The sequence below is a fragment of the Centruroides sculpturatus genome, unplaced genomic scaffold, assembly GCF_000671375.1.
Source record: "Centruroides sculpturatus isolate CEXI.00-Female unplaced genomic scaffold, Cexi_2.0 scaffold89, whole genome shotgun sequence".
Lineage (NCBI taxonomy): Eukaryota > Metazoa > Arthropoda > Arachnida > Scorpiones > Buthidae > Centruroides > Centruroides sculpturatus.
The window spans coordinates 756890-828978 of record NW_019384460.1 but is presented as its reverse complement, the minus strand read 5'-3'; the positions used below and the strand labels follow the sequence as shown (position 1 = coordinate 828978).

The 72089-nt window shown below is 30.2% G+C and overlaps 5 protein-coding genes across 6 annotated transcripts in view; all 5 read left to right on the top strand.

Annotated features, from left to right (window-relative positions):
- Positions 1-8709, top strand: part of LOC111620835 (lysosomal alpha-glucosidase-like) — a 12506-nt gene extending 3797 nt beyond the window's left edge. The window contains exons 1-17 of one of the 2 annotated variants that reach the window (XM_023362834.1): positions 1865-2173; positions 2920-3133; positions 4131-4279; positions 4809-4977; positions 5249-5345; positions 6069-6181; positions 6258-6383; positions 6457-6588; positions 6665-6778; positions 7074-7187; positions 7260-7344; positions 7486-7615; positions 7701-7872; positions 7938-8054; positions 8122-8270; positions 8335-8419; positions 8503-8706. In XM_023362834.1, coding sequence (XP_023218602.1) covers positions 1986-2173; positions 2920-3133; positions 4131-4279; positions 4809-4977; positions 5249-5345; positions 6069-6181; positions 6258-6383; positions 6457-6588; positions 6665-6778; positions 7074-7187; positions 7260-7344; positions 7486-7615; positions 7701-7872; positions 7938-8054; positions 8122-8270; positions 8335-8419; positions 8503-8580 — 2232 coding nt within the window. In that variant the 5' untranslated portion in view covers positions 1865-1985 and the 3' untranslated portion in view covers positions 8581-8706. Of the gene's footprint in view, positions 1-1864; positions 2174-2919; positions 3134-4130; positions 4280-4808; positions 4978-5248; positions 5346-6068; positions 6182-6257; positions 6384-6456; positions 6589-6664; positions 6779-7073; positions 7188-7259; positions 7345-7485; positions 7616-7700; positions 7873-7937; positions 8055-8121; positions 8271-8334; positions 8420-8502 lie in introns of those variants that run through there. The other variant, XM_023362833.1, reaches the window with a different exon arrangement.
- A 2199-nt stretch (positions 8710-10908) lies between these two features.
- Positions 10909-13500, top strand: LOC111620837 (rhodopsin-like). The gene is made up of 2 exons (XM_023362836.1): positions 10909-11110; positions 12217-13500. The coding sequence occupies exon 2, from the start codon at positions 12232-12234 to the stop codon at positions 13396-13398; it is 1167 nt and encodes a 388-aa protein (XP_023218604.1). The 5' UTR covers positions 10909-11110; positions 12217-12231; the 3' UTR covers positions 13399-13500.
- Positions 13501-39031: 25531 nt separating this feature from the next.
- LOC111620813 lies at positions 39032-63331 on the top strand. Its single transcript, XM_023362807.1, has 21 exons — positions 39032-39233; positions 50657-50887; positions 50958-51080; positions 51149-51246; positions 51631-51826; positions 51964-52130; positions 52331-52620; positions 52697-52887; positions 53143-53383; positions 53475-53588; positions 53852-53999; positions 60148-60301; positions 60384-60506; positions 60575-60669; positions 60721-60946; positions 61331-61500; positions 62007-62296; positions 62366-62556; positions 62627-62867; positions 63000-63113; positions 63182-63331. The coding sequence occupies exons 1-21, from the start codon at positions 39106-39108 to the stop codon at positions 63329-63331; spliced, it is 3681 nt and encodes a 1226-aa protein (XP_023218575.1). The 5' UTR covers positions 39032-39105.
- LOC111620840 (glutathione hydrolase 1 proenzyme-like) lies at positions 60089-60692 on the top strand. Its single transcript, XM_023362838.1, has 3 exons — positions 60089-60301; positions 60384-60506; positions 60572-60692. The coding sequence occupies exons 1-3, from the start codon at positions 60150-60152 to the stop codon at positions 60675-60677; spliced, it is 381 nt and encodes a 126-aa protein (XP_023218606.1). The 5' UTR covers positions 60089-60149; the 3' UTR covers positions 60678-60692.
- A 1560-nt stretch (positions 63332-64891) lies between the features above and the next one.
- On the top strand, positions 64892-70949 carry LOC111620832 (glutathione hydrolase 1 proenzyme-like). Its single transcript, XM_023362829.1, has 11 exons — positions 64892-64994; positions 65566-65769; positions 65843-65965; positions 66029-66126; positions 66411-66606; positions 66694-66857; positions 69071-69360; positions 69437-69630; positions 69700-69940; positions 70234-70347; positions 70687-70949. The coding sequence occupies exons 1-11, from the start codon at positions 64978-64980 to the stop codon at positions 70834-70836; spliced, it is 1791 nt and encodes a 596-aa protein (XP_023218597.1). The 5' UTR covers positions 64892-64977; the 3' UTR covers positions 70837-70949.
- The last annotated feature ends 1140 nt before the right edge of the window (positions 70950-72089 follow it).

The following is a 72089-nucleotide window of genomic DNA, read 5'->3' as shown; positions in this document are numbered from 1 at the left end:
TTTTACAAATACGTGTGCCGGGCTGCGAACGGCTCACGTATTTGTAAAATCTAAGTGACTCGTACAACGTGGAATTCATATAAAACGGAATTATCAACAGTGTTATAGGGGGGTCGAATAAAATTTGAATTATAAAATCTGCTTCCCAAAAGTCTATTTATGGTCAAAATTCATCTCGTCTACCACAAATTAAACAGTTTAAATACAATAAACTGTATAATAAGCCAAGTGACAAGAGGATATCCCACCCTTTTAATATAATATCCGTTATAAAATTTGATTTATCTCTCCATTTTATTCCATTGTTTATTTATCAATATACCATTTTTCTTTGTCGTTAACTCAGGTGTATTATTCTTTAACTGTATTCTTCTAAAGAAAAAAAAAGGAACCATTTGTTATTAATTCATCTTCCACTTTTCACAATTGAATATCGACTTTTACAACACATTTTTTTTATTTATTTATTTATGCGAGTTCGTTTGTCTGTTCGTTAGATAATGACATAAATGTTGGTAGAAGATTTGCGTTATTTCCTTTTCAGGTGTTCTAATACGTTTTGTAGCTTTTGTATTGGACAAAAGGAAAGATTTCTTTCATAAATGATAGATATTTTTCTATTTTAAAGTATTTATTTATTAGATCGAATCCAATTTTGGATCCACATAAGTCTAAAAGTATATATACAAAGTCGACCCCCCTATAACACTGTTGATTATTCCGTTTTATACGAATTCCATGTCGTACGAGTCACTTAGATTTTACAAATACGTGTGCCGGGTTGTGAACGGCTTATGTATTTGTAAAATCGAAATGACTCGTACAACATGGAATTCATATAAAACGGAATAATCAATAGTGTTATGAAGGGTCGACTGTATATATATATATATATGAAATCCAGCAAGTTGTATAACTTTTCCGGCCACAGATTTAAAGTTGTTGGTGGCGTCATCTGTTGAGAGATTTTATTAAATAACTTTTTATATTATTAATTATTATAAAATTCTAATTAAAAAGAAAAAAATAGGGGTTGTTTTTAAAGGTATTTTCTGCTTAATCCTCTCCTCTTCCGCATCCTTAAAAGATGGATAAATAAATCTACTGCCAAATAAATTACTTATATATAACAATACTTTAATTGTAATAGAATTTAATTAAATAAATTGCTTTCTTAACTTAATTACAATCAATTACAGTATTAAAACTACGAACAATTACTTTAAGTAGAAATTTTCATTTAGAAAGCACGTACAGTACTTTTAAGGGAGGAAAAGTAACAAAATTATGATACTAAAAATAGGGGTGTTTAATTAAATAATATTTTTAAACGTGTAGAAACGTTTAAACTGAATTACACAACATTTCCTAGATGTAATTTTTGATAAAATAAATCAACAATTCAACAATCCCATCGATAAATAACGACGAATCGACATTCGTTACTGCTTATAAATTCGGATATGTCCCATTAAATGCGAATTCCAGACGAAAATTCACAGCAGAAATGGGGTCAAAAGGTCAATTTCTAATTACCAGACACACAAATATACGTTTCCACCCCTTATTTAACACTTAATTAACGATAAATCCTCTCGAAAATCCTCCTCTCTTGCATTCGTTCGAAGAGAGGAATCATTTTAACTCAAATTTCCCTCGGAAATTCCTACCAAACAGAGGTTAAAAGGTCATTTCTCAATACCTAAACACATATTAAGCGTTATATAAGAGTGAAAAGTTATAAGCATTAAAAAAATGAACGGTATCGAGTTACGATTCGATAGTTTCATTTGAATAAATGACGTTATGGCCTAGGTATAGAATAACTGACGTCATAACATCGTTCATCCTCTATCTAAAGTCGATTGCAAAACAGTTTACACTATTGAAAAATATCGTAGAAACAGGAACGACGCTGTGTGATTACGTGTAATGGTAGTACTGTGGACCCGTCGGCCTTGAAGGGAGACATAAAGTGCAACAAGATGGAAAGGGAACGAGTTAAAAAATTAATCTGTACACGTTGGTTTATATTTTTAACATTCGTAGTGATCGCTCTTACTGGTTTAATAACCGCAGTCGTCGTTTACGAGGTTTACAAACACAGGAATCAGTTTAAGGTCAATTGTTTGCCCGACGTTCCCCTTAATTACAACACGTGCACCGAAAGGAAGTAAGTACGATTTTTAGTGTTTAATATCGTCTCAATGTGTTTTCTATTACTTATACAATACAGTTAAGTGTTTCTTTTTGTGTGTTTTAAATGTGTTTCCTATTCGGAACTCCTCCCTGTTAAATCTGTTTTGTAGATTAGATTATTGTCCTTTCCTGTGTAGTGCGAAAGGTTAAAAAAACACACTTAATACGGGTGATAACTACGTATTGAATTTATTAATCATTTTCGTGATAAATTAATTGATTAAAGTGTAAATTTATCGCAAAATAATTGTTTTACTTTGTAAGAAGACAGTATTTACCCTCGTTTTTCAAAGATGGAAGCATTTATTTCTATTGAAAATTCACACAGGGTGATCAATACACACTGCACACTTATATCAAATACAATACAGAATAGACCTAAGTAAACAATGATTTTTAATAAATTTTGATGAGTGTAAATGATAACGAGAAATTATTTATTGTAACATCATTCTTTAACTCATTAACGAAGGACAAAACACATAAACAGACCAACAGTGGGGGTGTTAATAAATCACCCTTATATAATAGAAAAAAAATGACCATAAAAGTTCTTAGAAACTATCATCCCCTAGTCCATTCACACACACTACTGTATTATACATACACTTGAGTAATAGGTGATAACGTTTGTATTGTTTTCATCTATCCATTATCTGATCCTATAGTGTTTCTATATTATCAAATAATACTAGAATTTATTATAATTTTTTTAAACAGGTGTCTATGGTTCAGCAGCGAAGTTCAGGGTGAACCTCAATGCTTCTTCCCAATTGGTTACGGGTATAAATTAAGAGGAAGAGCCAAATCGACTAAGAAAGGAAAAGAAGTTTTCTTGGATAAGAAAGAAGATTCGTTTTCTGTGTTCAAAAATGAAGTGAAGTTCTTAAAATTAACTCTCGATTACGAAACTAGAAGCAGAGTTCATTTCAAAGTTAGTTATTCTTTACGAATTTTATAATAGAATAATGCTATAAATGAACAAAATATAAATGTATCCGAAGGAATGAGTGTATAAATGCTACCCCAAATCAGATCAAACACCTATTCGAGAACATAGAACACGTGTAACTTGTTAACAGGTAAACAAGTGTTCGAGATAATGCTATTTTTATACCTTTTCGAATTGTAGTAACTGTGGTATTTCTAGAGAATAACGTCAGAAAGTTCAATTCTACATTCCCTCGAGTGATATGACAAGATATGAGCCATTACGGCTTATCTAAATCCACGTGTAACGAGTCAATGGACGTTTTAAATGCCTGAAACTTTAACGATTTAGTTTCTATCATTACAACTCAACGTCTTAGATAATTTCGACAATAATTTAATAACAGCAAGCTCTACCGCTACTCGAAATCTACGGTATAACGGGAATAAAAACACGTAAAATCGAGTTATTGTATATACCAGTAGACCCCCCTATAACACTGTTGATAATTCCGTTTTATATGAATTCCATGTTGTACGAGTCACGTAGATTTTACAAATACGTAAGCCGTTTACAGCCCAGCACACGTATTTGCAACAATTAAGTGACTCGTACAACATGAAATTCATATAAAACGGAATTATCAACAGTGTTATAGGGGGGTCTACTGGTAATACATTGTACAAATACAAATGACACGCTTTATCTTTATAAAAAAACAAAGCATCGCAACTCCGTTACGTAGTTCGAAGACTGTTTTGACGTTTAAAAAAGTGTAGTTCTAGTCATTATTACACTTTATCGTGTTGATAATGATGTCAATCTTCTTGTTATTTACGTTACAGTATCGTGTTCCTGCTTAATCATTCAAAATTATCGTATCTTATATCAGTTTTAGTGTAAAAATAAAAGATCCTTTCGTGATAGAATACAAAGTTTATATCATAATAATTAAATTTTTAGGTAATAAAATAAAGGAATTCTTCTGTTTTATATTTAGATTTTCGATCCGGACAGTGTTAGATACGAAGTTCCTGTAGAATTAACACCATCAACGGGGACACCGAGTATAAGAGATTACGAAGTGGATTTTGTTAATGATCCACAATTTGGGATTCAAATTAAAAGAAAATCGACGGGGACGTTAATGTAAGTGACATTTTGTTAACGATACCAGCGTATTTCAAACTTTTCAATGTATTTTGTTCTAATTGGAACCAATTCCAGTTAAGTGTTCGGCATTAGTAATCAAAAATAAACGATCATCTTCGACAATAATAACACTACAAAATAACTGGGAAATTGGCTTTGCATAGGGGATATTGTGGCTATTTGTTTTCCATAGCTGCTTCTTCCTCTCTTATTAATGAAGTCATTACTGAAATTTCTAAAACACTTAAACTCACTTTAAATACACTCGTAGATGTACCTGTTACTCTTTCTCCTGACACCACTCGTATTCGCCTTGATCCCCCAATACAGAACTTACTACTCTTTCTCTACAGATTATTCAAGGTCCATTGTAAATGCCCAAATAACCTATTAGGCCTATATCTTGATTTTTATGTGTTTAAAACTTTAAACTAGTAAAAAAACACTTTGTATGTATTTTAAGTTTAAACTTAGCTAAGAAAAACCATTTTAAATGCATTAATATTGTGGTAAAACAATGTTACAGTTTCGACACCGATACTCCGGGAACTGTTTTTACCGATCAGTTTCTACAGATGACAATTAAATTACCTAGTTCTAACTTATACGGACTGGGAGAACATAAAACTACGACTTATAAACACGACACTAACTGGAAGAAGTGGACTTTCTTCGCTAGAGATGAACCACCCGTGGTTAGTATACTTTATACACTATACGGAGACATCCAAAATGAACGTCACCATTGTAACTTACACACTTAGAGTAGAGATAGAGTAACTATCAGAGTTTCTTCTTGCGTGTTGAGGAATTGTAATGGACTAGTGTTAAATTTGGACAGTTTTCCCGGTGTTGTTTCTTTACGAATAACGTAATCACAATAGTTTAAAAATGGTGACATTCTTTTCGGAAGATCCCGTGTTAAGTTAACTGTGAAATAAAGATGTAATTGTCTTATCTTTACAGGCTTATAATAATTTGTACGGTGTTCATCCTTTCTATATGATAGTAGAACGTGACGGAAATGCTCACGGTGTCTTTTTTCTAAACAGTAACGCAATGGGTAAGTATACATTAATGTAGAGAAATCTTCTTATATTTTTAAGGTCTTTTATGTGTTAATAAATGATCTTTTTTTTTAACTGTAATCGCCCACCTCTTAATTTTAGAATTTCTGGAAAAGGGACATTTCCAAAACAATATAAATAAAAAGCAATAGTAAATAGAAAACTTACCATTGTGAATCGTGATAAAGAGCAAAAGATATAACCGTAAACGTTCTCTATCCCAAACCATTTTTCTTTATCAAGCTTGTCGTACGATTGACATTTATTATTGTCATTTACCGTGATCTAAAACAGAAAACCGAAGAAATATTATAAGGAAAGATAGAAATATTAATTATTAATCTGTTGATATACTACGTAAGAGTTACAAATGAACGAAAACACCCTCCTGAATGTTGATGATACGCACGATACATCACGGAGTAACCAATTTGTGTACATCTAATTAACGGTCGTTAAGACAATTAACGTATACAACCGACTCGAATATTATCACGAAAGTTAAATAAGTATATAGGGTGGTCCAAAATTCAGTTAACTCGAGCTCTTCTACTTGTAAATACGAATTACCAGGCGAGTTTACAACAACAATAGTAGTACAGTTCCTTACGAAACAATACAAGTTTAGTTATTACAATGGTTAACTGACTTTTGGACCACCCTGTAAGTTAAATTTATAAACTTATTATTATTACTTTTTTAAACTATTCATTGTATAGAAGTAACTATTCAACCACATCCTGCCATTACTTTCCGTAGTAGCGGAGGGATTTTTGATTTTTACGTATTTATGGGTCCTACTCCCGAAGACGTGGTCAAGCAATACTTGCAGGTACTGAATGATTATTATATTAGTATATTATTATTAATTAAGAACATATAAGTTTAATACGTATACGCGAATGTAGTTAATAGGTTTTCCTATGTTTCCTCCATATTGGAGCCTGGGATTTCAGATGTCAAAATGGGGTTACGGTAACGTTACATACGTTAAGGACATTATACAGCAGACAATCGATGCAAACATACCTATGGTGAGTAATAAATATATAAATTTTAATACCTGCCAATTAATTTTATATAATTCCCTTTTGTATTTCGACGAAGGATGTTCAATTTTTCGATATCGATTATATGGAAGGTAATAGAGATTTCACATACGATGCACAGAAATTCGGAGATTTACCATCTCTGGTCGATTGGTTACACTCGAAAAATATGAAAATAGGAATCATATTGGTATATATATTTAGTATTTTTTACATATAAAGTATTATATTTTCAATAACTACAATAAAAAATGTACTTAATTTAGGATCCAGCAATCGGCAGTGATGACAGTTTGCTCGGTAAATATCCTCCCTTAGATGATGGTCTCGAAAGAGATATATTTGTCAAAAATCGTACCGGAGCCAATTTACAAGCTAAGGTACTGTATATACACTATACACTGTTATATAACAGAGGAAAGTACAGTAGACCCCCCCTATAACACTGTAGATAATTCCGTGTTATATGAATTCCATGTCGTACGAGTCACTTAGATTTTACAAATACGTGAGCCGTTCACGGTCCGGCACACTTATTTGTAAAATCTAAGTGACTCGTACAACATGGAATTCATATAAAACAGAATTATCAACAGTGTTACATGCCAGTCTCAAAATTTATTGTTGTATATATTTATGTATATTAATTCTTAATTTACAATAATATTTATGTAGGTGTGGCCAGGATTAACTTATTATCCAGATTTTTCCAAACCACAAACCGAAGAATATTGGTTCAAACATTGCAACGATTTCCATAAAATAGTTCCTTACGATTGCTTATGGATCGTAAGTTAATAATTTTTACAAAATTTAAGTATTATTTGTATGTATTTTAATTTTCTAATTATTTAACAAAAGGATATGAACGAACCATCCAGTTTCGCTGATGGTTCCGTGTACGGATGCGAAAAGAATAATTTGAATTACCCTCCCTTCACTGCAAGTAAGATTCGTTACACTTTCGTAACGTTTTAACAATACCAAGATAGCCCAAAACCGTTTAAAATATCGTACAGTTCGGTAAACTAACTTTTGGGCCACCTTTTATTTAAACAAATCATCACAAAAAATTATAATTATTTAGATGTTTTGGGGTCTAAGAAAGACGGAAGAATCTTCGAAAAGACGATATGCATGGATGCAGAACAACACGTAGGAAAGCATTACGACGTTCATAGTTTATACGGTTATTATCATTCTAAAGTAACTTACGGGTAAGAAAAAATATATTAATATACACAAATATTCATAATATAACACATAATAACTTATACATACGCGTGCTTGCTTTTAATAAAGTACCCTGACGAAAATACACGAAGGAAAACGCCCAATGGTGCTGACTCGATCTACCTTTTCGGGAAGTGGCAAATACACGGCTCATTGGTTGGGCGATAATTTAAGTTCTTGGACACATCTAAGAGATTCTATACCCGGAATACTCGAATTCAATCTCTTCGGCTATCCTTTAGTAAGTGTTTCTATTTATAATTCTTTAAAAGAATATGTTCGTATTACGAAAGATATAAAACTTAGATAGGTGCAGACATTTGCGGTTTCGAAGATAACACTACGGCTTCATTGTGTGCTCGGTGGTTTCAGTTAGGAGCCTTCTATCCGTTTTCTCGAAATCATAACGGATTTTATTGTATTGTGAGTATATTTTACGTAATTAGATAATTTGTACGAGAACAATTGACGGAAATTTTATCATTTTTAGCCACAACATCCGACTGCTTTAGGTAACTTAGTTGTTAAAGCAGCCAAACAGGCACTAACGACTCGTTATACATTGTTACCTTATCTTTATACGTTATTTTATTACGCACACGTGGAAGGTTCTACGGTGGCACGTCCACTGTTACACGAGTGAGTTTAATCTCTATATCTATAAAAGGAATTTATACTGAAATTATAGAAAGATAATTTACAGATTTCCGAAAGACAAGAATACTTGGGATATTAATTTTCAGTTTCTCTGGGGTGCTGCTCTTTTAATTTCTCCAGCAGTTTATGAAGTGAGTTTTGTTGGTAAAATTTGAAAAAAAATTTTTTGATATTATTAGTAAAAATTCATCGATTTTGTTTTGTTTTTTTCAAGAAAGAAGACAAAGTTTTCGCTTATTTTCCTGCTGGTGTTTGGTACGATTTTTATACGGTAAGATTGATGCAAAATTAGGTAAATCGGATGAAGTGTTTCTGTGTTAATTTAAAGACAGAAAATATACAAAATGTTTAGCTTGAAAGTGCCAGTATTTTCATCAAAACAAATTTGCACCAGGCAGATTAATTAATATGCATCAATGTCCTTAATTCAACTAGTTATTCTTTTAACCACCATAACAGTGTATTTCTATTAATAGGACTTATTATACTGGTGTATAAGATTATAGCAACTCAGTCACACAGATTAAAATTGTTTTATTTACAATTACCTGTACAGATAATTGTAAATAAAACAATTTTAATCTGTGTGACTGAGTTGCTGTAATCTTATACACCAGTATAATAAGTCCTATTAATAGAAATACACTGTTATGGTGATTAAAAGAATAACTAGTTGCACCAGGTATAATTTCCCAGTATTTTCATCAAAACAAATTTGCACCAGGCAGAATTTCCCAGTATTTTCATCAAAAACAAATTTGCACCAGGCATAATTTCCCAGTATTTTCATCAAAACAAATTTACACCAGGCAGAATTTCCTAGTATTTTCACTTGTTATGCAAAACATTTCCACGTTTGCCTGATTATAAATTAATTTTTCAAAAAATACTACCATTTTTATANGTCTGCAAAGTCCTGTTTGTCCATCTAATGTATATCTTGTTTACCCTCTTTCAAAGTGTACGTTTTATACGTTATCCGACGTAGAAATCTTATAAACATTCCATTGATCCTGTAGAAAAAGAACAGAGAAATTTTATGGACCAGATTCGTGTGCGATACTCTTTACCATGGTTCCATGGTTGATACTTTGATGGCCCCCAGAGCTGACGTTTATTACATTTTGCCTCATTTATAACCTTTTATGAAAGTATAACTTGTGTATTCCGGCTTTTAGAAGATTTTTTAAAAATCTCTGTACAGTTTCTGCTTGCTTGAAATTATCAGATTACCGAGTAAAATGTAGTAGATCTTTTGCATAAAATGGGTATTGAGCGTAAATAAAGCATAAGATACAGAAATTATGCTAGAAATACGAATATTCTTCAACCCCATAGAAAAAAATACTGTAGGAATATCCGTATTCCATCACCCTTAAAAAACACTCCCTTCTTAACTTAAATTCGAGTATATTTTCGTGTTTTTCGGTCAATAAATGTAATACAGTAAATCTTAGTTACTAAGACTATTGTTTTCATCACCCTTACCCCTTAAAAGCTGGAGTAATTCCGGGCCCAAACAGCTAGTAGCGTATAAAAAATACAACATAAAATATATATAAATTACTCGAAAAATAAAGCAGAACATTAATAAAACATAATGTTATGTCTTCTACTTGCATAAAATTACATAAACACTTGAATTTTTATTTTTATATTATATGATTTTATACGTAAGGTGATTTTATTTAAGGTGATTTTTTTATGAAAGGAAGTTTACGTATAATCTAAAAACACGAGACACTCGCGCTTTTTTAGACGGTGTAGAGTAAGTGGGAAGTGTAACAAATTAACCTAGTTTGACATTCCCCTGGAGGTGCGACCTGATTTCTATACCTTTTTTTTCCGGATACGATCTTTGTTTTGGTGTTTTTGGAAAGTTAAATGTATAAATTTAGTCGTGACAATTACCAATGATCGACGTCCTGTGATTGAAAGCCAATTGTTCTGTATATTTATACCTGAAAATCATATGTTTTATTTAATAAAAATGGATAAAACTAGCGGAAAATAATTAAATAAATTAAATCTAAAAAGTCATATTTTTTAGAAGACAAAATAACAAAACAAACTGTGTTTCTGTTAACGGTTTACAATTGTTTATTTATAACACCACCACCACCACCACCACGTGATAATCGCCGCATCCTTTTCTTCTCGAGATCGTAACACATTCGTACACACACAAACACGCAAAGGAGTATAACAATTAATTCGAAACACGCCGGTATTTATATATTTAAAATTTCGATTTGAAAATTTAAACACGCACTATTGGCTAATTTTCTGCAGTTAGTCGAAAGGGTGTGTCTATTTATTGTACCTAGTGTCCTTCGAGTCACCACAACACGGGAGAGAAGTAAGCGTCAGACACGACAGACTTAATTTAATTAACATTAAAAGTGGGTAAGAGGACGAAACTAATTTAAAAATTCTCTTTTGTCTTCTCAGTCAGACACCGGGCCGTGTTGAAACTTTTAATGTTTTTTTATTATTATTTTCTTTCCTAATTAATTAATTAATTAATTAAATTACTATTAAAGCGTAGTAACACGGGAGAAAGATTTCAGTCGAGGTGTGTGTGTGTGTGTGTGTGGATACGTGTGTAAACGTGAGGCTGGCGTATGAGCTCGTGCGGTCTTTATAGTGGCGACCCACCCTCGTAGGTGATGAGACAGACCCTGCTTTTCGGGCTCGGGAGTCTCTGCTACTGGCAGCTACATCTTCACTACACACACGATAACGCAAACGTCTGGAAACGGGGAGAGACAGACAGACATGCAACTCTATCCTGAAGTCAAACTCCTCTTCCTACTCCAAAGGTAAGTGGAATTCATTTCGCATCACCTTCCAGTATTGTTAAACGTTTCTTAAAACGTCAGCTTGTGTATAATGCGCACCCCGTAGATACGTAAATGATAAATTTAACGGCATTTTTTTTGGATAGGGAGACGAGGGAGAGGGAGAGAGAGAGGGGGGAGAGGGAGAAACACACGAAAAACTTTTCTCGTGTTTAGATTTAACTACGCTTGCTAACGTTACAAGTTGGAGATTTGTTATATTCCACTTGATCAATATGAAGATACGTTATGTCAGGTGCCGGTTGCGGTAGATTATATCAGATATTTTTCGATTTAACGCCGGTTGCAATTTGTTAAATGGAGGTTAACGAACCTGTAAATAAAGGAATGTGTTTAAGATTCGAATCGACCCCTTTTTTATGTTACGTTTTAGCGTTTTTTTTTATTTTGGATGACATACTTTATGCGTGTTCTCCTTCAGATGTCATTAGTGAATCTTCAGCTGGCATTCTTTTTAAGTATCAGTAGAAATACATCATTTATTTTTTGGGATATCATTAGAGAATATACCTTGTTTACGTTTTCGGATAATGCAGAAGCGTATCATTTCTCATTTGACATTGTTATAGTATACAATTTAATTTATTACGTGTCATTAGATACCTTTTGATATCGTTATAGAGTAAGCAATTTATTCTTTCAGATATCATTCGAATTTAAATTTTGAGGATATACTAAGACGCATATCCATTAGAAGTATTATATATCATTCAGATTTTTGTATATCACTAAAGGAAAAGATTAGATATAATTACCGCAGATTTATAGTTATTATTGGGATATACACGATTTCGTACCAACTTAAATCTTCGGATATCATTAGTGCATGCTATTTAATTAAGTCTCTTATATAAGAATATATCCGTCGATATCTGTATATTCCAATTTAAATCTTGAGACATCATTAGAATTATAGGACTTTAGATATCAGTAGAAATATATCATTTACGTTTCCGGTTAGTAATGGAAGTTTGCCATTTACGTGTTCAGATACGGTTAAAATTATGTCATTTACATTTACAGATATCGCCGACATCTCATGACATACTTTAAATATATATTTTCAGATATCATTAAAGAGTATGCCATTTACATTTTACGTGATCAGTTCGACCATCGCTTCTGGCATAGGAATCATTTTCAATGGTTACATACTCTTTGTATTGTTATGGCACAGAAGTCTACAAACGGCTAACAACGTGCTGTTACTACATTTAGCCTTTGTGGATTCGTTTTATTGTGTTGTGATCTTGGTATCGAACTCGGTCGTCGGTTCGTTTGTAGATTCTACAATTTGCAACGTGTTTGGATTCGTCTGGACTCTACTACCCACCGTTGTGGTATGGACCGTATGTGGACTCAGCTGTGACAGATATGCGGCCATATCGTCACCCCTACACTATTCTAGACTCGTCAACAGCAGGAAGGCAGTATATTTCGCGGCAGTATCGTGGTTTTTGGGTTCAATTCTGGCCGTTCCACCCTTTATAGGAATCTGCCATTACGATTACAGGGATTCCAGACTGTACTGCTCCGCATCCTGCACCAGTGGTAACGTGTTCGAGACCAGTTACGTTATCGTCTACACCGTCATATCTGTGATTTTACCATTACTAATCATCCTGATCTCCAACTTGCACATACTCATGATTGCCAGATACCATAGGCACAGGATCGTCTCGGCCATATACGAAGTAACACTACGAGCTCAGGCAACGGTAACGCATCAACGTAACCCGTGCTACTTATCGAAATTCAAGGGAAGGAATGCTTTTTTGACTATTTTACAACTAGTCGGATCCCTAACCATTTTCGCGCTACCATACTTCATCATTATGGTATGGGAGGTGCTGTCTTGTAGTTTTGCTGAGCCCAATTTAGTGGCAACGGTTACTGTACTTCTAACCTGCATGCCACCCGTTAACGCATACGTGTATGGTGTCAAGAGCAGAGTCTTGAGGCAGACACTAAAAATACTACTACAAAGACACCTGTACAAGAAAGAAGCCACGCGAGAAGTCAGGAGGAGATTAATAGTGGCACCACTTAATCTATCCAGAAGGTATTCTGTACCATCCAATACACAGGTGACTACACCGAACACGAGTACGGCAAATACATGTGAGAAGAGATTAGACAGAAGATTAAGTCTACCGGATAGCAAAAATGACGTAAAAGTATCGACTGTAAGTAAAATCAAGCTTCCTACCTGTGACGAAGAAGTCAGAAACGACACGGAATGCCTTTAAGAATATCCAAAAAAAAAAAAAAAGAAAATTCAAACATAATCATGCTTATGGGTGCTACATGCGTTACGTGAAGATTCTACACACTTAAATCTAACAAAAAATTCACCCCAAATAATTTCAAGTTCAAACATTCCTTCGTAAGCATTAAATTTCAAAAGAGTTTCTTTGAAAAATGCCTCAAATAAATGCTAAATTACGTATAATGTGCTTTCAAATGGTCTTTTTTTGATCCTATTGTATATATATACATATATATAAATTATGTATTTATAAAGTATGAATATATATATATATATATATAATTTGTTAGGTAGTATGCCGAATATATTGTGCCATATAATAATATATATATATATGTAACGTTTTATCAAAAATTTACAAATTTTTTAGTGTATCTGTCTGTCTGTCTGTCGACTCGAATGGGGGTATTTATCACGAATATAAAACGTTATACAGGATTTTATTTGTGAGGAAAACAGAGTACCGTTTTGTTTGATTTATATACAAACTCTACGGGGTTTATTTCGATATTTTAAATGATAACGAATCGTGTAAGTAGCAATAGTAAGGTATAAAATAAATATTTAGCTTACTTTTTAATAAAACTGTTGAATAATTGATGGTGAGGGAGTGATTTTTTAAAAGATATTTAAATTAATTTTTGGAATGTCGTTATCGAAAAATTAAAATTATACCAAGAAAACGAATCGGTGTAAATGAGATGATAAATATATATATATATTTTATATGTTTTAAATACAAATTAAACAGCAAGAACAAGATTTTTATTTACGTTTTTTGATAAAAATGATGTTTTTCTTTTTGTTAAACACTGCGAATGAATATATATATATATGTATATATATATTTATGTAAATATGGTGTTTATTGTTGTTAACTTTAAATAAAAAAAATGAAGACAAAAAACACAATTGTCTTTTTTTAATTGTGTTGTTTTAGAATCTCTTTACGCTAGAGAATAGCAACGAGTTACGTAATTGATGATGTCACACTACCATCACACACGAGAAAAAAGCGCGTAATAAATTGGCGATTAAGCTAATCCCTAGGAGCATTTTTAGAAGGGAGGAAGGAGAGTGACGTTGTAAAAGAAAAAAATTCTATTTTTATCTACAAAAATGGGGCTAACTCATCAGTTCGATTCAAACGCGAATTTTTTTGGGGGAGAATCTCTCGTGTCTTCTCGTGTTCTTTACAGACGTAGACGTTCAAGATCAACATGGAAGGACATTGATCCGTTTTCTTAGCAAACGTACAAAAAAACTCTGAAAAACACGTAAAGCGTATTCATGGATGTAATCACTTAAACATCATCATCGTCATCCCTAAATGCTTAATACATTTTCCAAAAATACAAGAAGATAAAGATGATTAATGAGCTATTTTCACGACAGCTCTTATTGTTCTCTATTATATTTTAAATTCTTCTTTTCCCCCCAAAAAAACAGGAACGTTTAACAGCTAAAAATGCATTTATTCCTCCAATAAAACAAGTTATTTTTGTATAGGAAAAGTAAATAAAACTCTATTTTTTTAAAGAAATTTATTAACTCCACGTAAGTTCGAACCGAAATTTGGTGACAGCAAAATGTACACGATTATTTTGGAATGCAAATTGTAGAACGATAAATACCCACTGCCTGTCTGTCTGTCCTTACTTAATCTCGAGAATCGAGTTAATTAAATGAAAGATTAGACGAGATATGAAAACCATACTTATGGGAGGCACACATTAACTATATAACAACTTCCTGTTTGCATCGGAAGTCACGTCATTTCAATTCAAATATTCCCCGTTAACCCGCACGACTCTATTGTTAAAGGCAAAGCATGATGTACAGGGGCAAGCCACTACTAATTTAAGATGGAGAGCATATATATTAAGTTAAATAAATTAAAAATACGATTAAAAATTGCGGCCCGGAATTGCTACGACATCACAATAAATGTTTGTTGTATTATTTTTTATTCGTTTAAATTTCAAATTTGATTCTTTAGATTTGATTTTATAGATAATAAAAAGAAATTATTTAAATTTTGCAAATATTATCACGAAAATACTTATTTTACATACATAAACCGGCACTGAAATCTACAAAATTACCCTAAAAAATCTACGAAAATACCCCAAAAAATCTACAAAAATACCATAAAAATCTACAAAAATACCCTAAAAATCTACAAAAAATACCCCAAAAAATCTACAAAAATACCATAAAAATCTACAAAAATACCCTAAAAATCTACAAAAAACTACCATAAAAATGTAAAAAATACCCTAAAAACCTACAAAATACTCTAAAAAAATCTACAAAATACCCTAAAAATCTACAAAAATACCCTAAAAATCTACAAAATACTCTAAAAAATCTACAAAAATACCCCAAAAAATCTAAAAAATAGCCTAAAAATCGAAAAAAATTGCATTTTTTAAGATAATTTTTTTGGATATTTTAATATTTGCAACACGTTAGTCGCAAGCGGTATGAAATATAATAATAATAGAGAGAGAAAAATGTAAATATTTAATTTAATCACATGATATTCACACAGTTGTGTATACCATTACCTACCTAAGTGTTGACATATCACATAGGAAAGCAAATTGGAATCTTCTGTATTATTATTTTTCCCTTCTAAAAAACCTCTAGATATTTGCCTCTTACTTCTTAAAAGAACGAAAAAAAAAAAAATTCTTTTTCCTCTTTTTTTATTCTGAAATGTTGGAAAAATACATATAAATTTAAATATTCATTTTATATATAATTTTCCACTTATCTACTAGTAAAATTCTCAGATATTTTAAAGAGAAAGTCTAAATCAAAGATACTTTTTAATAAATAAATTAATTAATTAATTTCTTACATTAAAGCAATAAAAAATTTGCTTTTTTTGGACTTTATTGACTTAGTTTCTGCTTCAAAAATCCTCCAAAATTAAATGGAATAAAAAGAAGAATAAGATAATAAATAATATTTTTTCTATTAAAGTGTTTTTAACTTCCTTTCTTATTAAAAAAAAGGACTTTAAAGAGAACAGTTCAATGTTATCAATTCCGAAATTAAATTTTTAGATTGGAAATTCTAGAAAAAAAAACACGGTTTTTCCTTTACTTTATATAAAATCTTACAGAAATATGAAACTTACTTTCTATATAAATCCATTATAAACGTAATTTATCATAAGAACGTTTTAGAATATATATATATATATACATATATATATAAAAAGCAGGGAATTTTTTTAAAAAAGTACTCTAAAAAAACAATAAAAGTAAAGTAAATTTTAATATGTAAATGTGTTTTATTTGTGAATACTTTTCTTGTATTTATCAAAGAATATTGACAATAACATTTGTATTTTCTTGGATGGTCTGTGTGTGTGTGTGTGTGTGCATTTAGAAAAATTATATTATACGTATTATTTCATTTTGTAAATGTGAAGTGTATATTTTTATTTCTTGTCTTTTTTTTTCCCTCCCAATTATTAAGCACTCCTGTCTATAAAAAGGTATAAAGAAAATCGTAAATTATTTATCAGAAATATATTTTTTGTTGTTGTTTCTATTGTTTTAGAGTAGTGTTTTGTATTAATTGAGATAATTTTTGCTTTTTTATATTGTGTTTTGCTGTTTTTTTGGAATTTTACCTCCTGCTTTTTTCATTTGTTTCGGTGTTCTTATGTTATTTTGTTGTTTAAAATAGTTTTTTGATGATTTTTTTTTGACAATTTTATTAGCCTTAAATAGTTTTGATGTTTCCAGAATGTCTTTTTATCGTTTTAAATAACTTTTTTGACTAATTTTTGCTTCTTTTTGGACGTTAATTTTAGCTATTTTATTTTATTTTCTGCTATTTTTGGATTTGTATTGCGGTGATTTATACTGTTTTAAATAGTTTTTTTTTATGATTTTAAGATATAATTTTGCAATTTTATTTGCTTTAAATAATTTTCTGACGTTTACAGAATGGATTTTTTGCTGGCTTTTTACTAACTTAAAAAATATTTTGAATTTTAATTAATTAATTTGAGTTTTTACGTTGTTTTCTTTATTTTTTAAAAAATGTTATTTTACCTTTTATTCTCTTCTATTAAACAATAAAAGCAGGTTTACAGTTTAAAATTTGTGTTCTGTAAATAATTATTTTTATCATTTTAATAAATTTTGGACATTAAAGTTAATGTTTTTTTTATTTTTTTACTGAACAATTTTATTATATATATTTTTTTGATTTTTAATGTAAGAGCTGTTATTTTTATTTCTACTTTATAATGGAATCTTCTATTTGTTTTAAGTAAGAGAAAAACTAAAGTTTTCTTCTCATCAAATAATATAAAAGAAGAATCACGTTTCAAGAAAGAAAATATAAAACAACAAATTTGTGATTAAAACCAAAAATAAAATAAAACTAAAATTGTTTTTTTTTATTTTATAAAAAACAATTAAAAAATTAATTACTTATTTATTATTTTTTAAATATTTAGTAAATAAATCAATATGTAATTATATTTTATGAATGAACGTAATTAATTTACATCAAAATATTTATTTAAATTCCGAAAATAATAAATTTATTGGTTGTTTTTAATACTATTTTAACGTATTTAGCGAGTGTAACGAGTGGCATGTATTAAATAATTTATTATATTTTATAAGTAAATATAATTAATTTATAATAAACAGCGTGATAAACTTAAAGTGTACGTTTTACTTTTCTTTCTAAAAAGTAATTTATTAACTTTTTATTATTTTTTTAACATATTCCACCCTTTATTCTCGTGTATAACGCGCAGGACATATATCGAAATACAAGCATATCGTGTAAAATTTCCAATAAATCAAACGATTAAATTTTATAAAAAAAACCTTAAATATGTATTTTTAGATAAAATTTAATTTATTTTGGAAAAAACTTAATTCACGCATACAAAAACATTTAAAAAAAATCAGGTATAAAGTTTAATATTTTAAGAAATATCCTGTATAAGTTTAAAGGAAACACCCTATTTTATATGATAATTAATAATGTACTTATATATATAATTTTTTGGAAATTCTGTATATTATTTATAGAAATGTCATAGATTAAAATTTTTATCTCTTATAATAAATTACAGCGCTTGATATTTTAAAATTTATACGATTAATATTATTATGAGGCCTTTCTTTTTGTGTTTTTTTTGGGGCAACTAATGATTTCGCGGAAACGAAATGACCTTGTAATAGTCTCTATAGTAACCATTTGGTTACTTAGAGGCAATTGCAAGGCCATTCATTACATCTATGCATTGCAGCAGATAATTAATTTTTGGTTCCTGCTAAGGAGTCGTGCCAATCAATTTGTAAAAAGAAAAGAAATCCATATTTATTTGTTGTTTTATAGGAAATTTATCGAAAAACTGCATAATCGACACTCAATCATCGTACTAAATATCGAATTATTGAATTTTTGGAGAAATTGTCTAATTTCTAACAAAATTTGGATGGAGTTTTATAATGATTAAATTCATGTAATAATGTTTAATTGTAAATGTTATTTTTTCCGAAATTAAATTTTTAGATTGGAAATTCTAGAAAAAAAAACACGGTTTTTCCTTTACTTTATATAAAATCTTACAGAAATATGAAACTTACTTTCTATATAAATCCATTATAAACGTAATTTATCATAAGAACGTTTTAGAATATATATATATATATACATATATATATAAAAAGCAGGGAATTTTTTTAAAAAAGTACTCTAAAAAAACAATAAAAGTAAAGTAAATTTTAATATGTAAATGTGTTTTATTTGTGAATACTTTTCTTGTATTTATCAAAGAATATTGACAATAACATTTGTATTTTCTTGGATGGTCTGTGTGTGTGTGTGTGTGTGCATTTAGAAAAATTATATTATACGTATTATTTCATTTTGTAAATGTGAAGTGTATATTTTTATTTCTTGTCTTTTTTTTTCCCTCCCAATTATTAAGCACTCCTGTCTATAAAAAGGTATAAAGAAAATCGTAAATTATTTATCAGAAATATATTTTTTGTTGTTGTTTCTATTGTTTTAGAGTAGTGTTTTGTATTAATTGAGATAATTTTTGCTTTTTTATATTGTGTTTTGCTGTTTTTTTGGAATTTTACCTCCTGCTTTTTTCATTTGTTTCGGTGTTCTTATGTTATTTTGTTGTTTAAAATAGTTTTTTGATGATTTTTTTTTGACAATTTTATTAGCCTTAAATAGTTTTGATGTTTCCAGAATGTCTTTTTATCGTTTTAAATAACTTTTTTGACTAATTTTTGCTTCTTTTTGGACGTTAATTTTAGCTATTTTATTTTATTTTCTGCTATTTTTGGATTTGTATTGCGGTGATTTATACTGTTTTAAATAGTTTTTTTTTATGATTTTAAGATATAATTTTGCAATTTTATTTGCTTTAAATAATTTTCTGACGTTTACAGAATGGATTTTTTGCTGGCTTTTTACTAACTTAAAAAATATTTTGAATTTTAATTAATTAATTTGAGTTTTTACGTTGTTTTCTTTATTTTTTAAAAAATGTTATTTTACCTTTTATTCTCTTCTATTAAACAATAAAAGCAGGTTTACAGTTTAAAATTTGTGTTCTGTAAATAATTATTTTTATCATTTTAATAAATTTTGGACATTAAAGTTAATGTTTTTTTTATTTTTTTACTGAACAATTTTATTATATATATTTTTTTGATTTTTAATGTAAGAGCTGTTATTTTTATTTCTACTTTATAATGGAATCTTCTATTTGTTTTAAGTAAGAGAAAAACTAAAGTTTTCTTCTCATCAAATAATATAAAAGAAGAATCACGTTTCAAGAAAGAAAATATAAAACAACAAATTTGTGATTAAAACCAAAAATAAAATAAAACTAAAATTGTTTTTTTTTATTTTATAAAAAACAATTAAAAAATTAATTACTTATTTATTATTTTTTAAATATTTAGTAAATAAATCAATATGTAATTATATTTTATGAATGAACGTAATTAATTTACATCAAAATATTTATTTAAATTCCGAAAATAATAAATTTATTGGTTGTTTTTAATACTATTTTAACGTATTTAGCGAGTGTAACGAGTGGCATGTATTAAATAATTTATTATATTTTATAAGTAAATATAATTAATTTATAATAAACAGCGTGATAAACTTAAAGTGTACGTTTTACTTTTCTTTCTAAAAAGTAATTTATTAACTTTTTATTATTTTTTTAACATATTCCACCCTTTATTCTCGTGTATAACGCGCAGGACATATATCGAAATACAAGCATATCGTGTAAAATTTCCAATAAATCAAACGATTAAATTTTATAAAAAAAACCTTAAATATGTATTTTTAGATAAAATTTAATTTATTTTGGAAAAAACTTAATTCACGCATACAAAAACATTTAAAAAAAATCAGGTATAAAGTTTAATATTTTAAGAAATATCCTGTATAAGTTTAAAGGAAACACCCTATTTTATATGATAATTAATAATGTACTTATATATATAATTTTTTGGAAATTCTGTATATTATTTATAGAAATGTCATAGATTAAAATTTTTATCTCTTATAATAAATTACAGCGCTTGATATTTTAAAATTTATACGATTAATATTATTATGAGGCCTTTCTTTTTGTGTTTTTTTTGGGGCAACTAATGATTTCGCGGAAACGAAATGACCTTGTAATAGTCTCTATAGTAACCATTTGGTTACTTAGAGGCAATTGCAAGGCCATTCATTACATCTATGCATTGCAGCAGATAATTAATTTTTGGTTCCTGCTAAGGAGTCGTGCCAATCAATTTGTAAAAAGAAAAGAAATCCATATTTATTTGTTGTTTTATAGGAAATTTATCGAAAAACTGCATAATCGACACTCAATCATCGTACTAAATATCGAATTATTGAATTTTTGGAGAAATTGTCTANTAAAAGAACGAAAAAAAAAAAAATTCTTTTTCCTCTTTTTTTATTCTGAAATGTTGGAAAAATACATATAAATTTAAATATTCATTTTATATATAATTTTCCACTTATCTACTAGTAAAATTCTCAGATATTTTAAAGAGAAAGTCTAAATCAAAGATACTTTTTAATAAATAAATTAATTAATTAATTTCTTACATTAAAGCAATAAAAAATTTGCTTTTTTTGGACTTTATTGACTTAGTTTCTGCTTCAAAAATCCTCCAAAATTAAATGGAATAAAAAGAAGAATAAGATAATAAATAATATTTTTTCTATTAAAGTGTTTTTAACTTCCTTTCTTATTAAAAAAAAGGACTTTAAAGAGAACAGTTCAATGTTATCAATTCCGAAATTAAATTTTTAGATTGGAAATTCTAGAAAAAAAAACACGGTTTTTCCTTTACTTTATATAAAATCTTACAGAAATATGAAACTTACTTTCTATATAAATCCATTATAAACGTAATTTATCATAAGAACGTTTTAGAATATATATATATATATACATATATATATAAAAAGCAGGGAATTTTTTTAAAAAAGTACTCTAAAAAAACAATAAAAGTAAAGTAAATTTTAATATGTAAATGTGTTTTATTTGTGAATACTTTTCTTGTATTTATCAAAGAATATTGACAATAACATTTGTATTTTCTTGGATGGTCTGTGTGTGTGTGTGTGTGTGCATTTAGAAAAATTATATTATACGTATTATTTCATTTTGTAAATGTGAAGTGTATATTTTTATTTCTTGTCTTTTTTTTTCCCTCCCAATTATTAAGCACTCCTGTCTATAAAAAGGTATAAAGAAAATCGTAAATTATTTATCAGAAATATATTTTTTGTTGTTGTTTCTATTGTTTTAGAGTAGTGTTTTGTATTAATTGAGATAATTTTTGCTTTTTTATATTGTGTTTTGCTGTTTTTTTGGAATTTTACCTCCTGCTTTTTTCATTTGTTTCGGTGTTCTTATGTTATTTTGTTGTTTAAAATAGTTTTTTGATGATTTTTTTTTGACAATTTTATTAGCCTTAAATAGTTTTGATGTTTCCAGAATGTCTTTTTATCGTTTTAAATAACTTTTTTGACTAATTTTTGCTTCTTTTTGGACGTTAATTTTAGCTATTTTATTTTATTTTCTGCTATTTTTGGATTTGTATTGCGGTGATTTATACTGTTTTAAATAGTTTTTTTTTATGATTTTAAGATATAATTTTGCAATTTTATTTGCTTTAAATAATTTTCTGACGTTTACAGAATGGATTTTTTGCTGGCTTTTTACTAACTTAAAAAATATTTTGAATTTTAATTAATTAATTTGAGTTTTTACGTTGTTTTCTTTATTTTTTAAAAAATGTTATTTTACCTTTTATTCTCTTCTATTAAACAATAAAAGCAGGTTTACAGTTTAAAATTTGTGTTCTGTAAATAATTATTTTTATCATTTTAATAAATTTTGGACATTAAAGTTAATGTTTTTTTTATTTTTTTACTGAACAATTTTATTATATATATTTTTTTGATTTTTAATGTAAGAGCTGTTATTTTTATTTCTACTTTATAATGGAATCTTCTATTTGTTTTAAGTAAGAGAAAAACTAAAGTTTTCTTCTCATCAAATAATATAAAAGAAGAATCACGTTTCAAGAAAGAAAATATAAAACAACAAATTTGTGATTAAAACCAAAAATAAAATAAAACTAAAATTGTTTTTTTTTATTTTATAAAAAACAATTAAAAAATTAATTACTTATTTATTATTTTTTAAATATTTAGTAAATAAATCAATATGTAATTATATTTTATGAATGAACGTAATTAATTTACATCAAAATATTTATTTAAATTCCGAAAATAATAAATTTATTGGTTGTTTTTAATACTATTTTAACGTATTTAGCGAGTGTAACGAGTGGCATGTATTAAATAATTTATTATATTTTATAAGTAAATATAATTAATTTATAATAAACAGCGTGATAAACTTAAAGTGTACGTTTTACTTTTCTTTCTAAAAAGTAATTTATTAACTTTTTATTATTTTTTTAACATATTCCACCCTTTATTCTCGTGTATAACGCGCAGGACATATATCGAAATACAAGCATATCGTGTAAAATTTCCAATAAATCAAACGATTAAATTTTATAAAAAAAACCTTAAATATGTATTTTTAGATAAAATTTAATTTATTTTGGAAAAAACTTAATTCACGCATACAAAAACATTTAAAAAAAATCAGGTATAAAGTTTAATATTTTAAGAAATATCCTGTATAAGTTTAAAGGAAACACCCTATTTTATATGATAATTAATAATGTACTTATATATATAATTTTTTGGAAATTCTGTATATTATTTATAGAAATGTCATAGATTAAAATTTTTATCTCTTATAATAAATTACAGCGCTTGATATTTTAAAATTTATACGATTAATATTATTATGAGGCCTTTCTTTTTGTGTTTTTTTTGGGGCAACTAATGATTTCGCGGAAACGAAATGACCTTGTAATAGTCTCTATAGTAACCATTTGGTTACTTAGAGGCAATTGCAAGGCCATTCATTACATCTATGCATTGCAGCAGATAATTAATTTTTGGTTCCTGCTAAGGAGTCGTGCCAATCAATTTGTAAAAAGAAAAGAAATCCATATTTATTTGTTGTTTTATAGGAAATTTATCGAAAAACTGCATAATCGACACTCAATCATCGTACTAAATATCGAATTATTGAATTTTTGGAGAAATTGTCTAATTTCTAACAAAATTTGGATGGAGTTTTATAATGATTAAATTCATGTAATAATGTTTAATTGTAATTTTTTTTTTTATAAAAAAAGTGTTATCTATCGACTGACGAACGTAATCTTATGCAAATCTTCGTTAAATTTTATTCACGAAATGTCATTAATTCTCGGTAAAAATTAACATTTTTATATATATTTAAAGTTTATTATTATTATTTTTTTTTTTTTGAAGTGTTTTTAGATTAAATTCTAAATTTTTAGAATGCTTCTTTACGTTATGAATAAGTTTCCAGTATTTATAAGAAATAAATAAAATTTCAAAAGTACTATCAAAAATCGCCATTATATTTCAAAAATTCTTCCAAAAAACTCCAACAAATTCAAAATTTCCAAAAAATCCTGCAAAAAATGGAAATTCTAAAAATCCCCCAAAAATGGAAAAATTTGCAAAAATCCTCCAATAAAAATGTAAAAATTTCCAAAAATCCCCCCCAAAAAAAATGCAATCCAAAAATCCTCCACAAATGTAAAATTTTCAAAAAATCCTCCAACAAATGTAAAAATTTCCAAAAATCCTCCAACAGATGTAAAATTTTCCAAAAAATCCTCCAACAGATGTAAAATTTCCCAAAAAATCCTCCAACAGATGTAAAATTTCCCAAAAAATCCTCCAACAAATGTAAAAATTTCCAAAAATCCTCCAACAGATGTAAAATTTTCCAAAAAATCCTCCAACAGATGTAAAATTTCCCAAAAAATCCTCCAACAGATGTAAAATTTCCCAAAAAATCCTCCAACAAATGTAAAAATTTCCAAAAAACCTCCAACAGATGTAAAATTTTCCAAAAAAATCCTCTAACAAATGTAAAATTTTCCAAAAAATCCTCTAACAAATGTAAACATTTCTGAAAAATCTCCAACAAATATACAAACTTCCAAAATGTTAAATAATCCAGAATTTTTGGAAATTTTTGAGATTAGTTTCTAAAAACCTTTCTAAAATCGCCAGAGTTTCGTATGTTCTGTTTGTAAACGCCTTTAAAAAAATCATCAAAAAATTCATTATTTATATACTAATTACCTACAAAAATATAAATTTAAATGTAAATACATAATTATAAAAAAATAAAATAATTATATAGACATTACTAAACAGCTAAACGAGAAAATTACTATATAAATTATCCGTATCAATATTAATTAATTTAAATTTAATTAAAATATAAAAATTACAACTATAAAAAAATGACAATTTTTGCCAATGTTTTTCGAATGGATTTTATTCGTTTATCAATAAAAATTCAATAACATCATTATTGATAAAATAATCAAATTTCTGAAAACTCATCTCATATTTTTGGTTTTTAGAATTATAATATATAAAAATACATTCGACTTGATGTTTTTCGGTAAAAAACGACTTTAGAATATTGAAATATTTTAGAAGAAATTGCATTTTATTTTCGAGTAATTCTAATTTAAATAAATTACATGAATTGTTTTTTTGGGGGGGAGGGGGTTGTTGATGCCTTCTAAAAAATTTCTCGTGTGATTCAACACGTGATGAGAATATTTCTTAGGCATTTTTTGAATGAATCTTTTATTATTCTGTCTTATGCATCTGCAAGTTTTTTTTAGATCACTACACAGACGACGTACAAAATATTGGAATCCTTTTGGTTTTCATAGTTTTGGCAAAGATAAAACTATTCTAAAAATAACACCTTTGAAAATACCGTATTTTTAACTTTTTTACACGGGGGCAATAGTTTAAATATATTGTAGAGTATTGACACAAGAGTGGATAAAATGCATTTCATCTAACTTCAAGATACAAGAAATTCAAAGTCGAGGGCCTGGATCCTAAAAATCTACACAAATTTCACTGTAAAAATTTAATTATTTATTTTAAAATATACAGACAAATTTGTATTAGGGGCAGTGTTGACGTCAGACATTTCTTGGGTGAAATATTTTCTTAGAAAAAATTGATTTGGTTATGGAGGCACCAGGCAATTGCCTTTTTGCCCATATGATAACGCGTTACTATTGGGCACGTCTGGCTAGAAGATGTGTCTTTGGTCAGGATAGTATTTGTTTAGGAAGGATCTGAATGCATTCGTTGCCATACACTTATTTGGTGATGGATAGCCGTAACAAAGCAATAAAAGCAGGTAAACTTCATTTAGACTGACTTCCTGCCAAACCAGAGGCCACTATGTACACTTGAAATTTCGTTTAAAGGATCCACACCTAGTTCTTCTTTGGCAAAATGATATTTGTTACCAGCACATTTACTTTCGTCATCCATAACCACATAGAGATTATTTGAACCTTCGAAACTCCATCCAGCACCTTCCATAGAAGAATTTTTTGTATAGCAAGTTGCTTCGTCGTGTATTTTGTAGCACACTTTCTCTTCTTAAGTGTTATTATTTGACATAACTTAAAAATTCGGTAAACACGTCCGTGTGAAATTTTGAACTTTCCAATTTTCTAAGAGTTTTTAAATCCTTCCTCCAATTGGTTCCTCTTCTTTTCAGTCATTTTCTTTCTCATTCGAATACTTCTAGTTCCTCTTGCTCTACCTTAAAATGTTGCTGTACACTTGTACATGGTGAAATTTACAATACAGAGAAATGTTTAACTGTGTGAAATTTCTTATTTTTGCAATTTTCAGTATAAAATCTTCATAAATTCATTTAGTCCTTTCGTTTTTAAAATGGGTGTTACATACGTAAACTTTTTCCATAAATGGAATCAAGAGTACACCAGAAGAGAATGTATCGTGTTAAATTTTTGTGTTGGAAAATTCGTACCCAATTAGATCTTTGTTGGGATTCGTCGCATATTGACGAGGATTGTATTATAAGAGTGACGTCAATGAAATCCTCACCTTAATTTAAAAAAAAAGATTATAAAGATAAAGTAGATATAAATCATAGAAATAAACAATTAAACGAAAGATAGAAAGTGAAGAAAGCATTATTTACGAAACGAAATTAAGCACCAATAAGTGTGGGTGTAAAGAATTTCGAGAGAGGAGAAAGGAAATAAATCATGCAAATTAAATACTCATTATCACGTGATGTCTTATCGAAGATAACATTAGTAAAAAAAAAGACGAAAATCGATAAATTATGTAAGCCAATAATTACTGACAGGAAGTAGAATATTCGATTTCAAGGTGAGGCTATACGTATGTACCCCCTGTGTATGTGTGCGGTGTTTTTTGAAGATAGACAGATTCCTAGACGTCTCCTAAAAAGCAAATTTTGAATTAAAAATAAAATTTTAATAAAGCAGCACAAGTGTAAAAATTTCATTTAAAAAAACTCATCGAAAAAAGTGACAAAATTTCAATTATGTAAGGTAATCTTCTCCTTCCTCCCTTCTTGAACCACTCCTTGGCAATCAGCCAAGGAGGGGTGCCTCCTGGGAGGACTTTCTACGGGAAAGTAGCCCTGTTAGACACATGGCCAGCAGTGTTGTGCAGTTTTATTCATCAGGCACGAAGAATTATTTTAAATAATAATAATAATAATAAATAAAGTATAAAATTTATAAAACAAAAACCAACGACTCAAAGGATTTATTTACGTGTTGAGAGATAAAAAGAAATAAACGAGTGAATTTTTTGATATTTAGGAATAAATTAAAATTGATTACAAGATTTCCTTTCTGTTAAAATAATCTTTCGCTGAATTTTGAGTATTTTTATTGATACATAAAATTTTAAAAAAATGCATTATTATATCATTTTTGCGATTTTTATACGTTTAAATGAGAATATACCTTTAATTAATCGATTTTAGTACCCTTAAATGAGGATTTTATGACATTAAGATCGTTAAATTTGTCTCAGCTTATGGAGTTATCCGTCTTAATTGAGATTAACTTAGCTTAATTTGATTATTATCGGAAAGTAAAATAAAATTAATTCCAGTTTTAAGTGTATTTAAAAATTTTTTTTCGTTTTAAATTATAGTTAATCTAGAAAAAAAATCCCTCAAATTTATACAGGGAAATTGATTTTCCCTAAAATAAAGGGAATTTTCTTGATTTATCATTTACTTTTAGGGAAAATTACCTAAAATTCAGTAAATTACACTTTTGAGTACTTTTTTAAAATAATTCGTTTTAAACAAAATTATATGAAATTTAGAAAAAAATCCCTCAAATTTATACAGGGAAATTATTTTTCCCTACAATAAAGGGAGTTTTAAAGGAATTTTCCTGATTGGTCGTTTTCTTTTAGGGAAAATGATCAAAAATTTAATAAGGGCATTCTTATAAACGGAATTTTCTATAAATTTTAGTGAAAATTCGCTTTTAAAGTAATTTTAGAAAAATTCTTTAAAGAGAATTTTCCCTAAATATTTACTTTTAAAACAAATCTTGGGGATAAATATTTAAAATATTCTGTCATTGAATTAATTTCAAGGATACATTTCGGTTTAAACTTTTGATTTTTAGTGGTTAGGTTTATGTAAATTTTTGAAAACAAATCATTTTTTTTTAAAATTGAATTTTAAATAAACACAACTTTAATTAACATTGACCTTTACCGGATAATTTAATAGAGAGATTTATAAATAAATAAATGAATTAAGACACTTAAATATAGAATAGACCAAAATTTCTTATAAGTAATTTAAAAATTGATTGTAATTAATTACATATAAATGTAAATTAAAGAAAAAGAAAACAAATAAAATTTTAGTTACGTTAAAGTCATTTTAACATTATTATAAAAATTTTAAGAAAAAAAATTCATTTTTATTCCTCGAGATGGCGCAACAATATTAAATTTAATTGTTAAAAAAATTCGAAAACTGGTCAATTTTAATTACAATTTAATTGTAACTACTTTAAAAATTGATTTACTAAATACACTCGTGGACAAAATGCCAAATTTCGACAAAAAGATATACACGTGTACTGATACACTTGATAGGTATACTGGGGAGGGCCACTGTTGAGAGCTCCAATCGTGTCTTTGGTATTGACCCATCTATTGTCTCACTGCTATTGGTGGAGCCATTAATTGGCCATCTTTAGTAGTACTTCGACCGTCATCGATGGCACAGAGGAACATTCGGAAAGTCCTGCACCCTCATGGGTCTTGCAAATAATCATTTTCCAACCATGGTCTCCACTTTTCACTTATCTCGATAAGTGACGAATCTGAAGACCGAGAAGTGTGGCATTTGTGGGATCACACGAGATAACAGTTTCGACCGACTGAGAGTGTGAGGGATTTTCTCACACTCTCAATTGCCTGAAGAGGCAATTATAATAATATATATGGGAAAATCTGTGTGGTTTCCCTACCTCATCGCGCTACGTGTATCCAGATAAAAAGTTCTACAAGACCGTAAAGATTTCTTTAAAATTATCTCTTCACTGTGGTATTGTAACCACTTATTCCCATCGTCATTACTTTGAAACTAGTAAAGTTTCATTCGATTCCAATACACCCTTCTTGACGAGGAACTTTCAGTATTTAAAAACTGATCTTAAAGATTTTAAAGAATATATAAAAATTCAACAATAAGGGTTTTAACATATCAAAGTCACTGAAAAATTATACAATATTGCTGTATTTTTAAGACTTCTTGGAAATAATTTCTCGGTAATGCATTTTTATCAAAAATATTATTAATTTTTAAAAGAACTTAACCTTAAAGATGTATACAATTAGTTTAGTTTTAAATTCAGAAATAAAATAATATCATTAAATTTGTACTTTTGGGATCAATTAGGAATATGACACGTTATTAAAACACAAGAAAACTTAGAAAAACATAAACAAACATTTGTTTTTTTTTTATTAATTATTAAATTTATCACATTCGTATCAGGAACTTTGACATTTTTGTGAGGAAATTTAATTATTATTATTATTTTTATAATTTAAATTATCCAATTAGAATTTTACGAGATTAAATTATTTAAAAATTTCCTCGAAAGATTGGTTTAATAATCTAAAACAAAAAAAGTTCATTTAATACTTTAATTTAATTGAATTAAAATTTAACTTTTTAAATTTTCTTTTCTATGCAATTAATATTGACTTTTTTCCCCCTTAATTTTAATTGATAAATACTTTCTAATTTCAACTAAATTCAATTATTAAAGTAAATTTTGATTTTAATATTATTTGATTTCACTTAATTTATTTTTAAACGCTTTAAAGTACATTTAAATTTTATAAAAAAGATTATATTTACTTTATTCTAATTAAATTAATTATTTTGAATTATAAGGATAAATAGAAAATTTAATTAATATAATTATTAGAAAGAAAGAAGGCGATTAAAAATTATTTAATCTTATTATTAGACTATTCAATGAAAAGAGTAGAAAATGTCATTAAAATAATGAAAGTAAATTCGTTTTATATACAGAAAATACAATTATAAATAAAGAAAAACACTTTTAAAACTTGAAAATTGACTTTTTAAGCAAAAAAACTGCTTGTTTTTTCTATCTTTTCGCGAATCTTTAAAGTATTATAACCAAGTTTAAATTAATAAATAGTGAAATATAACAAGTTGCTGGATTTCTTTTATGTTTAAAAAGCACTAAGACGTTAGCACAAAGTTAAAATTGTGTATGGCTCCATCTGTTACGAGATGTTATTTAAAAAATAACTTTTATATTATTAATTATTGTAAAAAAGCAAAAGACCTAATTTTCAGGGTAAAAATGAGTTTTTTTCTTAATTTGTAAATGCCAATAACGAGTAAAATTTTCGTTAAGTCCGACACCACTCTAGATACGACAATACGACACATGACTTCCTTCTATCTTCTCACCCCTTGACCTTTAACCACCGAAAATTTAATAGCATCGTTGCTCCCTATACACAAGCTTAGTGCCAATTAATCTTTACTCTATCCTGAGGTATTGAATGCAAACAAAAACCATAAAGGATCGAATTTGGAACGATTACAATACTTACAATTAAAATTAAGTTAAGCATTTATATAACCCCGACGAAGATTTTTTAAGAAAATCTGAACTTTCTCCTTAAATAACAAAGAAATATCCAAGTATAACTTAGCTAAGTTAATTGTTAATAAGAGAAAGTTCAAACGAGGTTAAGGGTTAAATAATTTAAGCACGTGCTTCCTTCTCGAACCAGGGATGTGACGACACACGAGCATTAATCAATTGGTTGTTCCCGAGTAAATTTTAAATGATTAATTTACAGTTAAGCGCGAATTGATGAAACAAATCATTACGAAACTGCATTTAGTCGTTAAATAAATAGAATGACACGAATTTAAATCCATGCACAATCCATTTTCCATTCGTTATAAACGTGACTATACAAAAAACATTAAATGCAGGAAGTGGAAATTTTTCTGAATATTCTCACATCCTCTCGTAAAGATTACAATGCCTAAGTAGGGAAAAATAGTCTTTTAATACGATTTTTGTGTGAATCATCATCTAACCTAAAGGGGTGGATCATCACTGGAAAATTGTTTTTGTGGTTATCTTATTCGTTCTATAAATATATAAAATAATAGAAATGTTGGTTGTCATGCAATACCCAAGTGTTAGATGTCATGCAAACGTACAGTTCGGTTTAATACAGATAAACAGAACTACAGACTCCTACTTCCTCTAAAACTTCTACTCAGGGAGATAATCCTTCAGCAAAATAGGGATGATTCCCTATCCTCGAAGGATTAAGGGGTTTATCAAAAATTGGGTCAAACTTTTTTGAATTTTTTACAGTTTTTAAACACGAGATCTTATGAATTGCGATGTTAACGATGCTTTATTAGAGAATAACGAATCTGCAATGAACTTTTCATGGATTGAATTGTAGGAATAAGACAACTCAACACTCTAACAGACTTTCTATAGAAAACTGAACCATATTTAAGTGTTTAAGACACGTAGAAAATACGAATAACTCCCGGTTCGTCCCTCACAAGTTTATTCCATTTGGTCACAGTGGTTTTTTAATGGATTGTAATGGATTACAGATTAATTAAAATCCATAGATAAATTACGACGATTCACATAATTTCACCCTTGCAACATACCGTAAAAGATTATAAGAATAAAACCATACTTTATGGCGTAGATTTCTCACGAGCGGAACATTTAAGATTATTTTAACGAATTACTTTACTAATTTGTTCGAGAACGTTTATCCTTTTGCATATACGAACAGGATTTTATACCTTTTATCTTAATTAAATGCACTTACATGAATTGTATAGGCCTATATAAATTATAATTATAGAAAGACTACAAGTAAAATAATCTTCAAACCTCTACACGTAAATTTATAAAATATAATTAATTATCTTAAAAAAAAGGAAACAGTTAATAAGAATTGTAATTAAAATTTGAATTTCATAAAATCCCCGGACTCATATAAAATCGACTCCATTTTGAATTAAATTTACATTTTTAGATACAATAACAGTGATTAGAAGATAAGAGTGAATTAATATAAATTTAAATTAAACGTTATTGTTATTAATACTATGAATTAATTTCGAAAAGTGGAAATAAGGAACAATAGAAAGCAGTCATCTGTAATGTATCTTGACACTTCAGGAGAGTGTTGAGGGGGGTCGAAACTGAGGAATTGATTATTTCGTTATTCGAAACGAGACGATAATTATCGAGTAGAACGTCTCTACGTCTCTAGACAATTCTTGAAGCACTGCTAATTAGGAAGCGATACCTCTTCCTCTGGGAATACCAGCGTGTTGCAATAAGGGTTACATCACCGACAACATTCAATTTGATTTCCAAAATAAGATCTTAATCACGTGTGGAACAAAGTGAATTTTCCGCTAAAGGAATTCCACTGCTGGAAATTTGTTTCCCCGTGAAATTAAGTAATTTAATCTTTTCTTCGCCGAAACCACCGAAGAACGAAAAGCCAAATTCCTCTTTATATATATATATATATATATATATATATATATATAAATACAGTATATATCGCTGTTTTTACAGAAAGAATTAGCTAATAGGATCCCTATTTATGTTGTTTTTTATGTTGTTTTTTTAACCACCGAAAGACCACCGAAGATTTCTTGATGTTAAGAGGTCTGCTTTATTTCTGAAACACCTTTTATATTAAAAATTAAATTTGTGTTTTCGATACATTACGCAAGAAATATAATGGAATAAATAATTTACAATGTGTTTTCGAGAATTTCGTAAGAATAAGTCCGCTGGTTTCCACGTGAAAGGGCGTAAGAAAGAAAGAAAAGAAAGAATCGTTTAAAATACCTGCTAGATAATGTGGGTTGTGTAACATCTGGGATGTGCCTGTTTGAATCATGTGCTTGCATTTATCTTTGACGACAACTGGTTAGATATTTCCTTCCTTCACCACAAATCTCGCAGACGATCGATCATCTTGAATGCTCTTTGCTGTTAGATATCAATTTACCATTCTTAACAACGTCACACTAGAAAATTGATATCTTTAATTTTAATTTATTGTTAAGCGTTAATACTTAAATAATGGCAACTTTTTATTATATTAAATTTGCTTTGATATCATGGAGAATTTAACAGTAATAGAAGTTTGCAGTATAAGGGTAGAAAAAAAGGGAGAAAATCGATAGTTTTGTTCTCCATATAAATATACACTTAATCTCACGCTGGTACGTCAATGTCCTATTCATAGTGTACTTCATTGTGATGAATACCAATGAACGGTTCGTACAATATCCTACATTAAACAATGTATTATTGATGATACTGACTAGAATATGAACTTTCTCAAGTTCATAATTTTCCAGTCTCGCTCTTAACAAGTGTATAATCTGTTAACGTATGAGCAAAGCAAACTATAGTTTAGGGTCTGGAGTCACGAGGGGCTTCGTTCTATTCTCACCGTTTATGTCTATTGCTCATTGTTATTTGGTGGAAGAGAGAGAGCCACATGTGTGTTGTAGCTTAAGACCACAACAAATGTAAATCCGGCTGTGTTTGTGAGTATATTCGAGTGGAAATTATTCAAGGGGTGTACAGCATTATCATCTTCATTTTATTGGATTTTTTAACTTAAATTTTTAATTAATGGAGTCTGTATTATTAAACAATATTGAACTAGATGTATAGATTTTAAACGGTGTCTACGGATCTTGATATTTTAATAATGAGTTATGGTTATTTTTAAGAATAATCATTTAGCCATTTAGATAAATCATTTCATTAATTGTAATTAAAAATAATCTCGTAAATTACATCTTTACGGCATTAAACGAATTTTAATCGAATAAATTTCTAAAATAACAATCAGTAGAGAGGAAAAGTGAGAAAGAGTAGGAGAGAGAGGGGGAAGAGATAAAAAATAGGAAAAGATAGAAAGAGAGAAAGAGAGGTAAGGTGCAAGAGAAAAGGAGAGGAAAGGAGAGAAAGATAGGGAGGAAGAAGGAAAAGAAAGAGAGGTAGGGACAAGAGAGAAGGGGAGGAAAGGAGAGAAAGAAAGGGAGGAAGAAGTGAGAGAAAGAGAGGAAGGGGAGGAAGAGAGAAAAAGAGGTAAAGAGAGAGAAAGCCGGAGAGATAATAAAAGAGAGAAAGAGAGGAAGGAAACAAGAAAGAAGAAGAGGAAAAAGAGAGAAAGAGATGGAAAGAGAGAAGGAGAAAAAGAAAGGAGAAGGAAGAGAAAGAGAAAGAGAGGTGGGGGGAAAGAACGAGAGAGAGAGAGAGAGAGAGAGGAAAAAAGAACGAGAGAGAGAGAGAAAAAAAGGAAGAGAAAGACAGGAGAAAGAGGGCATGAAAAGAGGAAGAGAGGAACAACAACAAAAACGTAGTTTAAATGCATTTATTATAAATAATTTTTAAAATTTACACAAAAGCTGAACTGCTCAATAGTTTACCAAAAGCATTGCAAAAATCACATCAGTATGAAGTTCGGTAAACAATTCCGAGTAGAAATCATGAAGCAAGATTGTTATTTGAAAAAAAGAAAATAGATATATATAAAAGACAATTACGAAATACAGTATTGGTGATTGGTAACGAATGGACAATCACGTATCCAATAAATATTGCAGGGATATAATGCAATCAAAGCTAATAGTGTCAAATTCCAGGGGGAAAGAAAGCAGATTCTTGTGTGTTTAGTCAATAATGGTATAATATAACAGATTGTTATTAATTATATACAATGTCATATTGCTATTCTTAGAATGCTGATAACTATCGGTTACGATCACATGGCATAAAAAAAATACTGATTTAAAAGTGATTTTAAATACTAAAAGTTCGAATTAAAAACGAAAAAAATTAAATTTTTTGGACTTTTTTCCACTTTAATTATAATTTTATAATAATTTAAAATTAAAAATTGTATTAAAAGTTTAAGAATTTGCTTAAAAATTTACATAAAATATTAAAATTTTTCACCAAAATTTGCTTTTAGAATCCCAAAAGAATTATAATTTAAAAGAATGGAATAATTCACAGAAGGTAGAGACTATTTTTTAAGAAAACTGTAGCATATAAATTACATACGTACATAAATTCTGTATAAAATACCACTGTTTTAGTACGAAACAGTGTCATATATTCGTGTTATTGTAACAAGAATATGCAAATTTATCATCAAATATAGGTTACGAGGTAACATTCGAGTGAATATATCGTAGGCGTGTTAGCTGTGTCGGTATGATGTACACATTCTACGTCAATTTGACGTCATTTTTCTACTTTTTTATTATAAAAATGCAGAATTTACGACATATCGACGTAGAATCTACACTGCTTTAACAATACCAATTCATCCTACTTGTTGGAACGACGTAACACATTCTCTGGTGTGTACCGAGTACAGAACACGTGCTAATCTGATTATAATTTATTCATAGACCTAAATAGTTGGAATTTTTGTATAGAAAATAAAATATTAACTTAAAAATTAATTATAGAAATTTATAAAAAGATGGATTTTCCCAGCATTCTTTATTTGTTTCCATGCATAATAATTGCTACCATTACTTTACGTCTTCAGATTGAATAGGGAGATATTAAGGGGTCATATCTCACGAACCACTGAACCAATTTTTATGAAAATTTCTATAAACATTTTCACATAATACTCAAACCTTCCTGCCAAATTTCAGAAAATTTTGACAAAAGACAAAGGAGTTATTAAACTTCAAAGTATGTGAAGAAAATCGTGCCCCCACACTATCATCCATACATAGAGGGAAAAAACCACGATAGCCGTACTTCTTTCCCTTTACTATATATATAACAGCTGGGGGAAAGTAAAACTTAATGTACTTTTACTTTTCCCAATGAGTTTTTAATCCTATTTAAATTAGCAATTTTTAAATGTTTTTGTTTGTCTGTCTCGAGTTTTCAACACTAAATCTTTCATTTTCCTATTAAAAAAAATGTAAATTTATTAGTAAATTCGGCGCAAAAATGATCAAAAGAGATATAAAATTTTTTAAATTTCATAACTTAAATAACCAAATTGAACTATTTTTTAATTTATATATTTTTAATCTTACCTCTCGTGTTTTCTTTTTATCATAAATACCCTCGATTTATTATCTAGAGTATACAGTTCATCTTTTGGATTTTCATAACTTAACAAGATTAAAGAATAAAGTCGTTATTTTTCATCGTATAAANTTGAACTATTTTTTAATTTATATATTTTTAATCTTACCTCTCGTGTTTTCTTTTTATCATAAATACCCTCGATTTATTATCTAGAGTATACAGTTCATCTTTTGGATTTTCATAACTTAACAAGATTAAAGAATAAAGTCGTTATTTTTCATCGTATAAATCGGCTTGCATCTTAATTTAAAAACTTTTGTATACAGTTAAACACAGGGGAAGAAAAATTCCACGTCCTTAATCATTAAATTACATCAAATTCTGTGTATATTTATTTGATTCTGCTTCAGAAAAAGTAATAATGAAAGGGGAACCAATGCCCTTTACAGTGTTGATTTCAGGCATTTTTGTTCCAGAGAAATTTTTGGAGGAAATATTTTCTTATAAAGGACCCCTTGCTAGAGGGGCCCCCAGTTAACTTCCCTTTCTGCTCATACATTTACTCTACTTAAAGGAATAAAATAGGGTATCATAGAAGGGATTTCTCTTATCTATTGATAAGAATTTAGAACTCTCTTATTTAAAGTATAATAATACTATATTTACTAAATATAAATCCTTAAATTAGGGGAGTTTTTTTAAGTTGAAAGTGGTGTTTTTATCTTATCGGTAGATAAGACAAAAGCCTAAATTTCACAGTAAATATTGCAATATCTTGATATAATTTATCAGCAATTCAGCACTTTTTTAAATATCATTCATAAGTAATTTTGTTTTGTATTTTTTTTAAAACAAAAATTACATTTTTAATTTAAAATTTTAATATTTTACTTGGGGTTATTATAGAAAATAACACAGGAAAAGTATGGTGACGGGTCAAATTTTAACACTCACGGACCCCCTTAGGAATTCTTGGACCCCTCTTACAAAAATTGTCGTCGTCTATTTTGCATTATACAATAAAAAAACCTGTTCAAACCGGTAAAATATTCGGTACGTGCCATTCCGTCTTACACAGGTTATACTGTACTTACTGTACTCGGGCCTGGATGAACCGAGAATTTGGAAACTTGGCAGGGATGTTTCTATATATGAGGCATTTATGAGGTTAAATTTTAGTAGTTAAAGGTCGAAGGGTTGAGGAAATAGAATGAATATAGGCCTATAATGGAAATCTTACTCAATTCCATTCAAATATTTACAGTTTCCCGAGTCATGGTTATGGTGTAACTTACACTTCACCCTGTATCTATTAGGCGATTTCTATTATAAATTATTATATATTTGTAGTTAATAATTGCGTAACAAGTATGTGTTTAGAAGTAAAGTACAGAAGAAACGAGACAGTTCTTAACAAATAACTGACGAAACAATTAGGAAAATACAACTAATGTGTGTTATAATTGAGCAAGATTTAGTTATGCGGCCTTAATAAAATAAATTATCCTTTAAATGTTTATAAAATTTTTAAAAAATAATAGAAAATTTTGTACATATTTTGCGGCATACCCATTCTCTGATTCGTAATTTTATTGTATAATGATTCATATTTTATGTAACATAAAACATTATAACAGTTAATAACTTTGACAATAAAGGACTCATGTTAAATACTTGTCATTTTAATATCTTATCTACTGTACTTTATTCGACTGTAATAATCACCCCACGCGTAGTACAGACGTGTGTATTTTTTTAAAAATCATAATTAATTTTAAGAAAAGCTAAAATATACATTATGGGTACTGTAAAATACAATAACCATCCCTATATGAACGTTATAACGAGGGAATTATTAATAATCACACATTGACCCCCTCGTTATAACGTACAGTACATAACAGGGAAACAAAACAAACGAGGTGGTTACTTTATACAACATTATTGTTATAAATGGAATTAATAAACAAACACACAGGGAGAGAGGGTGGCTCAAAATTCAGTTAACGTTTGCAAAAGCTAAATTTGTACCCGAATCGTTTAAAAATTTGAACAGTTCTGAATCAATTTTGTAAAATAAAACACACACAAAACAGTTAACTGACTTTTGAGCCACCCTTTATTATAATATTTACGTACAGTACATAAATATATTTTGTGTAATGTAGCAATTAATGTTAAAATAAATAAATAAATAAACCAAACGAAGTAAGTTACAGTAAAGTGTTTAAGAATAATTAAATAATTAAATTAAATACACGGCTACACAGGGGTTACGTATTAGTATTTAAAGTAATGATGACAAAGTAGAATTTATTTTTTAACAATCGAGCGAATGAACTTTAGACTTTTATGTAAACAACCAATGAGAGCGAACAGGTATGTGACATTGCTTGTCTGCGAAGTGAAGATTGTATTATATTAAAGACATGGTTGAAAAACAACGAAGCCGTGTAACAAGTTACGATGTTACCAAAAACGAAATTAAAACCAACAAATCAAATAAAAACGAAGACGAACAAATCGAAGAGAATTTTATAGAATTTTTTAAATGGAGGTAAAAAAATATTTTATTATATTATATTTTAACGTATTTAAATTTATATATATACTACTGTACGCAAAAAAACCACCTGTCGGTAGTGTTTTACGTGTGTCTACTTAATTTATGATTAATACGAGGGGTGGCCCACAAATCAGTTAACTCACCAACTTTATAACTAATTGAATTTATTTAGAAGTGATTTTTATACAGAGACTTAATATAAGGTGTGTAAATATATATATATATAAGGCCAATGACACTTGTTTTATATTACCTGTCCTGCCACAAGGCATGATATTTTAGAGTGTCATTTATTAAAGTATTATATATTAAACACGTACTTATGGGGGTGATTTGTGTGTTGCATTCTCCGGAGGATTTACGTTAAATTTCCTGAAATCCCCGTTCGTGAATACTTGTACTAAACGAGAAGTTATAAAGATTTTTACCTTGAAAAATNAAGAGGTTGGTGAAATGGCAATCCTTGATGGTACATTGAATGGTGATGGTTACTTGTAGTTATTAGAGTCTTTGGTCGTTATAACGTCTGAAGATCATTCTGCCAGGATGACGATGCATCATACCATAGGGCTAGACAAATTAAGCAATGGTTTAAGAATATTACAAAATATTCCATACTTTTCAGGGGTGGTAGTCAACACCTTATAGCGTATATATAACATTTAAACCAAAATCATCAACACCCAATTGTTGATGCTCTACTTTAATAAATTATTCGGATCATTATTTAGGTCAAAGTCAAGATATTAATTAAAATCTTTTTTACTTTATAATTTTTAAAATACTATTATTCCAGTTTTATATAGGAAATTATAAAAATGCTAATAACGAGAAAAATTAAGTCCGATTACATTCGAGTTGCGACACGTGACCGTCTCTATCTCCCTACCCCCTCGACCTTTAACCTTCAAAATTTAACAGTATTAACACCCCTAATGCGTGAACCTCCCGATATAATTTTAGAAATTTTCGACAGAAAACACGGGAGTTATTAAGCTTCAAAGGGAGTGAAGACAATTGTGTCTCCCCCACACACAATAACAGTCATACATATAGAAAATCCTCCGAATTTTCTGCATTTCTCAACGTTCTGAGTCCAAAAATGTAATAATCTGGGGGGGGGGTTGATCCATTGCAATACTTTCCCATTGTTATAGGCTACATAAATGAGCCGGGAATTAAAATATATTATAAATATATGAAAATAATAACTTTATTTTCTTAAATATGTAACATTTTTACATCGAAAACTCATTAAAAAGTGGTGAGTCAAACATTATGAGGACAATAATAATTATTTTTTAATATCAACCTTTTATGGTTGCAGCTGCTAGTATTAAAATAATATTTTTAATGCTCCTAATGACGTAAATAAATATTAATATCGAATAAATAATTTTTAATTGCATTTAACTAACTGTAAATTGGGCTTAATAAAATTTTTTGCATTTATATCAATCTTTTTTGAAGTTTAAAAATTAGTTGAGAACCTGGAGATAAAAGTTGAATTAATTTGTTAGTTTAAATAAATTATTTTAAAAAATTAAACAAATAATAATTAGGTTGGGTGTTTATAATTGACTATGGAATACTATTATAGAGTATTGTGACAAAAGTTTACTGTATACACTAGAATTAATAATTAAGTGTTAAGGATTTACAGTAGACAGCAACATCAACAGTTAAGTAATAAGGGTTTAGAGTAGACAATAGCATCACCTTAACACTTAATTGTTGGTGCTATTGTCTACTCTAGATCCCTTAACACTTAATTGTTGATGCTACTGTCTACTCTAAATCCCTTAACACTTAATTGTTGATGCTACTGTCTACTCTAAAACCCTTAACACTTAATTGTCGATGCTATTGTCTACTCTAAAACCCTTAACACTTAATTGTCGATGCTATTGTCTACTCTAAATCCCTTAACACTTAATTGTCGATGCTATTGTCTACTCTAAAACCCTTAACACTTAATTGTTGATGCTATTGTCTACTCTAAATCCCTTAAGAGATTTAGAGTAGACAATAGCATCAACAGTAAAGTTGATTATACAGTCAATTATAAACCATAATGTATACAACCCCTGAACAAAAGTATGGAATATTTTGATGATTAAAACATTTGAATCTGTGAAAAATCAGCAAGGGGTTGGAAGATCAAGATCTACAACAAAGAGAAATGACTGTAACTTAATTTAAATTGTTAAGGAAAGCAGATTTTTGTCATCAAGCAGCATTAATTCAAAATGGGGAGGGACAAGGTGTTACAGTACGAAGGAGGCTAGCAGACAAAGGTTACCATTTAAGAAGGGCCCAAAGTAAGCCGTGCACGAGAAAATAATCAAAAGAAATCGTTAGAAATGGGCCAAAACTCATAAAGACTGGAGCGTTAATGACTGGCAACGAGTTATGTTCACAGACGAATTAGAAATATTGGTTGTGGTCATGATGGCGGCACATCAGTATACAGAAGATCAACTGGAGAATTCATCAGCAAAATTTCCTAAAAGTGTAATGATGTGGGAATGTATAATTATCCTGTAAAGAGGTTGGTGAAATGGCAATCCTTGATGGTACATTGAATGGTGATGGTTACTTGTAGTTATTAGAGTCTTTGGTCGTTATAACGTCTGAAGATCATTCTGCCAGGATGACGATGCATCATACCATAGGGCTAGACAAATTAAGCAATGGTTTAAGAATATTACAAAATATTCCATACTTTTCAGGGGTGGTAGTCAACACCTTATAGCGTATATATAACATTTAAACCAAAATCATCAACACCCAATTGTTGATGCTCTACTTTAATAAATTATTCGGATCATTATTTAGGTCAAAGTCAAGATATTAATTAAAATCTTTTTTACTTTATAATTTTTAAAATACTATTATTCCAGTTTATAAAAAACTGGTATAGGATACAGTAGACAATCCCTCTTCTATAAATAACATCCTTTATATTCTAGAACAGTGATTAATGCGTGAAAAATGGGGGTGACCGGATAAGGATATGATGTCATTTATAATTCGATTTATCTTGAAGGTGTTTACAAGATTGGAAAGTGATTGTAAAATCAATAATTGGCATGTTACTTAATTACAGTTATGAATAATTTATTAAGAATAGCATTACGTTACAAAGGATTCGAAGAGTTTCTAATGTTTCATGGGTTTTTCCAATAGTCATTACTTAATAAAGGATTCGAAAATAATAATTACTTTAAAGATTTCAAGGATTATTCCTTAATGAAGGACGTGAATAGAATAATTATTTAATAAATCATTAGCTAACGTAGGGTTTGTATAGAGATTTTTAAAAATTAAGTTGAAGAATGCCTCCGTTCAAATCCTTTGTTAAACAATGTAACATATAAATGGTGCCAGAACAGAAGAACCAGATTTCACTCTTCTTAATAAGAGCATCAACGATTATACTTTAAAAACAGGTTTTACACAAGATAATTTAAAAAGAAGTATTTGAAAACAAGGAAAGGCACACCCAGACAGAACGGTATATTGACTTTTTTTACGTAACACCCACTGGTAATGGTTACACTACACGTAAACATAAACGACCAGTCGTTATTATTTGTGGTTTATCGGTTTACCACTAAAATATACATAAAAAGTATACCAGTCCCTGTAATTTTTTTTTCTCTCCGGGCTCTGTTATCTATGACAGTATGGCGATATTAACCCTCCCCAAATTTCGTACACCCCACTTTGAAGTTTAATAACTCCTGTGTTTTTTGTCGAAAATTTCTGAAATTTTCCTGGGAGGTTTGTGTATTAAGTGAATTGTTACTAATAAATTTTGGTGGTTAAAGGTCGAAGGGGTGAGGAGATAAACGGAGAAATACGTTAGTTTATAACACGCAAACAAAAGAAAACAGGCGTATTATTTAGCATAATAAAAGTAATTAATTTAAATTATACTTGTATTTCCTTGGAATATTATAATTATGAAACGTGTAAAGATTTAATAATACATTTTTTTTTCTTTTTTGTAAGAATTCCTATTGAGAAATTAAAGTGGTAGGCGTATAGGCGTGGTACAGCAACAGCAGCAGCAGCTACAGCAATATAAAATCGACCTGTTATTGATGCTGTGTATACATTAATACGGAACTGTAGTGTAGTTAACCTTATTTATTAAGATGCAGATTTATCAGGATGAAAAGTAAGCAAAGTTTTCTAGTATAATCTCTCGTATATTAGAATTTAAGAGAGGAATTGTCATAGGGATTGTCAGAAGGATTTTTATATAATTAATAGTTATAAGTTTTAGAAGTTTCTGCATTATTTTTTACGCAATTTTAGAAGGAAAGTATTACATTATTTATAAAATAATATGTAATTTAAATACTTTTATTATTTATTTATTTTTTGGTTGAAAAATGAGTGTTGTTAGTGTTTGTTAACGTTTTAATTGAATGCTTAACATGCACTTTTATATATAGGGGAGACCGGGGCAACTTCGGCATGCGGGGCAAGTTTGTCAAGCGCTTTTTTTTAAAAACAAATTAAAAGGAGACTTTGGTTATAGGTTAGGCAGTTGAGTTTTATTGGTGGCTTGTTGAGTGTAGTGTTTTTATTGTTCTCCAACAAGCGTAGTTGAATTATCAAGCAAATTTTCATTTTCGTTCAATTCCATATAATATTTTTTTTCCATTTATATTGAATTGGCAGGTTTTGTTATAATTCCATGATAACGAAAGTTACTTTTCCTGTTAGAAGGATGTAACTTCAACTTATTCACGTGGCCAGATCGTGGCTTGGCATTCTGTTCTCAGGGTTGTACTTAATGTTTCGAAATCATGACTAGCGGGGTAAGATCGGCAACATAAAGCCACATTAGAAGCAAAGGATAAAAATCAAACAGATGATAAATGAAAACATGTTTGCATTTGTTATTCATGTATATATGTCTTTGAACTTGCATTTCGTTGTAATAATATTAAATGGGTGTTGGATTTGTATTTCTTTGTTTTAATAGTGAATTCCAACTTATACATTGTTAATAACATAATTTTATATACGTGCCTATCTTGCCCCATTACTGTTGCCCCTATACCAGGGGCAACTTTAATAAAAATAATTAAAATAATTACAACTTTACAAAAAGAGAGAAGTTGCCGATCTTGCCCCTATACCCGGGGCAACTTCGTCAATTTCTCTCTTCTTGTAAAGTTGTAATTATTTTAATTATTTTTATTTCCAAACTGATTTTAACCAGTTCTATAGTAAGGTAACATTCCAATAGACAATATGCAAAGCTTTTTTTTTCAGTTTACAGCAGTATTTATTACACAAAATTTAAGTAAAGCTTAACATGCCGATCTTTCCCCGGTCTCCCCTATATAAATTTACTTTTAATGTAAATAATATATAAATACCACCTTCAACATCCCTAAAGTTCACCCCCTCTTGTATTTTGTAGTTTCGTTATTGTAAACACCTGGGTTAATTTTTCATCCTCGTTCTCCTCAAAAGCCCAAGCAATAGGGAACATTTAGCTATTTCTATATAAAAATTTAAGTGTATTACAATATACTGTGTTTGTCTACTAATATATTTACACCGATAGCATACGTTGTAAATAATACAGTAGAGAAATATTTAGATAATACATCTTTTATGATAATGATAAATATAAATTTATACATGGAAACTTCTTTATCACACAACTACGTATTGTTTGTATACATTTTTACAGAATATAAGCCACTTTAATAAATATTAAACAACTAAAGACAAGGAAAATAAACGATCCTATAAGAACACGTGAAGTATTCCTTCAAAAGTCTTCAAGAAGATTATGGATGACTCGTATAACGTTGCCCAATTAAACACGTCTCGTGGGAAGTAGTTAAGTCCCGTGTGTTGTAACAAAGACAAACGATGAGAATATATATAATTACCGATCGATACGAGGCATAAAATAATTCGATTTTTTAAAAATTACTTTCCCCCCCGTTTCCGACAGGGTTTTGGTGTCAGTTTACAAGAGTAATTGCTCAGCAGTGTGTGTGTGTGTGTGTGTGTCTGTCCAGAGATTGGAAATTAGCTACGTAAATAGCCTTTTGGGAAAATTAAAATTATTACTAGCTCCGAAGTGATTATGAAATATTACCGTGGTATAATTAGTTACAAATTATCAACTGCTTACTCTCTGATGCAAAGACGTTAAATGGTGAAAGGGTAATTAAAAATGATTTATTGTTTTATTTATTGTTTGTTAATAATTCAATGGCATTCGATGGGGATGAAGTAGAGTTGTTTAGCTAATTTTAAGCCTCGTACTTTTATAATATTCAGTTTAGCATCTGAAAGAGGGTCGAGGGAATAGAAGGAGTGAATGATTCGTATTGATATATAATTAATCGGGGCCTCCTACCCCTAAGCTTTCCATATATTATCTCAGTTTTTATATAGCTAACTCCGTTCTTGAGATTAAGGAAGGGCAGACACACTATTCTATTGTATTGTTTTTGCAATCCTTACAATTGTTAAGGAGATAGAGCCTGAGAAAATAGGAAAATGATGTGAAGATGTGAATAGACGGTAAGAAGAAACAATTTACATTAAAACTCGAAACCACTTGTTCCTGTGTTTACAACAATTACACCTCAAAGATGATTGTAAAATTAATTAAATTATTCCACAAAATACATATTTCTAAGGTAATTTATTTAATATAAAGAAAGATTATTGCTTATTTTTTAGAAAGAAATTGGTTTCTTTCATTCGTCTGATCGTTTATTCTAGAATATCTTACCACAAACATTGTAGGGAATTAACTCTTATTTGTAGAGCACTTGTGTGTATTTCTTGTCCACATCGATTCGATTCGAAATATGTTTGAAGAGAATAATTGCCACAACTTATTTTTCTACGTCCATTAAATTCTTTTTGCAAAGTGTTTTATAGCAAATGGCTCTTGTAACAAATGATATTTACACTCAACTTATTGGGTTGGTAAGTTTAAAAGCAATTACATTTGGTATAGAATTGTAAAAAACAACACACAAAATATACTATCGAGATTAAAGTAAACATTGTAAAAATAATTCGGTGGGCAGATCGTTTTAAATTACCTTTAAAATATAAATTTTCTATTGTAAATGCATCATGTTGTAAGACCCTACCATTGTATTTACTGTGTTGAGTGTCAGTCAATAGAAGAAAACAGAAAATTTCTTTATATAATAATTATAAATTGAGAGAGTTATTTATGAAGATACAGAGGTCAAGAAAACACTTAAAAGTCTTTGAAGAGGGTGGTAAACACTTAGACACACACAAAATTGAAATCGATTCATTAATTAGGGTATAAAGATCCTTAATTAAGAGATACAAAGAGGTAATAGATGATTCTCTGTTCTTAATTGATATAATACTCTGTACTTGAAATGAAAATTAAATCGGGAATCTTCAATATATATATATATTTTTTTTCTGTTTTAACGTTTAAGCTTGGTGTATTTGTATACGGCCCACCGCGATAAGTACTTTCTATGGAAAACTAGCCCCTAATTAGGTGTTTATAAAGTGAAGAAAATCCGGAAAACTCCACATAAAATCGTGCGTGTGAACCCACGATTTTTCGGGATATTTTATGTATTTTTCCTTATTTTTTTAATGCAATCTTAATTTAATTCTTTATCGTTACTTATTACTCTATCCTTTCTCGTACTACTTCCGTGAACTTTTTATTTATTAGTGACAATTTGAAGCCGAGTTTATTGGTTTAATTGGAACATTGCACACTTTCACACCGACCAGACATCACTTTTTCGTTACGTTTCGATCACGAGAAAGTATAAAAAAAATGATGCCAAATTCGTGTTCAAGACTGAAACATCTGACGAGAAATTATCTTCGTCCTCTTTTCTGTGACCTTTCTATAAATAATTTTCAAAACACAGTAATGAAGAGCTTAGTTCTAATCCTTAAAAATACCTTGGGATTGATATATATTTTATCATCAGATTAGGGATTAGTTTGTAATTTCATGTAGTTTAAGACAAATTCATCTTAGTTAGTGAAGTAACACCGTGTAGTCTAGTATAAGGGTGGGTTATTGATAATTAAATAGGGTCAGACAGTATCGTTGATAACAGGAAGAGATGAGAATCCCATTCACAGAAGACATAAGTAGGACTCTCGCCACTTCCTGTTCCAATTTTCAGATATTCCTTTCTCTCGTATATGGAAGAAAAGGGGGGAACACTAGATAAGTTCATATAATAAATATAAAAATAGCTCAATCTTTAATAAGCCCTGTAAATTATACAAAAAAAAACTATTATTATTATTACATACAAGAGTTTATACTAGTCCTCTAGCAAAATACATACAGAACTTCTTATATCCCCAGTAATACCAAAAATTCTATTTCTAACCCTCTCTTATCAATTATAATTTAATCTTGAGAAGTATCTTGCTCAATTGTGAGAAAGAATATACAGAAAATACAGTTTAAATCTGAAAAATTTCGAGAGGAATGAAGTATAACCATTCTTAACTCTCCATCCTCCCAAATGGAGAGACGATAAGAGAGGATGAAATTACTATAAGTTTTAATTTAATTATCAAAATTTATTATTAAAAATACACCAGTTAATAATACTAAAAAGTATTAGTAAACAATAATTATTACTCGTGTAAAAAAACGAATTAAATATTTAAGTTTATCGTATTCTTACAATCAATTCTAATGATGATTTGTTTTCTAATTTATCCATTTCCTCGTTATCTTTCATTCACACTTCCTAATATCGTAGCATCACTTGAAGTGCTTACGACAATTCTGTTTCTGTTGACTTTTATCGTCAAATTTCTATAGAAAAAAGGGCATAAAAGTTGTATAAATAACTGATTACACTTAAAAAACACGGGGTGTGGGGGAGGAATGTTTAAAATTTATCTCAACAATTTTTACGAGTTACGTTCCCCTCTTTACGTGTTAAAGATAAAATTCTTTAAGCTTCAAAGATAAATTTTTAATCGTTTAGGTGGGGTATTTCCCCAACCTTTCGCAATTTGTAAGGCGTGGGAATACCTTAAAGAGGGGTCGCGACCTACCGGTTGTTAAACGAGTGTCACATCTTAGAATGCACGTCTGAAAATAATACACTTCCAACGTTATTTTCTAACATAATATAACTACATCTAAATGGTTATAACTAAATATGGCATTATAAATCTTCCACCCACATTCAATAATACCGCATCAACTCTTTAAGCACTCAATGCACACTTGACTAAATTTAGTTAATAGTGATTTGATCTGTTTAAGTAATTGTTACGAATGACTCACGTTTTCGGTCTTGGCAAGGGGACAACAACAGAAAAAAAAGTATTAAAAAAAAATAATAATAATAAATAGGAAAAAAGGTGGGGTGAGCGTAACGTAGAGTTTACCTTAACGTGGGCGATTCCCCACCCCCTGTGTGAATCACCTTTGTTTCCATAGGCCATTATCCCGTTCCTCTGTGACGTCACAGCTACCGGTGACGTCGAGGTAGGAAGGGAAGGATGGAGGCGCTGAGATCGAGAGGTTAGCTTTTTAAAAGAGCGGAATCAATCCTCGTGTAAGGTTGAAGTATGTTAAGGTTATGGCTTGTTTAAGGTGGAAGAAAAAGCTTTTAATAGCAGTTAAGGAGCCCATAGGGTAAGCATTTTGCAAAATTATCATCCCGTCTATCAATCGAGCATTTATTTTTAGTTAAATTAGCGTGTTAAAGTAAAGTATACGAGTAATAATAAATTCATTCCTGATTAGGTGTGTGTGTTTGTATACTCGCAAAACTTTCCCCCCTAACAATTTAAAGAAAACAAAATGATACAAAAAAACGGGTTAACTGACTTTTGGTCCAGCCTATATTTTAATACAAAATCACGTTTGCAAGAAAAATATCTCAGTCCTAAACTTAGTTTATGGTTAACACACTTTTGAACCACCCTTTTATGTGTGAAATACTGGTTTAACTATAAAAGAGGATGGTGTATAATTTAAGACACAAACTAGGATATATTTCTATTATTATTTTTTTTTCTTTCTTTAAATAATAATAATAAATAGGACGAGAAAATATTAAAATAGCAATTTAAAATACGTGAAATTTCGCTCGTACAGAATGGCTTTAAAGTAAGAAGCTTAAATTCTATTCAAAATTAAAGATGAGTGGTTGTTGGCAATGGTACAGCAAGTGTGTGTGTGTGTGTCCGTGTGTCTGTGCGTGCTATTTATTTTTACTTCCGAGCTATAACAGTTACCATATTTTTCTTGTTTTTAACAGGTGATAAGAGTTATAAAAAATGTAAAAAAAAGTAATAATAATAATCTAGGTAACAGCTATCTACCGTTAGTTCCTGTGTTAATATTGTTTTTTTCTTTTTTAAGTGATACTTTATCTTTATTGATAAGAAAAAAAATGAGATATATTGAAACATAATTATCTTTACTGTGTCGTAATTTAAATAGGGAAAATTGTCTCCCCAAAATTCCCCCAAATCGATTCTAAATTTACCCTTTATGATCTAAAAAAAAACCCTTGTTTTTCAATAAAGCATATAAAAATGTCTACGAACAGTTGACCTGTATTTATTTATAACGGCTCAGATAAGGTAAATTATACACGATTCTTTCGATTGGCTCAAAAATCACTTAACCACAGTAAATACTAAAAACGCTGTAATACAAAACAATACTCGGTAAACTGAGTTTTGGACCATCCCTTGATATAATTTTATCAAAGATAATTTAATCATATTAAAAAAAAACCGTCATTTCGATAACACTTTGATCGTCTTTCCGTTAACTGGATACCTGTTGGTGACCTATAAATGACCGGTTAAAGGTCAAGTTATATGGTATTTCCTGCAAACTTTGAACGTCTGGTTTAAAAAAAAAAAAAAAACATATATATATTTAATTAAATTACATTTTCTACTTATTTTGATTAATGATATTACACGAAAATTTCGTTTTTTGGCAGTAAGAATTATATTAATTAATCATAGAGCCGTGTGTCAGGCACCAAGTTCTCTATCGTATTAGTGTACTTTTATGTAATTCAGCTGTTGAAATGATTAATTACTTTTTAACGCAGTCTTTAATTAATAATAATAATCAATTACATGTTAATTAGGGGCCCCCATTAATGACGAGGGCCCTAGGATATGGGCTATCTTCTATTATCCCCCACAATGCTTAAATTTACTCAAGTGAACGTTAATCCTGTACAGAGGGACAGACTAAACTTACAGATAATAATATATAATTTACGTTTAAATTGTTTATACCAAACAATGAAAAGAAGGAAGAAAGGTGAAGGCTAAATGACTCGAGTGTCATATATATTTTTATACTTTATTTTAATTACTTACGCTTATATTTTCAGACTTAATTTCTCTAAACGTGGTAAAATCTGTTTCGGAGTGTTGGCATTTATCGTATTATTACTATTGTCCGGATTTATAAGTTATTTTGTGCTGACGTGGAATACGAAAACGTCAAAAGAGAGTGATGATGACACCTTCGATCAACTGTATAAACCTTCTAATTCTGAGTTAGGTATTTACGAGCGTGCAGCTATAAGTACAGACACGAAACCATGCGCAACAATAGGGAAGTAAGTCAATATACAATTAAAATAATCGTATTAATTAATTATTTAAATAATTATTTACGTATTTTTTTAGAGATATTCTAAAGAAAAATGGTAATGCAGTCGAAACAGCCATCGCTACTTTAGTGTGTATGGGTGCTGTAAATAGTCACAGTATGGGATTAGGCGGTGGATTTATCATGACTATTTATGATAAGTAAGTGAATAAAACTTCTTATACTGTTTATTATTTCATTTAATGTGTTATTTTATGTAAATTTGTAGGAAGGAAGACGAAGTAAAAGTGTTAGATGCTAGAGAAGTAGCACCAGAAGCTGCATCGGAAAACATGTTTAATGGAGATCCCATAAGTTCTCAGATAGGTAATGATGTTAAACTTTATAATTAAATTATTATTATATGCTTAAATGTATTTATATTAGAAATAATTCGATTTCTTCGAGCCGTATCGATGATCGAGCCGGGATTTTTTAATGATGATGTGTCAAAGTTTTTAAATAAACCACTCCAAATTCGAGATTCGAATCATTGTGCTTTAAATAAACCAAAATGTTTCGCTTATATTTATTGAATTTATGTAAAAAAATCCTTTTTAACATCTGACTCATTTCGTGACTCACCAAAATTTTATTTTCGAAACGTTGGCTTTGGTCCTCGAGTCGATTTTTTGGGGGTCAAATTGTATTGTTTACAACGTAGATATAACCTAAAAAGAATATATTTTTTTAATATATATTTAACTACAGGTGGATTAGCAGTTGCTGTTCCAGGAGAACTATCAGGTTACGAAGCAGCATACGATATATATAAAGGAAATTTGACGTGGAAAGAATTATTTACACCAACCATTGAATTGTGTAGAAAAGGGTTTGAAGTCACTCGTCATTTGGCAATGGCTTTAGAAGAGACTCGTGATATTGTATTAAATGAAACGACTTTGAGGTTGGTAGTGCGTAAAATAATACATCACAAAACCATAAAACCGTGAAAGTACTTATAAAAAAAACACCTCCATGAGTACAGCTGATACACGATGATAGATCTATTCAGTATATTGAAAATGTTATTTGATTTTACAGGAATGTTTATTTTAATAACGAAACAGGAGACCTGTATAAAGAAGGGGAAATAATGAAAAGATTAGATCTAGCAGACACTTTGGAAAAAATAGCAAATTTCAAATCTGATGTTCTGTATGGACGTGGAGAGACACAAAGAAAATTTTTGGAAGATATCGCAAAACACGGTAAAATTATCAAATATTTTACGTACAGGCTAGCTCGAAAGTCAGTTAACCGGTTTAAAGACTAAACTGTAAAAGAATAACACGACATTTACATTCACGAGTGTGTTTTGGAGCACACGAAACACGAACTGACTTTTCGGATCACCCTGTATATAAATTTTAAGAAATGTTTGTCGAAGGACACAAATTTTTATTTTCAGGAGGAATTATAACCGAAAAAGATATGCAAACGTATTCGCCAGTTTGGAGGAGACCAACTAAAATTTCACTAAATAATGGTTTTACAGTCTATAGCGCACCACCCCCAGGAAGTGGATCTTTATTATCTTACATGCTCAATGTTTTAGATGGTTACAATTTAACGAAAGAAGCCAACTGGAGAAACTTGGATCAAATTTCTTTAACGTTCCATCGAGCATTAGAAACATTTAAATTTGCATACGCTCAAAGAATGAATCTAGAAGAGAATGGTGACCATTCCGTCAAACAGGTATCCTTCTTAATGTCCATTTTATCCTTATTGAATTGCCAATGTTTTGTTTTTAAATTAATGCTTCTTATTTTAGACTGTTAAAAATTTACAAAGCAGAAGTTACGCCGATGAAACTCGTGCAAAAATCTACGATACTAAAACTATTCACGATCCGGAATATTACGGATTCAAACAATACGTTAAAGAAGATGGAGGAACTGGACATTTGTCAGTTATATCACCGAATGGAGATGCTGTATCGGTAACCAGCTCCATTAATTTATAGTGAGTTTCAAATTTTAAATATAGACATAACTTGTTTAGCATTATATTAAGTATACTAAGCATATTGTTGCCTTTATAACTGAGCATACTATTTGTCTATGGTGTCATAATGTCATCTTTTTCTATTGAGTCTCTCGTGTTCCTTCCCTTAACACGCTCAATCCGAAAAAGATTAAGCTCACTTTTTCACAATACATATTAAGAATAAATTAAGAAATGGAATTTAAAATACAAATGACTTTTCTTAATCTTTAGTTTTGGTTCGAAATTTATATCTCCTTCAACTGGCATTGTATTGAACAATCAAATGGATGATTTTTCTCTTCCGAATATCACAAATTATTTTGGACTTCCACCCAGTGAGAGGAATCGAATTAATCCAGGAAAAAGACCGATGTCGTCTATGAGTCCAACTATTATCCTAGACGACAAAGGAGAGACGTGGTTGGTTATAGGAGGAAATGGCGGATCTCGAATCACTAGTGGCATAGCTTTAGTAAGTAGAAATGCCAATAGATATATTTTAAAATAAAGAAAAAAAAAACCTTACTTAACAATATCTAAAAGTATTTCTTTTTGTATTTTAGATAGCAATGCAATTGTTATGGTTAGACCAGGACGTTAAGAAAGCAATAGATATGCCTCGAGTACATCATCAGTTATTCCCAGATCATATCATTCACGAAAAAGTATTTCCTAAAGTAAGTACCGGCTCCCCTATAACACTGTTGATAATTCCGTTTTATATGAATTCCATGTTGTACGAGTCACTTAGATTTTACAAGTACGTGTGCCGTGTTGTGAACGGCTCACGTATTTGTAAAATCTAAGTGACTCGTACAACATGGAATTCATATAAAACGGAATTGTCAACAGTGTTATAGAGGGGTCGACTGTATTACAAATCTCGCCAGATTTTCAATTATTATTTACAAATTATGTTATATATTAATAAATCTTATAGGAAATTCTGAGAAAATTACAAGAATTGGGTCACGAAACCGAAGAGAACGTTGGAAGAATGTCAGTCATGATGGCAATTCATCGAAGCAAAGATGGTAAATTACACGCTAACGCTGACTATAGAAAAAATGGTAAAACTGACGGTTTTTAATGGCATAAATCATCGAAATTATATTATCAAATAAGTCTTTCATAGACACAAACGTTATTACAAATCTAAAAAAAATGAAATACAGCAATAATTAAAGCCCAACGGATTAATTATTTTTACGTAATTAATGTAAATGTTATTATGTATTTCGACGATACTATTTTTGTAAACAGAAACACGTCCGTTGTAAATTATATTTTTGTAGATATTTATTTATTTATTACACATTTAAAAGAAAAAAAAAAGGTGTAGTTTATATTAAGGGAATTTTTCTATCTTTTTACATTCCTTAGAATCTATGCAAATTAGTTGACATTCCAAGAAATTATATGGGAATGAACGTATGATTATACGTGTTTTTAATACATCCTAATGATGTTTTATGCAAATCAAACTCGACAACGAAAGGCTTATTATTGTTTACAAATAAGTGGAATTTTATAACTGGCAGCTGGATCTTCCAGTTTATATATATATATGTTATGTGTTATACGAAACAGTTAAATTTGTTGAATGTTCAATAAAAAATAAACGGTTTAGTAATAATATTTGTATATAAGAACATTTTATTGTATTATAAAGAGTTGGAATAAATTTAAAAAAAGTATATCTAGAATTATATACCTTTTACACACTCGCACGAACATTTCCTACACACCTGCAATTAAACTCCGTGTAATTTACGACATATATTATGTAATTTCATGAGAAAGATCCATTAAAAATATAAAGGAACGTTGATAAATGTTAAAAATAATCTAGCCACTAGTGCAATCGAGTATCGATACAGACACGTGGATATACAAACACGTGGGATGCGAGCATTCACGTACTTATCCTGTCGTGTATTCACGTGTACAGGGAGGACACGTGTTTACCGCATTATGGTATAAAATTCTTTGGGGGTGACTCAGAAAATCTAATTTAATGCGAATTTTAACTTTATTCTTAAATACGAATCATTAAAATACCAAGAAAAGAAAAGATTCTTTTATAAATTATAAAGAGTTTTTTGAATCAACTGTATATATATAGATACGTTATGCCATCTAGTGAAATAAAAATATAACTCTCTTGTATTTATATACGTGTATTTTAAATAATATAATATTAAATAATAATTATAGAATTAATCTTAAATTTATAATTTTAATAAAGTTTTGATTGTATTTTATGAGGTATTCAAAATCCAATTAAATTACTTTTTATGTAAAGAGAGTTATAAGTTCTCGAAGTAAACAAGAAATCATAAGTAGATTTAACCGAGCAGAATACTCAGAAATTGGATTCTAGCAAACTACAGAGGATATATTATGTGTTTTCAACGTTGCTACAAAGATTTTATACGAATAAAAATACAACCGAGACAACTTTCTAAGTAATCTGTTTATAAGATACGAAGAAGTATTTCGTTACGTTATCGAGTTTATAGTTCTGTATTGTAGACGTTTCAGTTCTTGTTACTATTTAACAGATTACAGCAAGGATTAAGACTATGGAAAAGCGGGTAAGGTACTGTACAGCACACATCAGAAGCCTTTGATCTCAGGGGAATGTATCTGTGGCTATGCTCTACAGCCTACTCTATATAATTAAATTTGTTAAGTGGCCCATAATTCGTATAGGTGATTCCATGGTAAGAAATAACTTTCCAATTGCAAAGATGAATGAAACGTGTTGGAAAATATTTTTCAATACTGTACTTCAAGTTTCGTATACATATGCAATGTTCTTTCTACAAACAATCTAAGTTCCGTATATTTTAAGCTTCAAAAGAGATCTATTGAGGAACAAACTTATTAAAAAATATATTACTTTTCAATATGCAAGAAATATAATACAGTGAATAATTTGTAATATAGAGCCTATACTGTCGAAGCCTTTGTAATGTGAAACTGGAGTTTCTAGGGAACTTCCAGAAGGTCAAAATAGTTTCAACAACAACGTCAAAGGTCAAAGGTCTACTTGCCCTGTTATAGTAGTGTAGACACTACTATAACAGGGCAAGTAGACCTTTCCTGTAATAAGGTGTGATAAATATAATTTGAGAATAANATTTGATTGGTTGGCAGATTACCATTTGATATTCGGCTGTAAATGGCACAGTTTCTTAGAGTTAACATTTCTTAGTTCCTTAGAATCATTTAAATTTATTTTAAGCGTACATATTTAGTTATCGTGACGGTGTTACGAGTTAGTGTCCAATCTTGTGTTATTGTGTCTACCTGGAAAAAGTAGTACCGTACAGTACATGTTCTAGAAAAAATCTTTAAATTGTGTACAGTGAAGGAATTATTTGGTAAATATAAATTAAGTTTGATTTAATTAATTTAAATAAGATAATTTGTAGTTCGAAATTCTATTTCTTTAAAATTAAATTTTAAAAGACTTTGGTAAAATTCTAACTGTCAGTGACACTGAGGATCTGCAGGACTGTCCTACTAACTAAACGTGGAAAGGATTATAGCCGTTAATATGGCCCTTCAGAAGATTATTCGCCACAACTTTGGGATGATTTCGGATAGCGTCACATCCGAATCGTCATGTCACCATTACAATGCCATTATTTTCGGTTTAAATAGAAGGAAAAATGTCTTCAACCTTTCAAACTAATCTTTTCTTCACTATCTTCATTATTCTCAAGATCTTTGCTTAAACTACAAATTATCGGTCAATCTTTACCTATACGCACCGTCATGGCGGCGGTCGCGACTGTTTGTGCTCCCGACGGACTTGAATTGATATCTACTCGCGTGTTCAAGAACTAACGTGAATCAATAATAATAATAACGTTAAACAATCGGCGGCCTGCAGGCCGTCCTTCCCCTCCGGGAGGAGTCCGTCGGGAGCACAAACAGTCGGGACCGCCGCCATGACGGTGCACATAAGTAAAAGTTAACCAAATTATGTTGTTTAGATTTAAATTTTTGTCTTCGTTAACTATTACTTAACTTATATTGTTTCAAAATGGCGTATAAAAGGAAAAAATTCACCTTTACTGATGCTTCTAATAAGTAAAACACATACTTACTCTTTCAATCTTAAGATTTTGCAATTCATTTTCAAAATTCATTAATTTTTTAATATAAATAAAAATTCATGTTTAATGAATTGTCTCACATTATCGTCTGTTTTATATTTCATACCTGTTCCGCTAGGAGGCGACGGGATTTTAACGCGTTCGATTGGTTGAATAGTTTTTTATGACGTAAATTTATGTAAATGAAGAAAAGACGCCCTCTTACAACCAAACCGACACAGTCGGCAGTTTAAAAATAATTAATAAATATTGTTTAAAATATATTATTATTAAACATTTATTAATATTTAGTAAATAAGTAAATTTATTTTAAAAATATTTCCGGATAAATCCGGACAGGTTATTTTTCGTCGGTGAATATGTTGGGTCAAATTCCTTTTTACCTGCCCTTTTCTATTGTTGACCTGCCTAATCCATAATAGGTACGGTAAACTCATCATCCTTTAAAAGGAGTGAAAATAAATAGACAAATTCTACAACTCGATTGGTAAATATTAATTTTAATGACTTGTTACTATAGGCTATTATGGTTTGGAATTTGGTTCATAATCTATATATATAAATAAGGATGTTTGTTTGGATGTTTGTTCGTTATGCACACCTAAACCGTTCGACCAATTGCTATGAAACTCGACAGTTACGTTTACATATTTCTATCACCCCACCCCAAAATATCGATTGGATTTTTAAACTAAATATAATTCTTACACAAAAGAATATATTTTAAAATATATATTATGTTTACTTAATTACACCCTCAATGATACAGCGCTATAATCATTAATTAATGAGACAGATGGCATATAGCACTTGTCTGTGTGGAATCGAAAGCGTTACCCCATAAAAAGTCAGAGTAATTAATTTTCAACATCTAACAAGTCGAGGTTTTTGTTATTTCTGAACGGTTCTTTCTTAATTCTAATATATGTCCTTCAGTAGCCGAGTGCATAAAACCATCGAACTCTGGTAGTTTTCTGTGTTTTCTTCACGTTAGTAACACCTAAATAGGGTCCAGCTTCTTATAAAAAAATTCCCGGAATGCATCCCCTTGGCAGATCGCTCACGTGTCGCGTTACCGTAACCAAATAAATCGAACTAATTCTATTGACCACTTATTGCGATATCGTCACACTGTCGGGCTGCAACGTTTCGTCGCTATGTTCTGAGTTCTTTTAGTGGTGTCTTGCCTCTATAAATCATACTTTTGCTGTTAGCAATAGGGTCGTGTCGGTTATCTACGTAAAATTTATGGGGGAAAATCTTGAAGTAACGTGACTTCCAGTCCAAACATAAAGTTCGTATATAGTTAATTAATACGGGCCTCCTATGCACAAAATATGATTCAAGTGGTTTTCGAGGGTGCCGAGTTTAAATATATAGTCCGTTTTTTGCGAAATTTGATTGGTTGGCAGATTACCATTTGATATTCGGCTGTAAATGGCACAGTTTCTTAGAGTTAACATTTCTTAGTTCCTTAGAATCATTTAAATTTATTTTAAGCGTACATATTTAGTTATCGTGACGGTGTTACGAGTTAGTGTCCAATCTTGTGTTTTTGTGTCTACCTGGAAAAAGTAGTACTGTACAGTACATGTTCTAGAAAAAATCTTTAAATTGTGTACAGTGAAGGAATAAGGTATTTTTAAAATGTGTTAGATTGGTCACTCGGTGTGATGAACCCTTACGTAAGATAACGTTTGTAGTTATATAATATAATATAATAGAAGGGTTAGAAGTAGAAAATAAACTAATAATCTTAATCTTTTTTGTTGTTATTTTTTGCCCGGGTAATGCCGGGTTCATCTGCAAGTAACATATAAATTGTACGTATTAGTAAACACCTCAAATTATCGCCAACGTCCATTTTCAACGACGTCATACGAAGAATAGCTCCCGGTATTGGAGTCTACAACTACAGTATAATAAATTTGGATGGTGGAATAAGTTGAAGCAGTTGGTCAAGAGAAAGTAGTGTGTCTTCAAGTGGGTCATTTAATGGACAATAGCAAGCAGATGTAATAAATTTTTTCATCCAACGAAAGGGTAACCACAACACAAGTATTGTCAATAATCTAATTTAGCATCAAAACTGGGAAGCTAGAATTACATATTACAATACATGCCAAGGGAATTGGTTTATCAGCTGCAAATACTTGAAAACCTGTTACACCTATAAGTATATGGTTCTTGGAGTAAATGTATATCAATGGGAGTGCATCAGAGTATCAGTATGATTTTTGGAATGTTTCAGATTCAGTTGCATAAAATTCAAGAAAAGATCAGTAGCCGTGTTTAGCAGTTATTGGTGTTTTACTGATATCAATCTTGGACAGTTTGGATCTGTATCCTGATGCTGAACTTGGCAGTTATGAATTTTTGAGTACCGAGACCAGCGGACACAATTAACGCACTTGATATAGGCACTATTATTCTTGTTCATGTAATTTTTGTAAATATGGCCCTCTTCATTACAGTGACTGCATGCTGGCTGCTTAAGAACACACTTTGAGGCCACATAGCCAAATTTGCAGCAGTTAAAGCACTGACGTATTTCTATGTGGTCCAAAACAAGAGAGACATGAAGTCCAACATATTCTTATGAGGAACCGAACAGTGTATGTCTTAGTTTAGTAGAGACTTTTATTATCCAAGGATTGCTTCTGTCTAAACCTGAAGGTATCGAGAAGAAAATCTTCATCTCTACACCATTTGCTACTGCAGTTGCTATACATTTATTTTGCGAGCACAAACAATCATATAAGTCACTTGCGTTAAAGTCTCTATCTACATGTTGTATCCGAACGACAGGGAGTAATTTGGTCTTATGTTTTGCTGTGTACTGGGTCTCTTCAGCTCTTTTGGTTTTAATGAGTTGTAGGGTCTTATCCAGATTTTCAATATTAGGCAACCGCAGTTTAGTCCTATTGTCGTTTATTATGCAGCTTTCAACGCTTATTCCAGATTCTCTAGGATACAATAATTTCATTAAGTTAGAATTTAAACTTCGTTGTATATTCATCAATTAACATTTATGTTTATAGACCAAAGCTTTCTAAACAAGAAAGAGAATTCTTAGTCGTTATCACATTTTGTGTATTTGTGGTAGCCATGCCAATTACGTGCTACTCCGTACTTAGACTTTATCCCGATAAGGACTTTTCTGTGAGGCAACACTTGTACACGCCTTCCGACTCTAAATTAGGAGTTTATGATAATGCAGTAGTGTGTACGGACACGAAACCCTGTGCCGAAATAGGAAAGTAAGTGTTGTGCATTCAACAAAAAATAATAATTTCAAAATTATGATATTATTGGAATTACACTGATAAATAATTGTTACAGAAACATACTGTTAAGAAAAGGCAACGCCGTGGAAGCAGCCATTGCTACATTAGTATGTATGGGTGCTGTAAATTGTCAAAGTATGGGCTTGGGTGGTGGATTTCTCATGACAATTTACAATAAGTAAGTTACCGAAACACGTAGACAATAAATGAAATGAATCGTTTTAATTAATAAATTAATTATAGTAGGAGTAAAACAGTAAAGGTATTGGATTCCAGAGAAGTAGCACCTTCAAATGCGACAGAAAATATGTTTGAAGGTTTTATAGATTCTGCTGAAGCTGGTGAGTAATAAAAGAACTAACAGTAGTAATATATTATTATATATATTTACTTTTTACGTATTATTACAGATGGATTAGCAATTGCTGTTCCGGGTGAATTAGCAGGATATTACGAGGCATACAAAGAATCCAACAAAGTTCATAAGACTGATATCTCGTGGGGAGACCTATTTAGACCAACTATTAAACTATGCAGAGAAGGTTTCTCAGTAACACGACACATGGCAAGAGCTTTGAAACTATATCGAGACAATATTATAAACGATGAAAGCTTAAGGTTGAAAAATTGTTCAAAATTGTTATGTAATACTTAGCCATTGCACAATTATTAGTTTTAATTTATTTTCTTATCTTGTCACTTGGACATCAAAGAAATTTGACAAAATATTTTCTTACTAACGAAGACAGCCGGATAGCTAAGGCGTTTAAGGTCTCAGTCTACCTCTCTGGAGGATTCGGGATCAACCCCAATAAATTTTCATGAGGAGTGAAAAATCCCAGAATTTTTCATGGAGGGCTGACTCTAGATATGTCGAATTCCATCCTTCACACCCTGCCGCCCTCATTGTTAATATAGAACCATATGGATGTCCACCTGATAAGATATTACCAAATGATATTCAAATGACATTCCTTAATGTCCTTATCACATTATTTTTAGAAAACTTTTTTATAATAAGACAAGCGGAAATATTTACAAAGAAGGAGAAACAATGTACAGACCCGATTTGGCTAAAACGTTGGAAATGATAGCCAATTCCAATTCGGCAGAAGTATTATATGGAAAGGGAGAAGTTCGAAAGAAATTTGTTGAAGACATCAGAATTTATGGTTAGTTAAAAAATTAATCTATGATTTAATAACTATTATAAAGATTCGAAGATAGTCTTTATTAGATCTTATGAATTCTCAAATTCCTGATTGCTTTGATACACAGTATTTAAAGCAATGAAAATCCATGTCTGTAACCACCAGTGCTCGAGTGGATAACACTACTGAACATTGGTAGTTAAAGGTTCGTGCCTAATCAACGAGCTGGTCACGTATAATTTTCTCCATTTGGGTAACATCTAAAAGAACCAGTTTTCCATAAAAGGATCTTTTGGATGGCACCCCATTGTCAGATCGCATCGTTGCCACGTTTGTCTCCACTCTATTCATTGACGATTCTATTGAAAAAGAGAAAGATTCTCAAAGAAAAGATATCAAATGCTTAAACACCTGTAAAGAATGATATATTCTTTGAGTTAAATGCTTGTCACACGTTTTCGATAGGCTAGTTTTAACTTTAATGTACTAGAAGAACTTTTAATTTATATTTTATTTATAATTTATAGGAGGTATCATCACCGAAAACGACTTAGAAAAATATTCTCCACGCTGGAGAGAGCCAACAAAAATAAAATTGAGGAATAATTTTACAGTGTACAGCGCACCACTACCTGGAAGTGGAGCGCTATTGTCTTACATGCTTAACATTTTGGATGGTTTCAGCTTAAATCAGCGCTCAAATTGGAAATTTCTGGAAGACATTACTTCAACATTTCATTTGATATTGGAAACTTTTAAATTTGCTTTTGCACATAGAAGCAAACTGGAAGACAGTGAAAATCCCGAAGTGTTACAAGTAATTTAGTAAATTACACTAATGGTAATCATTGTTAATGTATTGATATTATGAAATTAATCATTTCAGCTTGTAGAACAGTTGTTGAACAAGAGTTTTGCTGATGAAACCCGATTAAAAATTCGTAGAAATGAAACCATTCACGATCCTAAATATTACGGGATCGAACAATTCATGGATGACGACTCCGGAACTGCGCACACGTCTGTTCTCGCTCCTAATGGTGATGCTGTGTCGGTTACAAGCAGTGTCAACGCATAGTTAGCACATAATTTATTTTCTTATCGAGTGAGATATTTGTTTTTGCAAATTTGCCATTTCTCTTTTCAGTTTTGGTTGTAAGCGTGTATCTCCTAGCACGGGAATTATCTTAAACAATCAAATGGATGACTTTTCTTTGCCGAATATTGTAAATATTTTCGGTATTCCTCCCAGTAAGAGGAACAGGATTCGACCGGGTAGAAGGCCTTTGTCTTCTATGAGCCCAACTATTGTTTTAGATGATAAAGGAAAAGTTTGGTTAATCGTTGGTGGGAATGGAGGAACACAGATCACTACTGGAATTGCTCTAGTAAGTAAATGTTGCACTATTGAAAACTGATTAAAATTTGAAGACGTAAAGTCCTTACGGTACATATTCGATAAAATGAGGTATTAGAATAAATTCCACATATAAATTCGTAAACTTCTTAATGTATTTTAGGTAACGATGCAATTGTTATGGTTGGAGAAAAATGTTAAAGAAGCCATTGACATGCCAAGGATACATCATCAGTTATTACCGGATTATATTTCGTACGAGAAGAATTTCCCTAAAGTAAGTTTGAATCTTTCGAACTTCTGCTTTAGCATTAAATCTAACTTTACCAACAATTGTATTTACAGATAATTCTGGATGATTTGAAGAAATTAAAACACAAAGTCAAAGAGAAATATGGGAAAATGTCAATTATGATGGCCGTTCATCGCCGCAATGATGGAAAATGGACTGCGAATGCCGATTACAGGAAAAATGGTGAAAATGATGGGTTTTAGAAACGAATACACAGATGAATATTCTTAAAGATTTTTAAAATAAAATTTAAATGAAATTATTCTATTTATATAATTGAATTTTATGTCTGTATTTAAAACAGTATGTCCATAAAATACAGATATTTTAAAAATTTTCTATGTAGGTTTTTGTTTATTAGAATCTTTATAACAAACTAATTAGAAACACAAACTGTTTTACGTTGTGCAAGTAAAAAATTTTATTTACGTACCGGTATATAAGGACTTTTTTTTTATGCTCCGTATAGGTGTGAGCTCACAATAGGGTGATCGTGTAACGGGTCATTCCAGTGGAATTTTCTGAGGTCAGAAATCTTCGTGGGAATGACCTTTTGTGTGCTAAGGGGGTTTGGGAATGACTTTTCCACGGGCCCCAAGAAGATTTTCCTTAGGTCTAAAGTATAAAAATTTATACCTAATCAAACTGAGTAGGCCTATATCTACAATACGCTTCTTGTCTAGACTGGTATATATTTGTGAAAACTATGTTGGCTTTTTTATTCCTATGGTGTAATAAGTCTAGGAATAGAGTCCAACATAGTTGTCATGATTGTATACTGAGTATTTCTGTAAAATTTTCAGTATTTAGAGCTAAAATTCATTGATATATAAATTTTAAATTGGATGTGATTTTTTAATAATCCTGTGTTCATAATTTTGGGAATAATTTAACTTTTTCCTCCCTCTGTATGTGCCACCAATATCTATGTGATGTTGATGGCAAGTCACAAGCATGGTATATTCGTCTGATTTCACCATAGTCTATGTTTCAGCACCATAGAGAAGTATGTGTAAAATCAGAACCCTATATAGGCGCATCTTTGTGCCAAGAGAGATATTTTTCCATAGGCTTAAGCCGGCTAAATGTTGTTGCTTGGTCAATCCGGTTATTGATTGCTACTGTAAAAGCAAGCTAATCGCCATAAAAAATAATAAAACATTCAGTAATCCGCAAAAAAGTTTACTTATAGCGAATTCGGCTGGCTGTTGTAGAGTAGATCTACTCGTAGATGCTCTACTTGCTCCTTCCTGCAGTGAATGCCAAGGAAAATCTTCCACAGAACTGTGGCTGTCTTTGAAACCTAAGCACTTTGCACCTATGTTTGCACATAGGTGCAAAGTGCTTAGGTTTCAAAGACATGTAGTCGTCTCCTTACAGTATCTGCAGTGCCAATGGATATCGATTGGTTTCTATCAAAAATCAGGCAACACTATACTGCTCTTGCTTAGTGCACTGCTGGAGAAACTCCATTTTATCGGATCATTGTCTTATTTTCTCGCTCATCAACAATGTTACCAGTCGCAGAAAACTTTGTGAGTTTTTACACATTTTCTAAGCTGAAATCCAAACCATAGGTTCAAAGTCCCATACCAATAGAAAAAATCCTAGAAATGGGACAAAAGTACCACATTTGGCAACGTTGCTTGAATCCCGCAACAGTAAAGAGTATTTATTAGAGTATTAGCAAATTATAAATACGTATTAAAATTTCATTTTGTTTTTCGTAAGATTCAAATATCTCGAGAATATAGAACATTTCGACGAATTTCTCTTTAATTCGAATATTTGAATTTTGTAAATTTCCTTTTCTTTCTTTCGAATATTCGATTTCGAGTTTAGATTTTCAATGGATTCTTCATTCCTGTGAGTATTGAAAACAGAAATTTAATATTAATTAAAACTTTATTTAGGTATTTTAAAAAATATCCCACATAAAATAAATTATTATTGACTTATTCCGAAACCCTTTCATTCTTTACTTCACAACTGGGTGCATAGGTACATTCTTTACTTCACAACTGGGCATCTTTAACTTCACTCTTTATTCAAGAATATCTTATACAGGGGTTTAAGATATTTTTGAAGCAGGAATTACAGATGAAAATTCCACTTTTATAGAGAATTATAACCTTAGTATATGCTATAATTAGAATTGAAAATCTAAGTAGGTTACGCTGACAATACATATGTTACGGACAAGTTGCCAAAAGTTCTTTAATCATTCTTTAATTATTCATACAATTTAATAATATTTATATCTTCTTCAATATTATCATTATAATGATAACTATAGTACTTTATGTTCATATAACTTTACAATACACTTTGTACATTACTGTTACAATATGGCTATATATACGTAGTTCTTATCGTGACAAGATTTAGCTACCCCTGCCGTATGATATTTTATACGTCGTTCTCCGTATATTTCCAGAGAAAACAATAAAAAATATCTTTACATGGGTGTCATTGGATCTGGCTTCTTTTTTGTGATGATGCCCATTGCGTGTTACCTCTTAGTATATGTCAACCCCGATTTCTATATAGAGAAGCTGTACATAAACTCCTCCTCTAAACTAGGCATCTATGAACATGCAGCCATTAGTACAGACAGCGAACTGTGTACCCAAATAGGAAAGTAAGTGCATTTAGTGAAAAATATTAGAATAAATAAAAATAACTTTATAATAATTTTGTAATAATTATTTCAGAGATATATTGATGAAAAATGGAAGTGCTATAGAAACGGCCATTGCTACCTTGATATGTATGGGAGTTGTGAGTAGTCAGTGTGTGGGATTAGGTGGTGGATTCTTTATGATTATTTACGATAAGTGAGTATAGATGGAAATTACAATAAAAATGTTCTAATAATCGTGACAATATTTTAATTACAGTAAGCGAAACGAAGTAACAGTGTTAGATGCCAAAGAAATAGCTCCTTTAAAAGCCACAAAATTTATGTTTATAAATAATTCAATAGACTCTGAAATTGGTATGTAAAATAATATAACGTATTCTATATAAAAATAGCATTTAGTTAAATATTCTACAAAACAGATTTAAACTTAAATTCATTATTCCTGGGTGTATCGCTGTGGGCATCAATTGCTTAGATTTTTACGAATATTGAAAATTTCTTCGGGGTAAATCCCCCGAAATTCATGAAATGAATACCACGTGTAACTAGGCATTTTCTCTGTTTTTTTTATTCTTTAAATTTTTTGCCAATAGGTAAAAAATAGCCTTTAAATGAATGCATCTATCTATATATTGCAGGAGGTCTCGCAATCGCAGTTCCAGGAGAATTAGAAGGTTACGAACAGGCATACATCAAGACCGAAAAAAATATACCTTGGAAGGATTTATTCCAACCATCGATTTATTTATGTAGAAAAGGTTTTCCTGTCACCAAACATATGGCTAAAGCTCTGGATTTAAATCGTGATATAATATTAAAAGAAGAAAGCATGAAGTATGTAGAGATAATTTAAATTAGTCACAAGGTAAATATACTTAAAATTTCAAAAGCAATGTTATACATATATTAATTTTATCGTAGAATATTCATAAATAAAGCTACTGGAGATGTATTTAAAGAAGGAGAAATTATGACCAGATTAGATTTGGCAAACACATTAGAAAAGATAGCAGTTAATGGAGCTGCAGAATTATACAAAAAAGGAAAAACCAGAGAAAATTTTGTTAAGGATATTCAAAACTTAGGTAAAATTATTAATATATAATGAAAATGTTATATAAGATATCAAAATATCAAAACATAGATTATAAAAATTAGAAAAATAAGAACAAAATGACAACCCTATGTTGGTGACATTTGTGACAAGAAGCCTTTCCAGTTCATTCCGAGTCAATGTCAAACCAAACTATGCAGAAGATAGTGTTGTGGTGCTTACTTATAATTAATGGAGTACCCTGAAGTACAGATTTATAGATTACCAGTGCTTACTTCTGGCTCTCTTGGCGATCTTAGTCTGTTCCCATTTACAAAACATTCGCAAAGAATGGGGACGTTCCGTCTAATATAATACATAGGTCACCAGTGCTGCGAGAGGGAGTGACTTTTGTATATTATATTTATGTCCTTTCGGGCGTGTTTTAAGTGATCTTAAGGTTGCTCCACATAGAAAGCGTGGTACTCTTTCGTCTGTAATAAGAAAGTTGTTTACTCTTGGAATGCAATGGAATCGGGCAGGGTTCTTGTCATTTGGCAATATCTAAACTGTGGAATTTCTATTGCGTAAAATTCTTTTTCCTGTAGCTTTTCTGATCTCCTTAAAGATTTATAAAGGGGTGAATCTCTTTTCAATACATTTGCGAAGTAACTGAAGTTTGTCAATGAAATTCACATATGGATGGATCTCGTTGACAACATGGTGTGTGGTCAACCATATTGTTGGTTGACCACAGGGTATATACAGTATCATGTGGTCTACCAAAAATACCATGTGGTATATACTTTCTTCCAATATCGTGGCACCATATGGTTGTGGTGCCACCATATTGGAAGAAAGAGAAGTATGTGGATTGTGAACTAATTCCAAGATCTAGCAATGAAGAGACGGAGAGGGACGAAGCTGCTCAAAGAGGAGGTTCCTAAGTTGGCCAAAGCATGGTTCCAGGAAGATGAAGGATATAATGCCTCAAAATCGAAGACCGTTTCAAATTTTAGCGCAACGTTGCGCATGGATAGGGTCGCGGATCTGTACTAAATCGCCATTGCACCTTAAGCAATATGGGTAAAGAATGAAATGCCAACTGTACAACATAGACATTTTAAAAATTGTAGTGTAATAGTTTTAAAGATAAATTACGAAAACTCCATTAATAATACGAAACGGCTCTTCGCTTGTCCTTTTTCACATTACTTTTATCCTTTACACAAAAACACTTACCACTTCTACGTCTTTAATTAACATATAAAAATAAAAAACATACATAAAAATATATATAAAGATATATTTGACTTTACGAAAAATTATTTCGCGTATACCCATTTTTATAAAAATTAAACGATAAGTCTAGCAACGAGTTGCGTAACTTTCCAGGCAAAAAATTTAAAATTGTATGTGATTCCTTCTTTTATGACATTTTATTAAAAACTTTTTTTCTATTTTATTTAATATCTCAGAATGGGGTAATGATTAAGAATCGAAATTTGGCACAGTAGTTTGTGATAAGGGGGCATTGATGCTATTAAATTTTAGTGATTGAAAGTCCAGGGGTTAGAGAGCTAGAGGGTGGTCACGTGTCATATCTCTTGTGAGATCGGACTTAAACAAGATTTTACTCTTTATTAACATTTGCAATTTTTTAAAATAAAATTCATCTCTACCATCAAAATCAAGCTTTTCGCTATTTTATAATAATTTTATAATAAAATCTCATAACAGACACACACAATTTTATTTGTTATGATTTTATTAATCATAAAAATAACTTTTATATTATTGTTACATTTGTTAAGATAAAATCTCATAATTGCCAGAAAATTATGTATCTCGTTGCTGCATTTTTATATTATGACCTCCTCTATCTCACCACCCTGGAACTTTAATTATCAAAATTTAATAGCATCAATGCCTCATAATACACAAACCTCTCTGCACGAGTAATAATGTTTTGAAAAATTAAATATTTTTTGTATGTACTTTTACATATACACTATTTATATTTTTATATATTAAACGTTACAGAAATACAGAAACGTCAAATGTTTTTATTTAAAATGTAAAAGTAGTGTAAAAAAGAACAAGTGAAGCCGTCGTTTTCGACGTCTTCACTTGTTTTCTTTTTTTCTGCACGAAGGTTGACTTGCAGAATAGTTCGAAAACGTTTGTGAATAGATACATAACAAATGATCACCTTAAATAATCGGGCTATACTAGGAAATTAATTAAAATTATTTTAACTTCAAGGAGGAATTATTACAGAAGAAGATTTAGATCGATATTACGTCATTCGAAAACAACCGACAAAGATTACATTAAAGAATAATTTTACGGTGTTCGGTGTTCCAGCACCCGGAAGTGGACACGTGGTGTCCTTTATGTTAAATGTGTTAGATGTGTTCGATTTAAATAAATACTCCAATTGGAATACCCTAGACGAAGTTACTTTAACTTTTCATCGGATTATAGAAACATTTAAATTTGCATACAACTACAGAAGAAAATTAGGTGACAAGGAAACCTTCAAAGAGACAATAGTATGTAACAGTTATAACTTATGTATAATGTTAGAGTTAATAACTACAAATTGTTTTTCTTCTTAACAACATCTAGACTGAAAAGAAGTTATTGAATAGAAACTTCGCAAAACTAATTCGAACAAAAATTAAAGATGACAGGACAATGCAAGATGTTAACTACTATAGTGGTGACTATGGTATGGTAGATGTGGATGGTGGAACGGGACACGTGTCAGTTGTATCACCAAATGGGGATGCTGTTTCGGTAACTAGTAGCATCAACCTCTAGTGAGTATGCAATTCAAGATCATTCTTAAAAGAATAACTTTGCTGAACAATAATCAATTTTGTGTTTAGTTTTGGTTGTAAGCGTGTATCTCCTTCAACCGGTATCGTGTTGAACAATCATATGCATGACTTTTCTACACCGGATGTCACTAACTTTTTCGGATTTCCATCCAGCGAGAGTAATCGAATTAAGCCAGGAAGAAGACCAATGTCCTCTATGAGTCCAACAATCATCCTAGACGACAAAGGAAAGCTGTGGTTGATCATAGGAGGAAGTGGTGGATCTCGAATCCCTAGTAGCATAGCTTTAGTAAGTACAAAATTNGTCAACATTGTAAAGAAAAGAAATATTGAGCGGGAAAATAAAAAGTAAGAGTCATCCGTGCTATTGTCTTGCACAAAATTGTATGTCTATCTGGAGATAAGTGAAGATACTGGTAATGTATACGGTCAACATAAACATGGTTGGCAGCCAATGGCGTGGATCTCGAATCCCTAGTAGCATAGCTTTAGTAAGTACAAAATTGAATTATCATTTTAAAACACATTAAAACACAATTTATTTAACAATAAGTTCAATTATTATGATGATTTCGGTTTTAGGTAGCAATGCAATTACTTTGGTTGGATAAGAATGTCAAAGAAGCAATCGATATGCCTCGAGTTCATCACCAATTGTTCCCTGACTATATTTCGTATGAAAATAATTTCCCCGAAGTAAGTTATCGAGTATCTATAGTTGTATATTTTTCAACTGTATTTATCTATAATATGTTCCACGACGTATCTTCCAAGATCTAGCAATGAAGAGACGGAGAGGGACGAAGCTGCTCAAAGAGGAGGTTCCTAAGTTGGCCAAAGCATGGTTCCAGGAAGATGAAGGNGGTTGGATAAGAATGTCAAAGAAGCAATCGATATGCCTCGAGTTCATCACCAATTGTTCCCTGATTATATTTCGTATGAAAATAATTTCCCCGAAGTAAGTTATCGAGTGTCTATAGTTGTATATTTTTCAACTGTATTTATCTATAATATGTTCCACGACGTATCCTGTAGGTTATCTTGAGAAAATTGGAAAAGCTGGGACATAAAACCAAAGAGAAAGAAGGTAGTCTGTCAGTTATAGAGGCAATTCATCGAGATAAAAGTGGAATGTGGCATTCTAACGCCGATTTTCGAAAAAATGGAAAGAGTGATGGCATTTGAAAGATGTCGAAGGACTCATTCAGAAAATTATTAACATGTTCGTATTAACTAAAAAATTTTATAATTGATTGAATGTGTACTTGAAAAAATTTATTAAAATACTTTGTAAAATATCGTATAGTGTAGCAAATAATAATCTCATCTCTGCTGCATGTCTTACAATTTGTGATTCACCAGAATATTTCTTTCTTGGTGTTGGGATTTCAATTTTCGGCGGTGTATTTAAAACGTTATTTAATTCTTTGCTTCCTCCTGCCGCTATCAATTTTAATGGTTGTTATTAGAACATTAACACTACCAATAATATACAATGTGAGTAAATTCTCCAAGATGTATCTTCGTGTCAATTAATAGAATCTCTACAGAAGAAGGTAAATTTAATAATTATTTTAAGTAAATTTTCTGTATAGCAATGCTTCATATATACAATGTAGTAAGAAAAGCCTCTAAGCGGCCAATTATGTCAAAAAGTAAAAAGACAATCAGTGTGTACCTGATTTCAAGAAATAAAATATCCAGCAACCAGTTAGATATAACAGCCAGGAAAGTAAAAATGAATTCAGCAACATCTAGCTTGTATGATTCTCACAGATGAATAATCCGAAAGAAGTTTCCATTGCTGAGATGCCGTCTTTTAAGACATATGGCTCTTTGGGCTGCAATAAGAACGAATTTTCATCTACTGATGTCTCAAGTCACTGAAAGCAATGATAAAAAATCGGCAACCATCATCTGTATCCATTCCTCATTTGATCAGGACGATTTGATTTCGCAGATTTACATCAAGCTGCTATTAATGTCTTCTGTGACACCAGTGAATGACTCCTGTACGAGTATATCACACTGAGTATTTGCAGTAAATCTCAGCTTGTGTGTATAAAGATAACATGTCGTTTTATTCGTCCAAAATCTCCTTTTAAGTGGCTATAAAAGTGGATAAATTTACCTCTAGTTAAAGTACTTGAGCTTTGATGGGCACCCGTCTATTATCTGGAGTGATGCCTTCTTATTACGGACACCCATATCTGGCTTGACTATTTGTGTACTCATGTGATCCTCAACAGTTTTCATCAAGATCTTTGGATCTTCTGAGACTTCAAGTCATTAACACAGTCTAATTTGTATTGTTGCCGTCAAAAATGTCTACCATATCAGGTTACAGAAGCCCACTTCTGCTAACAGTATATCTCCATCTCTGTCATTCTCAGTTCCCGAAGATGATTTTTGCATATCCGCTGTATATTCATAATGAA

What these genes read in the sequence shown, in the direction of transcription:
- LOC111620837 (XM_023362836.1), top strand. Translation starts at nt 12,232, where the DNA reads ATGCCATTTACATTTTACGTGATCAGTTCGACCATCGCTTCTGGCATA.
- LOC111620832 (XM_023362829.1), top strand. An exon ending in TTCAATAGACTCTGAAATTG is followed by an intron (nt 66,127 to 66,410) that starts GTATGTAAAATA and finishes TATATATTGCAG; the next exon opens with GAGGTCTCGCAATCGCAGTT. An exon ending in TCCCTAGTAGCATAGCTTTA is followed by an intron (nt 69,941 to 70,233) that starts GTAAGTACAAAA and finishes TTTCGGTTTTAG; the next exon opens with GTAGCAATGCAATTACTTTG.
- LOC111620813 (XM_023362807.1), top strand. Translation starts at nt 39,106, where the DNA reads ATGGTTGAAAAACAACGAAGCCGTGTAACAAGTTACGATGTTACCAAA. An exon ending in TATAGATTCTGCTGAAGCTG is followed by an intron (nt 60,670 to 60,720) that starts GTGAGTAATAAA and finishes TATATATTTACT; the next exon opens with TTTTACGTATTATTACAGAT. An exon ending in ATAAACGATGAAAGCTTAAG is followed by an intron (nt 60,947 to 61,330) that starts GTTGAAAAATTG and finishes CATTATTTTTAG; the next exon opens with AAAACTTTTTTATAATAAGA.
- LOC111620840 (XM_023362838.1), top strand. Translation starts at nt 60,150, where the DNA reads ATGCCAATTACGTGCTACTCCGTACTTAGACTTTATCCCGATAAGGAC. An exon ending in CCCTGTGCCGAAATAGGAAA is followed by an intron (nt 60,302 to 60,383) that starts GTAAGTGTTGTG and finishes TAATTGTTACAG; the next exon opens with AAACATACTGTTAAGAAAAG. An exon ending in CTCATGACAATTTACAATAA is followed by an intron (nt 60,507 to 60,571) that starts GTAAGTTACCGA and finishes AATTAATTATAG; the next exon opens with TAGGAGTAAAACAGTAAAGG.